This window comes from Ahaetulla prasina, chromosome 7 (assembly GCF_028640845.1).
Source record: "Ahaetulla prasina isolate Xishuangbanna chromosome 7, ASM2864084v1, whole genome shotgun sequence".
Lineage (NCBI taxonomy): Eukaryota > Metazoa > Chordata > Lepidosauria > Squamata > Colubridae > Ahaetulla > Ahaetulla prasina.
Genome location: NC_080545.1, coordinates 27,165,365 through 27,237,453, shown reverse-complemented (window position 1 = coordinate 27,237,453; position 72,089 = coordinate 27,165,365). Strand labels below are relative to the sequence as shown.

At 39.7% G+C, this 72,089-nt stretch overlaps 1 protein-coding gene and 1 long non-coding RNA gene across 2 annotated transcripts; both read right to left on the bottom strand.

The window, feature by feature from the left end:
• Nucleotides 1–37,510: 37,510 nt before the first annotated feature.
• On the bottom strand, nt 37,511–70,939 carry LOC131202398 (uncharacterized). The gene is made up of 4 exons (XR_009156141.1): nt 66,598–70,939; nt 38,649–38,824; nt 38,148–38,308; nt 37,511–37,575 (listed from the first exon to the last, which is right to left on the bottom strand). It is a non-coding gene; the product is annotated as an uncharacterized LOC131202398 (long non-coding RNA).
• On the bottom strand, nt 47,090–66,602 carry GPR37 (G protein-coupled receptor 37). Its single transcript, XM_058191341.1, has 2 exons — nt 65,500–66,602; nt 47,090–49,224 (listed from the first exon to the last, which is right to left on the bottom strand). The coding sequence occupies exons 1-2, from the start codon at nt 66,508–66,510 to the stop codon at nt 48,406–48,408; spliced, it is 1,830 nt and encodes a 609-aa protein (XP_058047324.1). The 5' UTR covers nt 66,511–66,602; the 3' UTR covers nt 47,090–48,405.
• Nucleotides 70,940–72,089: the final 1,150 nt, after the last annotated feature.

Sequence of the window (72,089 nt, the reverse complement as noted above, 5' to 3'; positions counted from 1 at the left end):
TCTATCTATCTATCTATCTATCTATCTATCTATCTATCTATCATTTATCTATCTATCTCAATCCACCTATCTCTTCAGTCTAGTGATTAAGGTGCCAGGTTAGAAACCAGGAGACTATAAATTCTGGTCCTGCCTTGGGCATGAAAGCTGGTTGAATGACTTGAGGCCAGTCACTCTCTTTCAGCCCATGACATCAAACTCAGGTGACAAGCTAGTTGGCCTATTCTCAACCAATGGATCAACACTTAGATGAGCTGGAAAAACAACAACCAGACCCTGCACTTGTGGAAAAATGCTAGGAAGAAGAGAGAGGGGAGGGAGGAAGGGAGGGAGAATGAGAGAGAGAGAAAAGAAGAGAGAGAGAAGATACAACTGACTGGAAAAGCAAATTTTCAAAACAACAGTGGAACAAAACACAACAAAACGGATAAAAGGATAAAAAAGGACTTTACTAACTTTATGCTGTGAATCCTGGGATTGGTAGATGCTTTAGAAATCATCACATTCAACTTCTTGCTGAATGTAGAATGTTCTCATGCCTGAGCAATGGACTTTTGAACTACAGATAGTCCTCAATTTACAACATTTCCTTTCCAAGTTACAACAACAATGGAAAAAGTGACTTATTTTTCACATTTACGACTGTTGCAGCATCCCCATGGCATTTGATCAAAAATCAGATGCTCGACAACAGGTTCATATTTATGACGGTTGCAGTATCCCAGGGTCATGTGGTCACTTTTTGCAACCTTCTGACAAGCAAAATCGATGGGGAAGCCTGATTCACTTAACAACTATGTTACTAACTTAACAACTACAGTGATTCACTTAACAACCGTGGAAAGACAGGTTGTAAAATGGGGCAAACCTCACTTGACAACTGTCTTGCTTAGCAACATAAATTTTGGGCTCAGTTGGGTCGTAAGTCTACCTGTGCTGTTTAAATATCTACAGAAAAGGAAAATGCCTTTGAAAACAATCTGCTTCATTGCTGAACAGCTCTTACTGTTAGGACATTTCTGCTTATCTTTGACTGAGATCAATTTCTTGCAAAGTTTACCTATTGTTCTAGTCCTGCTCCTTGGGATAGGACCAGCTCTGTAAACTCTCTGTTCCATCTACTAATTAAACTGGCAGCTTACATTGAATCTAGTAGCTAGAAAGGATCCACTAAGCTTGAGAGAAATGAAAGGAAGGATGATCAGAAGAAACACCTGAGGAGCTGCCATTCTTGCTTCCCAGTGCCTAAGACAGTTGCTTCACTTGGTTTAATGGTTCATGGTTCATATTACCTCTGCAGCAAGGAAGATAACCTTTCCAATATTCTCCAGGTAAAATGCAGCCTATTGTCTAAAACTTTTTTTCAGCCTAGTTTCTAGCCTGCTCATTATTAAGATTATTGTTTTCACCAGTCCTACCTAGCACAGCCAGTAATGAAACATGATGATAATAGTTCAACAGCCATTTTGCAGGAAGCCCATACTGGTTCCACCAGCAGAAATTTCTCAGTATGAAAATGTAGGACAGGCTTTCTTTCATTTATCTGGACCTAGTTCTATCACCATAGAGCTAAGTTAATTTATTTTGGAACGATATGGAAAATTTAGAGGACTGCTGCACCCATAAACATTTTTACAGAAATTGTCATGCAAATTTATTTACCACAGCAGAGGCATAATCTTAAATTCATTCTCAATATGATAAAAAAAAATTGTTCAGTCAAATGTCTGCTGGAAATCACCAGACATGATTTGACCATCACATTTCCATTTTTTTTGAAAACAGGTGAAGGGGAAAGATTTGAGATCAGAATATGTTATATAATTACAATGTACAGCATATCAGGAATAAACATTTTACTGCTTCTGCTATATAAAAACATTTCTGTTTTGCTTTCGATGCTTACATTCACTTCAATTCTTTCCTTTCTTTCAACGCTTTTCTGTTTTACTGTAAATGTTTCTTTCCCTCCCCCACCCCATTTCCATTAGCTTTAAACTTAACACAATTTAATTCCCGCACAACATAACTCCATAGTAATTGCATTAGGCTGCTACAGTAAAACACCAATTTTCATTAATGTCATCATATTAATGCTCATTTAAAAAAAATAATATTTTTCACTGCAGTGGGATTACTATGTTAAACATAGTTATAACACAGTTATAACATTTAGTTATAATGATGAAAGACATGAGGTAACAGTAACAGTAACAGAGTTGGAAGGTACCTTGGAGGTCATCTAGTCCAACCCCCTGCTCACACAGGACACCTGAACTAGGGATTCGAACCGCCGAACTGCCGACCTTTCTGATTGACAAGCTCAGGGTCAAGTTGGGGTGGAAGGGTGCATCCAGGAACTGATAGGTTCCCCAATTTTCTCTTCTATGGTCCTTCAAAGCAATCCTTGACAATGTTTGATGAAAATTGATGAGAAGTTTTCTCAATAATTTGAGGTAAAAATATGCAAAGCAGTTACATTGCAAAAGTTTAATGTGGTTTTATGAAAAAACATCAAAGAATCGCCATACCTTAACCTTCTACCCCAAAATACAATCTTGCCTCCATGTACATCTGCACCACTGTGGCCTTCAGCCTCCTAGAAACATTAAAAATGCCACTCTTCCCTCCACAACTATCAATAAATTACCCAAATCTGACCAGAGCTCAGTTGTTAACACTTGCTAGTGTTAGAATGTTTTATTTGTTTACAACAAGGTCCAAAGTGGTATAGGAACTGTAAGAGGCTAAAAGGTTGTAATGAGCAGCAGGGAGCCATTTTGTAAGGGAGGGCTAGCTTTATTGGGAGAAATGAATCCATCACAAAAGTTGTGTGAAAGGAAGATTAAAGACATAGGCATTGTTGCTTACTGCAGGCACAGTCTCTGTAGGATTATTTATTTACTTGTATCCTTTATTATTTTTTACAAATAACACACCTTCCTCCTCCTGTTTTCCCTATAACAACTCTATGAGGTGAGGTGAGGTGAGGTGAGAGAGAGTAAGTGGCCTAGTTTCACCCAGCTTGCTTTTGGGATTAAGGCAGTATTAGAACTCATGGTCATCCACTTTTTAGCCATTCTAGACAGTGGTGGGTTGCTCCCGGTTCTGTCTGGTTCTATAGAACCGGTAGTAAAACCATCAGGAGGCTCCGCCCACCTGCCCCGACATCATCAAGGGGCTTCTGCATATACACAGAAGCTTCTGCACATGCGCAGAAGCACACACACTCACGAGTGAAGTGAGCACGACCGTGCACTCCCGTTGCGAACCAGTAGTAAAAGTAAATAAAACTCACCCCTGATTCTATAGTTCCAGCACTAAAAAGAGGATGAGTGGTTGAATGGATCAAGAGCATGGAGAATTCAGGGTTTTTTTCTTTTTCTTTTCTTATTTTATTCTATTTTGTACAACTGGATACTCTCAGTTTTTCTCAGGAGACCTCTTTATATTTAATGAAATTTGGTTTTATGAAAGTGAGCAGTGAATATTAATTAAATATTAATTCAATAGCCTTGGGGGGAACTCCAAAAGAATTTTCTGAGAAACATGACATTTTGCCAGTTCAGTAAAACTTCCATGTAACAACGGCTACAAAATGTCCCTTTTTCATATAGCAAGTTTTTTTTTTTTAATGAAAATATACAGATACATTACCACTGAGTGGAGAAAACAAAATGACCCATGTTGATGTTGTAGAGGCTTGAAAGCATGCATGATATGGGTAGTGAATGAACACTGAATTACACTATTCGGCTGCTTAGATGGAATTGCTTTATGCTTTTGTCTTTGCTTCCGTGCCATAGGCAATTGCAGGAAGAACGCTGTGTACCACATCTAGTTCATGGAGAAAAATACAAATTTGATTTGTTACCAAGGGTTGTTTTCTGGAGTTGCATTTTAATATGGGGTCAGTTTATAGCCATTGAAGAAAATTCAGCTATGAAGCATCTTTCAGATTATCTGGCCTAAATTTGCTGCTGGAATATTGCATAATTGAACATCTGAAGCCTTGAAGGCTGTGCTCTTCCATTCATGTTGTGTTGTTGTTGCTGTTCTGCCAATCAAGTGCTGTAGTGAGCAATAGTAAGAAACTCACAGGAGGAGCAGAAGCAGGAATTCAAAACCTTGTTAAAATTTGCTTTAGGACAGGTTTTAATTGATTTGCTCCATGAAAATCAGCTGGAAATGACTCTCACTTTGGTTCATTTGCTTCTTTGCTGTCAAATTTCACTGATACTATCTAGGAAAGCTCCAGAAGCAGTAGAAAATGAGCTGAGGTAGGTGTTGGAAGAAATGTCCATCTGGGTTCAGTTCCAAGTGGGGAGAAAGACACTGGAAGGCTGCTTGGAAGGATGGTTTAATGGTGAACAGGACCACATGGGTTTGAAGTTCTGGGTAGCTGAACACACGGAAAGTGGGTGTTATTTATGAATGGTAACACCCACATGGAAAGTGGGTGTTATTTATACCCTCTCTTGAGCTTTGAATTTGAGCTTCCTGTTCCTATGGCAAGGGCATATATCCTATTGGTTGAAGATTCTCATGTGGAGTCATGCTTGTTTGGTTGAACCTTGCTGGGTGATGTAATGAAGAGGCTTGGTTATGCCATGTGATGAGCTAGATAATCCTAGTATGTCCTGGAGGGTCATGTCTTAATTCCATCACCCAGGAGCTGAGGTCTTTTGTTTTGTAGGTAGGCTGGCCCAGTCTTAATGTGCACCAAATATCTGATGGGGGCAGGAAGCTGCTCTTTGTCTTTAAAAACCTGTTTCTCCTTTTCTCATCCAGGGAAATACAATATTCTGCTTTCTTAACATTTCCCAAAATATTTCCTTCTGCCAGGAGGGGTGGGTGCTAACTTTCTTCATAGGGATGCAAATAGTCCATAGATCATGGCTAGCCTCTTCCTGCTTTACATAAAAGATTGCCTTTGTGTATAGAAGCCATGCTATCTAGAAAGTTAGGATGGAAATTGTGCCACTTCAAAACAACTCTCAGTCTTTGCATTTAGCATCCAGCCTGGAAGATAATATTTATTGAGGGAGTGCACAGAGAATCCATAATAAAATGGGGGGGGGATAACAAAGCCAACCATCTTCACACTTTATAGCCTACTACCTTGTCAGCAGTAGGAATGGAATTAGGTATCTAGTGGTAGTCCATTTGCTAAGGAAAGCCCAATACAAAACACAACACAGATTGCCCAGCAATTCTCATTTCCCCCAAACAAGGAAGAAAGCAATGTGAGTGATCTCCATCAGTTCTTACGTTTGAGTGTGGTAATGCAAAATTGCTTCAATCTTCTGCCTGACCCAACTGAATCAACAACTGAGATTTAGCAACATTACTTTGGTGCTTAATATCCCTGTGCAAAGCTTTGAAGCAACAAATATTTCCAACAAATATTTGAGTGATTCATCTTTAGTTGCTATACAAAGCAATGCCCCCCTCAAAATGTTCAAATATCTGAGTCTCCCATCCTGCAGTTCTTATAGCTGAGAGAAGCTTGGATATCCAAGCTAAGTACCTGCAGAAACCTGTTTCCAAGTCTTTGAATCAGCTACTGGAAAAAACTGGAACTGCAGGTTGGGGCTTTCAAGATTTGTGCACCACCAGCTGAGATGAGAGAAATCATGTCATTTCTGTGATGTGAATACCACATGCCCCTCTTTGCTTTTTCTTCCTTATTGCCATGCCTTTCTTTCCTTGTTCTTGGCTGAGAGCAGCAGGTTGCTTTATTCTCTAGACATATAGAAGTATATATTCTAAAACCATTGAATTTTAACAAACCAATCACTGGAACGGAGACTCTCAAAGCCCTCAAAGCAATGAAAAGGGCTTAATTTTCTTTTCAGATTGGAACAAAAACCAGTGGGTTTCATTTCGAGGTTAGACACAACTCGGTTTTCAAGTTTGAAATTCTCAGAATGAAGTCTTGAGCTTGGAATATTAGAGTTGGAATGTTTTGCATAATGCATTTAGTCTATTCTCTTCTGCAAAATGTCATGGTGATCATCAGAGCACCACTGAATTCCACAATCACTGGGGGAACATGTGTTGTTTTATTAGCTGCTCGTTCATTTTTCATTTTTGATGATTGGCAAGCCTGTATTAAAAAGATGATAAAAGCAGTCTTGAGTTATGGCCATAACGGAGCCTGCATATCATGATCCTTGATCCATTGAGATGATTTTACATGCATTCTAGTATATATATTTCTTTTATACCTCACACGAAAATATGAAAACCTTGTTTGGAATAGGTGAGAATTACTCTATGCTTTAAGGGCCCAAAACTGTATTAAATTATTATGTTGTAACAAGTATTTTTTAAACAAACAACTCTTAGCAATAAGATATGAAGAAGCAGAGGAAGAGTGCACTCCAGCTACGTCACTTGATTCTTCATATTCTAAAGCAGAGGTATCAAACTCAAGGCCTGGGTGAAAGACCTGCCCACGACGCTTCTGCCAGTGAAAATGGGCTCCTGAGCTCCATTTTCAGCTGTGACAGCCTCCTGCAACCCTCTGCCAGTGAAAACAAAGCTAGGGAGGGCCGTGTGCACGCTCCATTTTTACTGGCAGAGGGCCATGACAGCCGAAAATGGAGCTCGGGAGACTGTTTTTATTGGCAGAGCACCCAAGTCACCACAGGTGCTCCTAACAGGAGTGTCATCAACATGGCCACGCCCACCCTGGCTATGCCTCCCAGCCCCCTTGAGGTCAAACACAACCCTGATGTGGCCCTCAGTAAAATTGAGTTTGACACGCCTGTTCTAAAGCTTTTGCCAGAAGTGGCACAGCTAGAGCTACCCTGGGAAAACTAAAAACAGCTATGAAATGTATGATAGTGTGCCTGTGTAATGCTGACCCTTTCTCTATCCAACTCATTGAGGGGAGCAGCTTCAATCAAACAATAGCATTTTGGATATTAAAAATGCTGTGATGTACAGCAGCATAACATTTTAGTGTTTTATGAACCAAAATTATTTCTTGTTGCTTCTTATCAACTTAAAAATTAAAGAATAGATAAAGAGACTATTAAGAAAAATCCTATACATTTTAGTCAAAGAAATACTTCGGAAGTCCTGCTGAAGTCAGTGAAACCGCCAAGTGCCTACCCTTTAGAAATGTAATTCTACCATTGAAAATAAATGTGTATATTGGAAGGAATGCAGTTACTTGTATCTTTCATAAATATATATTAAAAGCTTAAATTCCATTTTTCTGCCTTTGTTAGATTTTGAAAGTGTCCTAAAGCTGGATCCTGGAAATAAGCAAGTAATGAATGAAATAACAAAGCTTAACATGTATATGTATTTATCCTTATGTATTTTAATTCCATCTCGAAACTACAGTTGATGGTTATAACATAGGTGGGTTATGTGACCAATCTTTTTTGTGGTGGTTGTTAAGTGACTCACCATGGTCATTAAGTGAATCTGCAGTCAATTGAATGCCACTGTCATTTTTGCCAAAAACCAGAAACTTTATCAAAACTTCAGTTCTGGGTTATAAGTTGTCCCTCCCAGGTAGGTCTGTCAGAACTTCGAACAGTTCCTAACAACCAGTTATAAGTGAAGAACTCCCTGTACAGTATTAAATATTTCTTGGACTAATCAGGTTTTTCTTACATTCTTTCAATTTATACACCTAGTTCAGGGGTGAAATGCTCCCAGATCAGACCGGATCACGTGATCCAGTAGCAATCGTGGCCGGTAGTTCGGCAATCTGGTAGCGATGGCAGAGCAAAGATCTGCCCACCCGCCCAGGTGTCATTACTTCTTGGTTTTAACCAGGAAGTAATGTGTTTTGTGCAGAAGGCACGTGCACTTCCGAACCGGTAAGAAAGGTAAGTAGATTTCACCCCTGACCTAGTTTCAGGTAAACAGGAGAAGGAAAAAGCTTTACAATTGCATTCTTGTGAATGAATGAATGAATGAATGAATGAATGAGTAAACTAATCCTAAAGCAGGACTGAGAAGAACTGTCAGTTATTGATGTATACATTGTTCCAATTTTGTTATTTTTTTTCATGTGCTGTTCATCCCGGCTTTTTAATCATCTGCAAATATCTGCTATCCTACAGTTTTGTTTAAAAATTCTGAAAACAATCTAAAAATCTCCCGACATTCTCATGCAGAGTTCAGGGCATCATAGTTTTTCTTCCCTCTCTGTTCACTCATTCTTTGTTATTGGACTGAACGCATCCTGTGCTTTTGCCAAGAAAGCTTTTCAATTTATGCCACCTCATATGCAGGCAATAGGAGCTTTGAAAACAAGGGAAGCAATAGAATAACAAGACAAAAGGCTGTGTTCATAGAAAAAGGAGGAATAGGAGAGAGTGGTGTGGAGTTGATGGTAGTGTTGCCAAGGTAATAGAACGGCTTTCATTCAGATCTCCCAGCCTTCCCTCCCTCTCTCCTCCTTTCCCTCTTGCTAGTACAAAGGCATTTTCTAGTACCTGTGGAATGTATGGGTGTGTATACAGTTGGTAACAGCTAAATAGTAGAAAGGTGAAATAAATAAAAATAGGACAAAGAATTAAAACTGTCTTTGCTGATTCTTGATTGTATAGAGATGGCAATTAGCAGATCTGAGCGGCAAAACTTCAGATCACCACTAGATGTCAAGAAGGCTTTCTAGATGTCTTTGGTGCCATTTAGTGATGATCTAGACTTTTGCAATTCAGATCACCATCACCAGAAGAAATATTTTGGTATCTGAGGTGAAATATTAAGTGTTGTCCCGCCCAAATTTGCAAAGCTAGGCAGTCTTCAACCCTAAATCTGCCTGCAGCATTTCATCTAATTTCTGCAGGCAAGCATTTGAATATTCAGGCAATAGCAATTCATTCTTTCCTTGGCATCATTTTTCATAGGGAGGAAGTGACATAGTTGTGAAAGAATATCACAGAAATAAAGCAGGATGTCAAATGTTGTGACAATGGAAGTGACCACTCATTTTTTGATCTGATCTTGTATCTCCCACTGACTTGTCTCATCCATACACTGGTTTGTGGTCTCTATCAGATTCATTCCAATAACTTGATCCATGAGAACTCAAGGGAAGTCAACTCATTTGGCACTGAAGGCAGAATATCTCCAAAGTTGATCAGTATCATTGATTGGCTCTATATCATGATTAGTGTTAATACAATTATATGTCAATAATTCAGTTTGTTATATTTATTACACAAAATCAGCTTCCTGTGACAGCCATCTTACTCTTCTTAAGGATAAAATTAGCCCTGAGCATTGGGTAAAAGCACTTGCATTTTTCTTACAACTTTTGTATGAATATTTATTCTGTAATTTTGATGTCTTATACATATAGTTGAGTTCAATGGTTATATAAACACATGATTGTATTTGAGAATTTCCTAATCTCCTTTTTAAATCTAGAAACTTGCCAAATAATTCAATTTTCTCAAAAGGAATTTGGTAAGGTCAATTTAAGAACAAGTTTTCCTTAAATTATGTAGTTACTCCATCATATATGGTTTTAAAATGTGCCATCAAATTTATGCCAGATCTTAGCAACCATATAGATACTGTGTTTTCCCAAAAATAAGACCCTGTCTTATATTTTTTTGAACCCTGAAATAAGCACTTGGCCCTATTGCCATGCGCTCAAAAAGCCCGATTGGGCTTATTATCAGGGAATGTCTTATTTTGGGGTAACTGGGTAGATTGTGTCCAAAATAATCTGTCCCCAATCTGTTTTAGATCTTCCAGGATAATCTGGCCCCAATGTGGTTCTTCAGATCTTCCAGCAGTGACTCAGTCTACTGAGTCCAACCACTTTGCTGCTGGTCATTCTCTTCTCTTTCCTCCTACTTTTGTTAGCTCTATAAAGAAGTAGATCTTTGTATAATATGTCCAAAATATGATAATTGAATTGTGTGTATACACACACATACCAAAAAACCCCCTAATCTTTAGTATATTCACAGACCAAAGTTTAACTGATTGTTGACTCTTTGGCAAACACATACCACTCAGTAATTGATATCTCAGTATCCCTTCAGATGTACAAGAAGATTATTGAATTCTGTATCAATCTTCCTTCTTCAGGATATCTTTTCTAATGTTAGACAGACAGAACCCTGGGCACAAAATATTCTATTAGGAAAAAAAGAAAACAAGCAAATACTGTATTCTTTGGGGCAAATCTAGATTTAACCTTCAGAATTCCAAATGGAAAGGATGGGAGATATGTATCCTGAGGTATGTAGCTATTTTTGCTCGAAGTTCTGAAACAATAGGTCAAATAAATAAGTATTAACTCTAACAATTAAATGTAAAAAATCCCATAAACAATAGTAATTTCTTTAAAATGTATTGAAGAGCTTCATGCCTGCTTTGATAAGGATATTTCAGACAATCCAGCTGCAGAAACCACTAGTTTTATTCAACTTATAAATTTATAACAAGCTCTCTGGGGAAAACACGAATGTATCAAATACACATACAGTAGCTTTATTATTAATCCTGTGTGCTTACCTTCTGGAAAACATTATTAAAGATGCAGAAACAGTTTTTTTAAAATTCTCAGCACCTTAGTAAAGGATGTTTTAAAGTGTTACACCAATTAGATAACATGGCACCATTGATCAAGAAGTTTTTTTGGGAACTGTTGAATACAAGGTCACAGTGAAGTTCTGTGTGCTATAACCAGGAGCTTTTATGCTGATCTCAGGGAGGCATCTGACAATAATGCTTTCTTTATCCAGTAGGGAGAGAGAAGAATCTACCCTTTTGTTCTCTACATTGTAATTCTGTTCAATATTGTTCTTTCTTTCCAAGGACGAAAAAGATTGCTGAAGTTGTTTAATGAAACACGGAGACTATATTTACTTTCTTTTGCAATAAAGTGAAGTATCTGCATTATTAAAGCGTATACACTTTTATTGTTTGTTCTTATTCTCTTTTCCTTATCTTCATACATTTAAAAAAAAAATCATACTAGACTTGTGGATCATTCTCAGTGTGAAATTATAGCTTCGGGCTATGGCTAAACTGACAGACTATTTTAATTAGCTCGTGAAAATGGGCTGACTTTGTAATTTATTAACTTTACACACACACGCACACACACACACACACACACACACACACACGTTCCTGGGTGGTGAAGTTACAGGCAAATTTGTCAGAATATGTTCACCACTTTCTGTATGATTTTACCTTGCAGAGCCTTTACTATATAGGTACCAAACTCCCATTTCGTTTGCTTTAATTGGGAAAAATAACTAGCAAAAAAAAAAAGAGCCTAATTTTTACAAGATGCTTTACCCTGGGATGGCAACAGAAATTGCCTTGTTGAGACTTCCGGTTGGCTCCGCTTCATTGATGGCGGTCTTTTTTTAGACCACTAACCCCGTGAGTCCGTAGAGCCGCCAGGACAGTGCAAATCAGCTGTCCGGAGGCTTGAAAATCTCTCCCTCGGGCCAAGAGGGAGAGATGAGCTTTCGGGCTGAAGTTGAGCCCCCCACAGAAGCCCCAGAAAAATTTCTGGAGGCTTGAGGGGAGTGCTCCTTCTAAAGCCTGAAAGATGCTCCGGACCCGGTGGACATCTGGCTTTTGGCAGAAAAAATCGTAGCATCCAATCTCCGTGGCAGAAATGGATTTGTGATGGATTGCAACATGGATAGAGCAGAAACTGGAGTTCTAGCATTTGTTTGCAAGAAGATTGTAAGCCCCTAATAGAGGATACATTTGTTGCGAAGATAGGAGAGAAGAAAGCAAATGGCGTTTTGTGGAATGCAAGCAAATGGCGATTTGTGTATTGGAAACGAAAGTTAAGGAAATGCTTATTAACAGCCAGCGTGGAACCAGGAGGTATACAAGAAGATACTGATTAAATGGAAGAATTGAGAATGTTATGATTTATATTTTTTCTTCTTCTTTTTTTTTGGAATTATAGTGATTTAGAAGAAAAGCCTTTTGAATCTTCCCTTTTTAACTCTTTTCTTTCTTTCTTTCTTTCTTTTTTTTCTTTTTTGCTACTGGGTAGGTTATATATTTTAAAAATGGCTTTCAAGCAAATAATACCAAAAGCTACTAAAAACTTTGAAATTTCTTCAGTTCAGTTACGAAAACTAAAAGAAGATATTAAAGAGGAATTAAGGAATTTTTTACAGGAGTTTCTGGAAGCTCATCTTTTAGAAATAGATCAAAAATTTGATGAAATAGAGAAAGAGATGTTGGACTTTAAGGAAGTGGTGGAAGAGCAGAAGAGGGAAATGAAAATGGTAAAGGATGCAATTTCGCAAATATTAAGGTCTTGTATTCAGATGGAGGATAGTCTGGAAGAACTTAATAAAGTTAATTTAGAGTTGCAAAGGAAAATAGAGGAAATTCAAAAGGATCAAAACAACTGGAATCTAGAAAATAAGATAGAAGATATACAGGTTAAGGTAGATAGAGCAGATGAAGAAAGAATAATATTACAATATAGATTAATGGAATATGCTATAAGGGTGAGGGGGTTGAAGGAAGATAGGAATGAAAATTTAAAAGTGATTTTTACGCAAGCTTTTGCTCAGATAAAGGATGTGGAACCAGAAGACTTTGAGATTAATATTGAAAGAATTTATCGTGTTAATTCTTGGTGGGCAAGTCAAAATAGATTACAAGGGATGTGGTTATTTATTTTACAACTAAAAAGGTTAGGTATGGTATTTTGCAAGCCTTTTACAAAAATAAATTTCAAATAATGGGACAAGATATAAAAATGATGAAGGAAATTCCTCCTAAAATGTTAAGAAAGAGAAGAGAATTTGCTTTTTTAGTGGATGAGTTTAAGAAACATCAAATATATTTTAGATGGAAACTTCCAATGGGTTTGTCAGTAAATTTTAAAGATAGAAAGTATTTTCTTAATACAGTTATGAAAGCAAGAAATTTTTACACTAATGTTTTAAAGAGTGGGAATTTTTTGTTGTTAGATGCTAAGTTAACTGGTCTAGAGATGATGGAAAATAGAATAGGGAGGAATGTTTAAGATGTGAATATGATGATTATGGTTAATTTTTAGAATTGATTTGTTTAGGATATAAATTATAGGATTTTTGTTATTTGTTATATGTAAAATATAAACCTATGGGAAGATATTATTTAATTTTGAAGGATGGAAATAAAAATTTAGGAATTTAGATAATGTTGTGGATGTAATGACATTATATTTTGATGTAATTTAAATGATTAGTTGTTTTAATTGATATGCCTTGGATATAAATCTATAGATGCAAAAGCTACGAAGTTAAGTTGGAAATATTGTATCTGAGAGACTTTATTTGTAATATTTGATTGATGGAGTAATATTTGAAGATTGGACAGTAAACGTTATGACAATTGAAGAAATATATAAGTGATGAATATTTGAGTTTGAGAAGATGGACTGTAATTTAAGAAATGGACTTATGAAATTTGAAGAAATATACAAGTGGAGAAAATTTGGATTTGAAAAGATGGACTAATTTTAAAAATGGACTGTAAGAAGAAGTAATCTATGAAGGGAAGATTGTATTTGTATTGTTCATTTTTTTTGTTATTCTTTCTTATCTTTTCACGTTAATTGTAAGGGGATTTAAAGTTTTAGAGAGGGGTGGGAGTTTATGTATATTTAGTATATTTTAGCTTGTGATTGTTGGTTATAATACCCGGTATTTGCTCTGGGAAGTCTGGCGGGTGGGGGGAAGGGGGAAGGAGGGGGGAGGGAGGGGGAGAGGGCTGGAAATGATACATGGAATGGTTATCAATGTACAGTAATGATTGAACATATGAAATTAAAATTTGAAATGAGATTGGGGCTGCTCGACTGCCATTTTAGAAGGGGGAGAGAGGGGTAGAAGAGGGAAGAAAGTAGGTAGGAAAGAGGTGAGAAGGAGGTGGGGAATAAGAAGGTTAGAAAGGGTGGAAGAAGGGAGGAGTGGAGAAGGAGGAGAGGAAGTAGTAAAGTGAAGGAGATGAAGGAAGGGAAAAGTAGTAGAAGGTAGAGGGAGGTTGTGAAGAAAGTAAGTGGCAAGTCGGGCAGGCCCGGCTTAGTAATAAATAAAAATTAATAATCAAAGATGGATAACAGATTGTACATTAATATGATGTTGGAAAATGGAAATAAAAAATTAAAAAAGAAAGAAAGAAATTGCCTTGTTGAGACTAGGATATAATTAGATAAATCAGAGAGTGAATGATGGGCTCCTTCACAGCCTTCTTTTGCTTCCTTCTCTAGTCATTGCAAAGAGTCTTTGAACTTGTTAATTACTTATTTTCAATTAGAAATTGAAATCTCATTTTCATGCATATCAATAAATAGACCCATGCCAATTTTGGCAAATTTGGGTGATACATTTCTTTCCCTTGCTTTATACAATGGATTATCCATAATAGGGATATGTTACAGGAATCAGCTCTCGGTTCAACATGGGAGAGTGACTAGATAATTTATTTACTGTATTTATTGGATTTTTAAAAATTCCAGATTTATAATTTTTGTAAATAGCGCAAGGCAGTGACTACACCTAATATTCCTTCCTCCTTCTATTTTTCCCACAACAACAACAATCCTGTGAGGTGAGTTGGGCTAAGAGGGTGTGACTGGCTTCAAATCACTAAGCCAATTTTCACACCTTAGGCAGGACTAGAACTCACAGCTCCTGGTTCCCAGCCTGGTGCCTTAACCATGAAATCAAACTGGCTAACAGTGTATAACAATATATACAAACAGTATATAACTTATGCATTATACACTATTAGGGAATGACTTAAATTAATGACATAGACATAGACACAAGTGCAAACAGTATATATACCTTTGCCTTCTGTCCCACTACCTTGGGAATTTCTCATAACACCTCTTATTTCAATGGGACAACCAGTAATAATTTAAGGTATGCTACATGAACAAAATGACATAAGAGCAACCAGATTTAGTGTCACTCTTCCTTCAATACAAATAGTCCTCGACTTATGACCACAACTGACCCCAAAACTTCTGTTGCTAGGTGAGACATTTGTTAAGTGAGTTTTGCCCCCTTTTACAACCTTCTTTGTTACAGTTGTTAAGTGAATCACTGCACTTCTAAATTAGTAGCATGATTGTTAAGTGAATTTGGCTTCCCCATTGACTTTGGCTTCCCCATTGACTTTGTGAAAAGATCACCAAAGGTGATCATATGACCCAGGACATTGCAACCATCATAAATACGTGTCCACTGTCAAGAGTCTGAATTTTCATCACATGGGCATGCTGCAATAGTCATAAGTATGTAAATGGTCATAAGTCACTTTTTTCAGTGCTGTTGTAACCTTGAATGGGCACTAAATGAACTGTTGTAAGTCAAGGACTACCTGTACTGTGAATAAAACAGTTTTGTATTAGGTTTTGTGATTTAAGATCTGAAGTAAGAGATGTGTTACTCTGTTAACTGCTGAGTAGCCGCTTTTTTTCTGGTCACTGCTGCTCCTACCTGTCACATCCACTGAGAGATTTACTTTGAAAGTGTACATAACAACATTTGAGAAATGGCACCTCCTTTCCTTTTGTACATTTATAGACAATTTAAATTACAGAGTTTCCACGTTGCAAGGACAGGCAGTAGCATCGCTGAGTCTCATGGAAGGCAATTCCATAAGAAGTTGTATGGCTGTTAAAAGTATTGATGGAAACCCTGTGTACACCTAGTTGGAACCAAGAAAGATGATTGTTCAGTGCTCCTCCCAGCCCTACTATCTCTTCCCTGGGACATGATTTCTTCTTCTCTTGTACAATTTCAGTAGATAATTTTCCAAGCTATAATCTTTAGATCTGGCCATTTTAGGATGTTACTGTTTCCAGATAAACCTGTGCAGACTTAGGGACTATCAATGGCCATTTCCCAAAACCCTTCCTTTTTTAAAATTAAGAGAGGATTTAAAAAGTTGGATATTTCAGGGTTCTACTTATTGTGTGAGATGCACCCGCATTGAGAAAATGTTCCCTAGTGAAAAAACAACAAAAACATACAACTGTCTCAGTATTGTTGCCTGAGGCAAAGAAAAATTGCCACAAATGCTATTCCATGCAGAAAAAGATGATTTGACTTCTAGGTGAATCTTACTTTAATAGCAGGAAGACACAGTGTACTTCAGTGGACTGAAAGCAATAGGCTTTAAGCAACATGGCGCACAGTTGTCTCTTCTAAAAATTAGTTACGGTAGTTCAGCATAGTGTGATTGCCTGCATATGCCAAATGATAGGACCAGCTGTAAAGAAATAAAATATCTTTTTGGTGCTCCTGACAATTTCTCTTTGCCCAGGCTTATCAGCAATTTGTTCCAGCCAGCTTTAATTCTTGGTTTTGCATTTGATTCCATTCAAGTTCCACTGAATTCCTTGCTGTTTCATTGCAGTTAGATATTTTTTAATTATTTTATGAAATTATTTTTTTAAAAAATCAAAGGGCAGCATAGAAAGGTTTTAAGTTGTTTTAATAAACAAATAGAGATAAGGCCAACTTAGACAGGCATAAGCTCATTAAAATCAGTGGCTTTAGATACCTTTAATGATATCAATTTGGACCTAGCCAAGCACAAAAGCAGTTAGTAATTAGTAAATCTTTTGAGCTTACAAGACTTGTTTTTGTCTTTTCCTCTTGGTGTGAAGTATGTTCTTTCTTGTTTTTCTACTCCCTTAGCATCTTTCAGATGATGAAGTCAAATGAACTCAGCTAAGTACTATAAATAATATTTCCTGTCCAAAGTCTGCAAGAAAAGAGAAATGATAGAGAAATGACAGAGGTCTAACTATATATCAAGAAAAACTGATTCACATTCCCAGGAATCCTAAATTAGTGTGAATTTGGCAAGTAAGCCAGTTCAGGTGTTTTCATTATATCTATTTCCTACCCTTACGAAACTTTCCAGCACTTCAAAAAATAATAATAATGGGACTGAATTTTGGGATGCAATGTTTTTAACAGATTAAACTTTTTAACCTTTAGGCATATCTGTTGTCTTCAGGTTTTCATTTTCATATCAACTGAAGTTCCTTTGTCTACATGAAAATTCACACGGCTGTTTATTATTATTATTTATTTATTATTTATTTATTTACATTTATATCCCGCCCTTCTCCGAAGACTCAGGGCGGCTTACATTGTGTAAGGCAATAGTCTCATTCTATTTGTATATTTATATACAAAGTCAACTTATTGCCCCCTCAACAATCTGGGTCTTCATTTTACCTACCTTATAAAGGATGGAAGGCTGAGTCAACCTTGGGCCTGTTGGGACTTGAACCTGCAGTAATTGCAGGCAGCTGTGTTTATAACAGGCTTCTTACAGCCTGAGCCACACCGTGGCCCTATTAAAAGATGTCAGGGTGGCATTTCCTTAGGTTTATCCTTGGTTTGCAACTTATATTTGTGACTTTTAATATTAATCAAATTATCTTGCAACATATTATGTTATAATACCTGGGTGCACTTGCATGGCATATCGATCCATAACATTACATTCAGGGGTAGGTTTTACTTACCTTTACTACCGGTTCATAACAGGAGCACGCATGTATGCTTGCTTCGCTCGTGCATGGGTGCTTCTGCATGTACACAGAAGCTTCTGCGCATGTGCAGATCACCAAACATAACATCAAGGCGGGTGGGCGGAGCCTCCTGCCACTTTTACTACTGGTTCGCAAGAACTGGAGAGAACTGGGAGCAACCCACCACTGATTACATTTCAGCATGTTTTATTCAGCAGTTTATCTAATACTAGTAAGTAAGATGATACTTCATCATTAGTTAAAAATAAGAGAGTGAGCAAAATCCAGAAGATTCACATTACTGCAAACAACATTACCTGCAGGCAAAATGTAACCAAGATATAACTTTCTAAATCTGTGTGAAACTATGAATAAAATTTGATTTACCTTAAATGAGGAATGCCTTTTAAATTGATTTCTTCATAATCCCTGGCCAAATTCTCGGATATAACGCCAACTGTCCGTGAATATTTAAGCCCAATAAGTTGCCTGCTTCAGAAATTAAAATTCAAGCTCAGCACTTTCCACTGCATGTAAAATAAAGAAATAATATGAAGAACACCATAACCAATAGAAGTATTTATTTTTAAACATCATATAATGTTTTAGCTAGTATTCCTTTATATGAAATGAATTATCCACAAAAATAATCTATGTGACCCCCCCCCCCCGCCATCTGCTGTTTATTAAATTTATCAGAGGAAGTTTTCCTACAATTTTAAAGCTTATTTTATAACCATGAAAGCCAGCTGGGTGACTTGGTGCCTATCACTCTCTCTCAGCTCAACCCACCTCACAGGGTTGTTGTAGGGGAAAAGAAGGCAGTTGGTATGTTGATATGTTCATTACTTTGAGATATTTGTAAAAATAATAAAGCTAGGATAAAACTAAGAAAATAAACGAACTAAGGAACAAGCCTTTTTTATACCTGTCTTACACCTTGGAAATTCATTCAAAACTAAACTGAGGAAACTTGTCTCTTTGTCACTTTTTTGGAATATATTTCACAAACCACACAGAGCCTCTGTTTTTTCAGCACTACTATAAATAAACCTGAAACATTTATGTACCTAGGAAAATAATAAATGGTTATGAAATAAATACACTTCATTTCTTCTTAGCTCTATTCAAAGTAAGCATTGCCCCAACATTCAAGACTACTACTAAATTCTATTACTGAATCATCCATAGTTGGGCAAACATTTCATTATGAGAATTCTACCAGGAAAATGATGAGTGGAACAATTGAATGTATGGATGCTACAAACAGCCTCTTCATTCATTCATCCATTTTAATTCATTTCAAGGCAACCCTGTCTAGCGTCTGTCTGTTATCTATTTAGCTGTCCAACTGTGTCATCTATCTTAACCCCAAAGAGCTACTGTATATCGCTTTTGAGGATTTTTATATCTATTTTTTAAATACCTGTTTCTATATATATCTTATGGATTTAAGCTTTAATGACAAAATATAGCCATATAATTTTGAAGTTATTATTCTTATTTATTATCATTTTGTATGTATATGATGATTTACAATGTAAATAATATAAATTTTAGTAAAACCCAAATTGACGTTTGTCCTCTTTTTCTTCTTTCCTTCTAAGTCTCTGAGGTCTTCATTTGTTGTAATTCAATATAAGATTGTAATTTTGATTACTTAAGAAATACATACTTTAAAAAAACATTCCAAAAATCACTGATTCACAGGCACGACACTTTTTCAATTGCAGTACTGTATATTTAACTATGACAAATATATACATACTAAATAGACATTGTTTTTTAATTGCATTTATAAATTTCAAAGATAGCTTGAAAAGAAAGGTTTGAATCTCTTGTTTGGAAGAGATGTTAAATAATAATAATTACAGCAAGCAAACTCAAGTCTGTGTAACAAGATTAGCAGTTTCTTCTGAGGATGGTATTCAAGACTGTAATCTTCTTAGATTCTAAATTAGCATGGTTCTTCTGGGAGAAATAAAACTGAACGATCAGAAGTTTAAAAAGACTGGAAAATATTTACAGTGACTGATTTTATCTTTCTCATTAGGAACATTGAGTCTTTTTTTTCTCTGATAAATGTTAATGTAACATTAATTATTTTGAGCAAGTCCATTGAAATAGATAGCCTAGTCATGAAAGATTTGTACCAGTGATTGTTATGGATTTATTTTAATTATTATTAAATTTAGGAAAAATACATTAAAAGCTTACATTCCATCAAATAGTGTTGACTTATAACTCATAGCAGCCTGGTTAGCATGACCAGTGATGAGGCCTTATGGGAATTATAGTTTAAAAACATTTGCAAGTCCAAAGGCATCCTATATCTTATGTAATTAATTCCCAGGCAGTTATGTAAAAGCTACGTTCAGTAAACTCTCTGTAGTTTTTACAAATCTGTATATTTTACATAATTTGCTTATGTGATCTTAAGTAACCTGGCTTCCCTCCTTCCCAAGAAATGAGTAACAAAGGCCATGGAGGTTGTTGTCCTGACAATCCTAGAATAAAGTTTTTTTAAAAAATTATTTTAGGATACATACTACGGCTTATAACACACATCTGTCTTACTCATGTAAGAGACAAGATAAACAAAAAACATTATAAGGTCACAAAAACGGAAATGTTGCTGGAGCACTTATCTGCATGGTTAGATGCATGAGGGGATCCACCCGAAGTGTCCTTAATATCACTTTAAAGTTTGAAATATTCCTTACAACCTATTTCTATAAGTTGGATAAAATGAAAAAGTGTTTCTATACAGCTTTCATTCCAGGTCATGTTTAGGGGATACTGCTTTATATTCACTGACTGCAATCCAACATTCTTTTGTAGGAGTGGAAACCTGCACAATTCTTAATGAAGCCATTTCCCCGTTAGAATAGAATAGAATAGAATTTTTTATTGGCCAAGTGTGATTGGACACACAAGGAATTTGTCTTGGTGCATATGCTCTCAGTGTACATAAAATGTTACATAGGTGTTAGATGTTACATAGATGTCAGTGTTACATAGATTGTGCCTACACCGCAATTTCTGTTATCCCAGAAAAACATTAAAAGTATTTTCTCAGGAGGCAGGACCCTCTGTGGCTCAGACTGCTAAGACAGTCTGTTATTAACACAGCTGCTTGCAATTACTGCAGGTTCTAGTCCCACCAGGCCCAAGGTTGACTCAGCCTTCCATCCTTTATAAGGTAGGTAAAATGAGGACCCAGACTGTTGGGGGGCAATAAGTTGACTTTGTATATAAATATACAAATAGGATGAAGACTATTGCTAACATAATTTAAGCCACCCTGAGTCTTAGGAGAAGGGCAGGATATAAATGCAAAAAAAAAAAAGAGTGATCTGGCCTGAGAAATACAAATGAACCTAGGCTACTCCACAGGTTCCATGCTTATTTTAACAACTTAAAAAGTTCATTGCACAAATCCATTGATTGGATTAAGAAAAGCAATATAAAAAAAAATCAATCCATTCATTTCTTAGGCTGGTAAACTGCACAATAAAACTTCAATCTGCACTTAATAGCATCAGGGTGTGTGGGGTGTTGAAGCAGGAACAACAAATGTTATGCTCCTGTACTTTTCTGCTGGCTTAATGATGTGTGGGCAGCTTGGTGTTAAGAAAAGACCCATTGTCACTGAGAAATCAGAACAGTGAACATTTTTATTTGGAATAATATAGTTTAAAAATGTTTTCAAAACACAGTCAAGGAAAAGGATATATTAAGAAATGTTGGGAGGATTGAAACCTAAGAGGTAAAAATGTAATATTTTTAAAGGGGTAGATGTAGGACATTGATTCATATTCAGCTCCTCATTGAATTTTCAATACTTCATCTCTTTATTACAGTTAAAGTATAAAAAAACTCAGAATTTTCTGTTGAAGAAAAAGGAAATCAAAGGCTATGAGAAGAAGTTAAAAAAAAAGGTGATGCAGCAATACTTTCAAGATTATCCATTGGCCTTAAATGAGCAGTGTTAGGTTCTGGAAGTAACGAGGCTGGAGACCAGGGTAGTGACAACAGCTCTTTAATATATGGTGAACCCAGCAACAGGCTGGGGGAAAACCTCTCCTTTTATACAGTTCTACTGGCGGCTTCGTCCAATCAGCAACGTGCTGATTTCCCGCCCAAATATTTAAAGGTACATACAAGAATACATAACACTCCTCCCCTCCCAGAAAACACTTTGCCTCTATTTACATTTTATTTACATGTTATTTTTCGACGTAGTCACGCAAATAACCTGGGCGTCTCCTAGTTCTTTCAGACCTGCGCGGTTCAGTCCTGGGTGGTGTTTTGAGCTGTTCGGAGGGTCTGTTTTCTCCTCCCAGCTCTTTCTCTAGGCCATCGGGCCCTGGATTATTTGCAGACTCTTTTTCTTGGCCATCCGGCCCTGGATTACTTTTGTAATTTTCCCTGTCGTTTCCCTCGGGAACCTGATGGCGTCGCTGGACCTCCGGGACCTCAGCTAAGTCTTGCGCCTCCCCCGGGTCATGGTCAGCTGTGGGTTCAAATAAGGAGGGGTCATAATTTGTTTCCTGTGGCTTAGTTTGTTCAGTTATTCGTCTCCTTATCTGATCTATGTGGCGCCTCCATACTCGGTTGTCTTGTAATTCGACCAAGTATGACTTTGGGCCGGTTGCTTTTATTATTTGCCCTGCGAGCCAACTTGGGCCGTCTCCGTAGTTGCGGGCCCACACTCGGTCGCCTATGCTTATTTCCCTTGTTTTGTCTATTTCCCCCTTGTAACCCTCTGGTGTGTAATGGGGACTCAAACGGTCAAGTGGGCACCGGAGTTTCCGTCCCATCAATAATTCGGCTGGGCTTCTGCCTGTAGCAGTGCTTGGGGTTCTGTGCTGAACGGCCAGAAAGAAGTCTATCTTTGTTTGCCAGTCACCTGGCTTGAGCCTGGACAATGCCTCCTTAGCGCTCCGGACGGAACGCTCTGCAAGGCCATTCGACGCAGGGTGGAAAGGCGCAGAGAGGGCATGTCGGATGCCCTCCTCTGCCAAGTATTCTTCGAACTGGGCTGCCGTGAATTGCGGCCCGTTGTCGGACACCAGAGTGTCAGGCAACCCGTGGGTTGCGAATAGGTGGCGCAGGGCTGCGATTACTGCCTCGGCCGTAGTGGATTTCATGAGTATGATCTCCAACCATTTAGAGAATGCGTCGACAACCACTAGGAAAGTTTGGCCATGGAAAGGGCCAGCAAAATCAATGTGGATTCTTGACCAGGGCCCTTGGGGTTTTCCCATTCCTGACTGGGTGCGTTGGGGGTAGGGGTCTGGACTCTTGGCAAGCCTGGCATTTCCCCACCCTCTCAGCAATCTCTGAGTCCATGAGTGGCCACCACACATAGCTTCTCGCTAGCCCCTTCATCCTGACGATCCCTGGGTGGCCCTCGTGGAGGAGGTCCAGTACCTTTCCCCTTAATTTATCGGGAATTACCACACGATCACCCCATAACAGGCACCCCCCTTGAGCCGAGAGCTCATCCCGGTTTTTAACAAATTCCTTAAAGCGTTCGCCCGGCGCAGCGGCCACCCTCTTGTACCCAACCGAGTACAGTCCTTAACATAATGTCCGGTATGATGCCCGAGCCACTTCCTTAGATGTGACTGGGCCAGAGTCCAAAGAGTCAATAAGCAGGATGGGCGTCCCCGGCGTAGGGTCTTCGATGGCCCCTGGTAGTGGGCATCTGCTTAACGCGTCTGCATGCCCCACTTCTTTTCCTGGTCGATGCTGCAGCTTGTACGAATAAGCGGCTAAGAAAATAGTCCATCGGGTCAAGCGTGGCGAAAGTGCCACAGGCGTTGGGCAGTCGCCAGCCAGTATCCCTAGTAGCGGTCTGTGGTCAGTCACAATTTCAAAATCCCGCCCAAAAACATATTCGTGGAATTTTTTCACCCCTGACACAATGGCTAGTGCTTCTTTATCTAATTGGCTGTAGTTCCTCTCTGGGGAGGACATCGTTCTAGAGTAAAAAGCTATAGGGGCTTCTGTGCCATTTGGAAGTCTATGGCTGAGTACAGCCCCCACCCCGTAAGGGGAGGCATCGCAAACCAGCACTAGGGGCAAAGTGTTATGATATTGGATGAGCAGGCTGTCACTCGAGAGCAGGTTTTTTACTGCTTCGAAAGCCCTATTTTCCGACTTTCCCCAAGACCAAACAGTATTTTTTCCTAAAAGCCTATGCAGCGGTTCAGCAACGGTCGCTTTGTTTTTTAAAAAGACCGCGTAAAAATTCACTAGCCCCAGGAATGCCTGTAGCTCTGCTTTGTTTTTGGGCGCTGGAGCCTTTCTAATTGCCTTGACCTTGCTCTCAGTGGGGTGAATTCCTTTCTTGTCTATCCGGTAGCCCAAGAATTCGACGGATTCGACCCCTATCTGGCATTTGTTTACCTTGACTTTTAATCCGGCTGTCCGGAAAATGCCCAGAACCTTTCTCAAACGCTCCCCCAATTCCTCTACGTTTTCCCCTGAAATCAAGACATCATCGAAGTAGGGAACTACCCCTGGGAGCCCTTGCAGAAGTCGTTCCATTAGGTTTTGGAACAGCCCTGGTGCCACACTCACCCCAAATTGCAATCGGGTACACTTGAAGGCCCCCCTGTGCGTTACAATCGTTTGGGCTTCGGCTGTGCGGGCGTCTACGGGCAGTTGTTGGTAGGCTTGAGCCAAGTCTAACTTTGCAAAGACTTGCCCTCGCCCCAAAGAGTGCAGCAAGTGTTGCACCACGGGAACCGGGTAAGCGCTTTTCTGTAAGGCTTTGTTAAGCGTCGCCTTGTAGTCAGCGCAAATTCTAATTGACCCGTCTGGTTTTATTGGGGTGACGATTGGCGTCTCCCACTTTGCGTGATCGACTGGCACCAAAATCCCCTGATTTATGAGCTTATCTAGCTCCTTGTCAATTTTTGGTTTTAGGGCAAAAGGGACTCTCCTCGCCTTAAGCCTAATGGGAGCTACCTGGGGGTCTAAGTTGAAGGAAATAGGGGTCCCCTTGTACTTGCCCAGGCAGTCCTTGAAGACATCTTGACCTCGTTAAAGAGAATGTCTTTCAGGTTACAGTCACTTCTGTAGATGCCAGTCACTCCCATGCCCAGGGCACGAAACCAGTCTAGTCCCAACAGACTGGGCAGGGTCCCTTCGACGATCGTGATGGGCAGGGTCTTCTTGTGTGGTCCGTACTCGACTCGGACGGAGGTGGTCCCTCGAACAGGGATGCGATTCCCTTGGTAGTCGTGGACTCGTAGCCGTTGTGCTTGCAGGTGGCGCTTCGCGACTGACGGCAGTGACTTCGCCAAAGTGTCCCAGGACATGATGGTGATCGCTGATCCCGTGTCTACTTCGAGCCGGCACCGTACTCCCTCTATTTTTGGTTTGGTGAAGATCTTCTTCTCCACTCGGGTCGAGGCGCGGCCTATGACCACAGTCGTTTGGTTTGAATCCGCGCCTTTTTTGTTTGAGCCAATCGCGGGTCGCCTTGCCGATTCCGCGCTCTGATTGGCCGATTTGAATTTTCGGCGGGAAGGTTGGGCCGCTCGACAAACTTGAGCTAGGTGCCCTTTCTTCCCGCACCGCCGACATGTCGCGTCCTTAAACTTGCAGCGTTGGCGCTGGTGTTGACCACCGCAGCTTCCGCATTCGTCTCGGTCCCCTTTGTCGCGTTTCTCGGTTCGGCAGACCCCTTCCTCATCTTCACCGTCGGATTCGGTCTGAACCTCCTCCTGGTGCACTGGAGTTGGCTTCGCGCTCGCCTTTGGTGGGAGAGGCTTTTGCAGTGTCTCCGCCGCTTGGGTGGACATTTCATGTGCTCTGGCTTCGTCCAGAGCGTTGGCCAGCGTTAGGTTGCTCTTTGCTAGCAGCCGTCGCCGCAAACGGATGTCTCTGACCCCTCGGATGAGTTGCTCGAGGAGCACCTCGTCTAGGTCGCGGTATCCGCAGTCCTTGGACGCTTTCCTTAGGGCGGCCATGTAGTCACCGATGGATTCGCCCTCCATCTGCCTTCGCTCTCCGAATTCAAACCGCCGCACGTATTTGGACGGCGTTGGCGCGAAGTGGTTTTTTAGTAAGGTCTGTAGAGTTGGCCACGACACCGATTGTAACGGCGTTGGCTCTGCCAGGGCTTCCGCGATATCAATGACCTCCGGACCACAGTGGCTTAAGAAATAAGCCCTTTTGCGGTTATCTGGAACTCCTTGCAGTTCGTTGGCTTCTAGAAAGCTTTCGAAACGGGTCATATACGTTCCCCATTTCTCTTTAGCCGGGTCAAACGGTGCGGGCGGAGTGTAGCTGGCCATCTCCGCTTTTCTGCCCTGTGTTTGCTGGGTTCGGGTCTATCGTGCTTCAGCTCGGTTCTGGTTCTCCTTAGCCTCGAGATCCCACCTTCGTCGCCAGTGTTAAGTTCTGGAAGTAACGAGGCTGGAGACCAGGGTAGTGACAACAGCTCTTTAATATATGGTGAACCCAGCAACAGGCTGGGGGAAAACCTCTCCTTTTATACAGTTCTACTGGCGGCTTCGTCCAATCAGCAACGTGCTGATTTCCCGCCCAAATATTTAAAGGTACATACAAGAATACATAACAAGCAGCAAGTACTAATACAGTATTGCAAAGATCATCTAAAACTTAATTATCAGAACAATAAAATAATAGTCTTTGCCAAAGGCCCATGAAGCACTTCTGGAGCATAAGGTAAAGGTAAAGGTTCCCCTCGCACATACGTGCTAGTCGTTGCTGACTCTAGGAGGCGGTGCTCATCTCCGTTTCAAAGCCGAAGAGCCAGCGCTGTCCGAAGATGTCTCCGTGGTCATATGGCCAGCTATTACCTTCCCACCAAAGGTGATCCCTATTTTTCCTACTTGCATTTTTACGTGCTTTCGAAACTGCTAGGTTGGCAGAAGCTGGGACAAGTAACGGGAGCTCACCCCATTACACGGCAGCACTAGGGATTCGAACCACCAAGCTGCTGGTCTTTTGATCGACAAGCTCAACGTCTTAGCCCCTGAGCCACTGCGTCCCCTATCTGGAGCATAGGTGGCCCCAAGATTGAGCAGCTCTCCTCTTTAAATACTTCAGAGTAATCCTTCATCCTGCCAATAGTGGGAAACCCTATGGGGACTACATTGGTGAAAATGCTCTTTGACATCTTTACATTCTCAAGACAAGAGGTGTCCACTATATATATGCAGGACTCAAATTGAAGACAACTCAATAGGGAAACTTTTTTATGGCACCCAGCTGGGCATCTTCACCAATTATGTACCACTAAAACTTGTTCAACCCAAATTTCTAAGAAGGGCCCTCCACTTCCCAAATGCCACCCTGAGACCTCATGAAAGTGGAGATTAGAATATGAATAAGCATACTCAATTATTGGCTCATATTATGTGGGACCTTGGCTTATTTATCTTTCATAGCATGATTTTCAGTCTATGTGAGAAAAGGCAGTGATAATTTCATCCTTGGGCTTCTCTCCAGGTCTTCTACTCAGTATGGATATAATCAGCCCAAAGCACTCATTAAACAGCATATAGCAATCACAGAGTGCTAATTGAATCTAGCCAGGTAGTCAACTTTTATTGTCAGTGAATCCAACAAGTACTATGCCTCCCTTATGACAAACTTAACTAAACTTTGAAGTACTTAAGCACTGGAGGGTCTTATTCTCGGCATGTCATGTCCTTGCCTCAAGCTGTTCTAGAAGGCTGATACAGGAAGATTCCCTAACTGCAGAGACAATGTCCCTGTAACTCTGTACAGGGAGAAACACAGAACACCATTCTTCATTTGGAGACATTCATATTAGTCTTATCTCACCATTATTGCATAAATGCCCAGGACAATTCTACACCTTCCAGCTGCTGATGCTTTAGGGTGCTGAATCTTGTATTCTTGGACTGCGACCATCATTCATCCACAAACTCAAGGTAATAAATTCGAAAAGTCCTCAGCACAGAAAGCTGAATTAAAGAATACTTGAGCAGCTCTCCTCTTTAAATACTTCAGAGTAATCCTTCATCCTGCCAATAGTGGGAAACCCTATGGGACTACATTGGTGAAAATGCTCTTTGACATCTTTACATTCTCAAGACAAGAGGTGTCCACTATATATATATATATATATATATATATATATATATATATATATATATATATATATATATATATATATATATATATATATATATATATATATATATATATATATATATATATATATATATATATATATATATATATATATATATATATATATATATATATATATATATATATATATATATATATATATATATATATATATATATATATATATATATATATATATATATATATATATATATATATATATATATATATATATATATATATATATATATATATATATATATATATATATATATATATATATATATATATATATATATATATATATATATATATATATATATATATATATATATATATATATATATATATATATATATATATATATATATATATATATATATATATATATATATATATATATATATATATATATATATATATATATATATATATATATATATATATATATATATATATATATATATATATATATATATATATATATATATATATATATATATATATATATATATATATATATATATATATATATATATATATATATATATATATATATATATATATATATATATATATATATATATATATATATATATATATATATATATATATATATATATATATATATATATATATATATATATATATATATATATATATATATATATATATATATATATATATATATATATATATATATATATATATATATATATATATATATATATATATATATATATATATATATATATATATATATATATATATATATATATATATATATATATATATATATATATATATATATATATATATATATATATATATATATATATATATATATATATATATATATATATATATATATATATATATATATATATATATATATATATATATATATATATATATATATATATATATATATATATATATATATATATATATATATATATATATATATATATATATATATATATATATATATATATATATATATATATATATATATATATATATATATATATATATATATATATATATATATATATATATATATATATATATATATATATATATATATATATATATATATATATATATATATATATATATATATATATATATATATATATATATATATATATATATATATATATATATATATATATATATATATATATATATATATATATATATATATATATATATATATATATATATATATATATATATATATATATATATATATATATATATATATATATATATATATATATATATATATATATATATATATATATATATATATATATATATATATATATATATATATATATATATATATATATATATATATATATATATATATATATATATATATATATATATATATATATATATATATATATATATATATATACATATACATACTTACTTGAAACTAAATAGCCCTAACTCACGGGTGTCAAACTCAAGGTCCATGGGCCAGATCCAACTGGATTCGGAAAGCCCTGGAAAGAGCGAAGGACCGCCAGCTCCATTTTTGCTGGCAGAGAGCTGAAGAGCCATCCCGGCTGAAAAGGGAGCCCAGGTGGGCTGCATGCACCCCTCTGAGCTCTGTTTTTGCTGTTTTCACATTTCACAATCGTTTTTCACATTTAGGAGCCATTGCAGTAGCATCCCCATCAGTGGTGGGTTTCAAATTTTTTTACTACCAGTTCTGTAGGTGTGGCTTGGTGGGCGTGGCTTGGTGGGCGTGGCAGGGGAAGGATGCTGTAAAATTTCCATTCCCTCCCGAATCCAGGGGAAGATTACTGCAAAATCCCCATTCCCTCCCAATCAGCTGGGAATTGGGAAACAGAGAATAGATAGGGGTGGGGCCAGTCAGAATTTTTACTACCGGTTCTCCGAACTACTCAAAATTTCCGCTACCGGTTCTTCAGAACTGATCAGAACCTGCTGAACCTCTTAGCCCATAGCAGATGCCAATACTTAAGAGCTTATTGAAAAGAGAACCCAACTATTTAGCTGCCTCTATTCATAAGCAAAGCAAATACTGCAGGCATAAATCCATTTGATACAGGATATTTCAAAACTGCTTGCAGCAAAGTTTGACAGCTAACAAAGGCAGAGTGATAGGATTAGAAGCAGGCCCTCACCCAAGATCCAACACAGGACAAAAGTCATTAGGCACAATAGGAATTGCCCAACACCCTTTCAGAAGACAAGCCCCTTCATTGCACCATCTCAGGGCAGTCCAAACTTCACCTAAGAGCTCAATAAACAATAAGCCAGAGGTTGACCAGATTAGCTCAGACAAGCACCTAGGACAGCATTGGCGAATCTATGACACGTGTGCCGGAAGCGGCACATGAAACCATCTTCAGACAAATGCGCGCCCTCGCGGCTCCTCATCGCGTTCCTGTGGTCAAATAAGCACCGGTCAGCTGGCTGTCACGCATGCATGGTGCCGGCGGACTGCGCATGTGTGAGGTGGCACATGTGCCGGAGGTTTGCCATCATGCATGTGCGAGGCGGCACACGTGCCGGTGGTTCGAAAACACTCATGTGTGAGGCGGCACGTGTGCCAGAGGTTCACCAACATGCATGCATGATGGACCGCTGCACTTCTGGGGTCTCCAGCACCGCGTGTGCGCCGGCCAGCTGGCTGGCACGTGTTTTACCACAGGAATGCGATGGGAGCTGGTGAGGCCGCACATTTGTCTCAGGACGGTTTTGCGTGCCACTTCTGGCATGCGGGCGGCACACGGGCGGCATGCGAGAATGCAAAAGGTTCGCCAACACTGACCCAAGATTTGCATTTCCTCTTTTGCCTATAGAGCCAGCTCTGACCCTACATAACCCCTACATGACCCCATAGGAATCTGACAATAGCCAATAGAAAATTAAAGGACATGTTCTCGCACAGGAACAAGAAGCTCAAATACAAAGCCCAAAGAAGGTATAAAACCCCACCCACTCTCAACTCCATTTTGTCAGCTGCCCAGAATCACATGTGGTTCTGCTTCATCAATAAACCATCTTTCCAATCAGCCTCCATGTTCCCAGTGTCTTTCTCCCAGCTTAGAACTGAATCAGTTGGAAATTTCTTCCAACAAGTTGTTTAGCAGAGTGATGGCATGTGGGAATGGGGAAATGTCCTTGTGTCTAATTTCTCTGGTATGGGTAGAAGTTGAAACAATTTATGCCCAGGATTTGAGGAGTCTATAGATATTTTCACAGTCCTCTTTTTGACTTGTGTAGTATACAGGTCCTCAATGGCAGGCAGGTTTGTAGCAATTGTTTTTTCTGCAGTTCTATTTATCCGCTGAAGTCTGTGTCTGTCTTGTTTGGTTGCAGAGTCAAACCAGACAGTTTCTAGAGGTACAGCTGACAGACTCAATACTTCCTCTCTAGAACTGGATCAGCAGCTCCTTGGGCAGTTTGAGCTTTCTGAATTGTTGCAGAAAGAACATTCTTTGTGCTTTTTTGATTACATTTTTTTATCTTAGGTGTCCATTTTAAATCTTGAGATATGATAGAACCTAGAAATTTGAAGGTCTCCATGCTGGTACTGTGTTGTCTAGTATTGTGAGAAGTGGTAGTATAGGAGGGTTAATAATAAACCTAAAGCATTCTTTAGTATCATTTATCAAGGAAGTATCATTTATCAAGGAATCCATGGGCTTATCTTTCCTGACTGTTTAAAACTTCACTTCAGTTATACTAAAAGTTTTGATGAACAAAAGGTTCCCAAATGGATGCAATAAATAATTTTCTACAAACGACAGACTTATATCATATTTTTATTTATATTTGGAAATCAAATATAACAAATACAGATTTTAAAAAATAATGAAATAAAGGAGCACAGATTCATTAAGAAAACAAGTGAAGGAAAAATATTCAAAGTATACTTATTTATTTAACCAATTTGTAGAGGGGCCCATATCAAACAAAAGACAATGGGTCGTAAACAACCATAAAATCAATTATACAATTAAAAACAGAATACAACAAGCAAATAAATACATAAACATATAAATACATGAACATAAACATACATTCTTTCTATGGGATATTTATATGCCACCTATTTAAGGAAACATAAGAGATGGTGCTATTTCTTTTGGAGAACAATTTCCCATCCATGCAACACTAGAAAGGAAATCCCAGAAATGTTGGTTAAAGTGGTACCTCAGAAACATCATCTTCTGTGTCCAGGGTTGCTGTCCAATAAAAAGTGGAAATGTCGATCAGCATGGATTCGATCGGCTCATCCATTTCCGGTGTTACCTTGCTGTGGGATTAAAAGAAGGAAGAGACATTAGTGCCCATATTAATGAGCAAGCCTCACTTTCATTTTTCCCACAAGACTAGGATAAGCTGGCTCAACTGAATGTCCTTCCCCTTCTTAATGACTGAGTACTCCAAACAGACTTTTCTCACCCACTATAAAAGAAACAAAAGACTGACCTGAGATCGTACATTTCCAGCATAGCAGCTAATCCGGTCACAAAGGTGTGTTCCTGCAACAGAGCCTGCCATGAAACAAAAGACTGACCTGAGATCGTACATTTCCAGCATAGCAGCTAATCCGGTCACAAAGGTGTGTTCCTGCAACAGAGCCTGCCATGAAACAAAAGACTGACCTGAGATCGTACATTTCCAGCATAGCAGCTAATCCGGTCACAAAGGTGTGTTCCTGCAACAGAGCCTGCCATGAAACAAAAGACTGACCTGAGATCGTACATTTCCAGCATAGCAGCTAATCCGGTCACAAAGGTGTGTTCCTGCAACAGAGCCTGCCATGAAACAAAAGACTGACCTGAGATCGTACATTTCCAGCATAGCAGCTAATCCGGTCACAAAGGTGTGTTCCTGCAACAGAGCCTGCCATGAAACAAAAGACTGACCTGAGATCGTACATTTCCAGCATAGCAGCTAATCCGGTCACAAAGGTGTGTTCCTGCAACAGAGCCTGCCATGAAACAAAAGACTGACCTGAGATCGTACATTTCCAGCATAGCAGCTAATCCGGTCACAAAGGTGTGTTCCTGCAACAGAGCCTGCCATGAAACAAAAGACTGACCTGAGATCGTACATTTCCAGCATAGCAGCTAATCCGGTCACAAAGGTGTGTTCCTGCAACAGAGCCTGCCATGAAACAAAAGACTGACCTGAGATCGTACATTTCCAGCATAGCAGCTAATCCGGTCACAAAGGTGTGTTCCTGCAACAGAGCCTGCCATGAAACAAAAGACTGACCTGAGATCGTACATTTCCAGCATAGCAGCTAATCCGGTCACAAAGGTGTGTTCCTGCAACAGAGCCTGCCATGAAACAAAAGACTGACCTGAGATCGTACATTTCCAGCATAGCAGCTAATCCGGTCACAAAGGTGTGTTCCTGCAACAGAGCCTGCCATGAAACAAAAGACTGACCTGAGATCGTACATTTCCAGCATAGCAGCTAATCCGGTCACAAAGGTGTGTTCCTGCAACAGAGCCTGCCATGAAACAAAAGACTGACCTGAGATCGTACATTTCCAGCATAGCAGCTAATCCGGTCACAAAGGTGTGTTCCTGCAACAGAGCCTGCCATGAAACAAAAGACTGACCTGAGATCGTACATTTCCAGCATAGCAGCTAATCCGGTCACAAAGGTGTGTTCCTGCAACAGAGCCTGCCATGAAACAAAAGACTGACCTGAGATCGTACATTTCCAGCATAGCAGCTAATCCGGTCACAAAGGTGTGTTCCTGCAACAGAGCCTGCCATGAAACAAAAGACTGACCTGAGATCGTACATTTCCAGCATAGCAGCTAATCCGGTCACAAAGGTGTGTTCCTGCAACAGAGCCTGCCATGAAACAAAAGACTGACCTGAGATCGTACATTTCCAGCATAGCAGCTAATCCGGTCACAAAGGTGTGTTCCTGCAACAGAGCCTGCCATGAAACAAAAGACTGACCTGAGATCGTACATTTCCAGCATAGCAGCTAATCCGGTCACAAAGGTGTGTTCCTGCAACAGAGCCTGCCATGAAACAAAAGACTGACCTGAGATCGTACATTTCCAGCATAGCAGCTAATCCGGTCACAAAGGTGTGTTCCTGCAACAGAGCCTGCCATGAAACAAAAGACTGACCTGAGATCGTACATTTCCAGCATAGCAGCTAATCCGGTCACAAAGGTGTGTTCCTGCAACAGAGCCTGCCATGAAACAAAAGACTGACCTGAGATCGTACATTTCCAGCATAGCAGCTAATCCGGTCACAAAGGTGTGTTCCTGCAACAGAGCCTGCCATGAAACAAAAGACTGACCTGAGATCGTACATTTCCAGCATAGCAGCTAATCCGGTCACAAAGGTGTGTTCCTGCAACAGAGCCTGCCATGAAACAAAAGACTGACCTGAGATCGTACATTTCCAGCATAGCAGCTAATCCGGTCACAAAGGTGTGTTCCTGCAACAGAGCCTGCCATGAAACAAAAGACTGACCTGAGATCGTACATTTCCAGCATCCTTCCCTCAGAGACCCAATTCAAAGGCTTTTGTGACTGTGTCTATTTTAGGGAAAGACAAATTGCATTCTCTACATCCCCTCCCAGTTCCCAGTATATAGATAGGTTCCACTGTCTAAGTGCAGCCTAGAATATAGGAAGAGGCAGAATTGGCTTCTCTAGATGCCTATATAGAGGACTCCACTCCTAAAGGAGCTCCTTCCCTTCTTAATGACTGAGTACTCCAAACAGACTTTTCTCACCCACTATAAAAGAAACAAAAGAGGAGAGAATCAGAAAATTCAAGCTCAACCAAGTCGCTCCAGAACGTCTTCTTTGTCCCAAAACCTGCTATGTTGTTGCAACAACTTGTCTTTCAGTCCAAAGGAAAATTGCCCCCATGTTAAGGATCCTTTTGAGCCTTGAGAAGGTAAACCTTCTGCGAATTCGTAGTAGCTTTCCTTCTCTCCCTTTCCCTCTGAAATCTCCCCATCCTCCTTGACTGCCACCCATTAACTCTCCCCCCTTCCCATCATATTTTTATATCTGAGTGCTGCGGCCCTCATTTGTGCACTTTTCTTAAGGTGAAATAGTGCAGTGATTGCACTGAGGACCTGGATTAGGTGATGCTCCTGTGCAATTGAAGAGTCCAGCTGTCAGTCAGAGCTGCTGACTCTCCCAGAGTCCCCAGTGCTCTTACAAGGAAAGCTTGAAATCCTCCTGAGACTCTGTCCACCCTAAGGAATCTTTTGCCCCACACTGAGATTGGGCAAAAAAGGCTGGGATTGAAACCTGGAGGCAAAGCCCAGCGAAAGAAACCTCTACTTTCAAGGGGTACCTGCGGTGTTTCTCTCCTTTCCTCTGAAATCTCCCCATCCTCCTTGACTGCCACCCATTAACTCTCCCCCCTTCCCATCATATTTTTATATCTGAGTGCTGCGGCCCTCATTTGTGCACTTTTCTTAAGGTGAAATAGTGCAGTGATTGCACTGAGGACCTGGATTAGGTGATGCTCCTGTGCAATTGAAGAGTCCAGCTGTCAGTCAGAGCTGCTGACTCTCCCAGAGTCCCCAGTGCTCTTCCTTTTACAAGGAAAGCTTGAAACCCTCCTGAGACTCTGTCCACCCTAAGGAATCTTTTGCCCCACACTGAGATTGGGCAAAAAAGGCTGGGATTGAAACCTAGAGGCAAAGCCCAGCGAAAGAAACCTCTACTTTCAAGGGGTACCTGTGGTGTTTCTCTCCTTTCCTCTGAAATCTCCCCATCCTCCTTGACTGCCACCCATTAACTCCCCCCCCCTTCCCATCATATTTTTATATCTGGGTGCTGCGGCCCTCATTTGTGCACTTTTCTTAAGGTGAAACAGTGCAGTGATTGCACTGAGAACCTGGATTAAGTGGTGCTCCTGTGCAATTGAAGAGTCCGGCTGTCAGTCAGAGCTGCTGACTCTCCCAGAGTCCCCAGTGCTCTTACAAGGAAAGCTTGAAATCCTCCTGAGACTCTGTCCACCCTAAGGAATCTTTTGCCCCACACTGAGATTGGGCAGAAAAGGCTGGGACTGAAACCTGGAGGCAAAGCCCAGCGAAAGAAACCTCTACTTTCAAGGGGTACCTGCGGTGTTTCTCTCCTTTCCTCTGAAATCTCCCCATCCTCCTTGACTGCCACCCATTAACTCCCCCCCCCTTCCCATCATATTTTTATATCTGGGTGCTGCGGCCCTCATTTGTGCACTTTTCTTAAGGTGAAACAGTGCAGTGATTGCACTGAGAACCTGGATTAAGTGATGCTCCTGTGCAATTGAAGAGTCCGGCTGTCAGTCAGAGCTGCTGACTCTCCCAGAGTCCCCAGTGCTCTTACAAGGAAAGCTTGAAATCCTCCTGAGACTCTGTCCACCCTAAGGAATCTTTTGCCCCACACTGAGATTGGGCAAAAAGGCTGGGACTGAAACCTGGAGGCAAAGCCCAGCGAAAGAAACCTCTACTTTCAAGGGGTACCTGCGGTGTTTCTCTCCTTTCCTCTGAAATCTCCCCATCCTCCTTGACTGCCACCCATTAACTCCCCCTTCCCATCATATTTTTATATCTGGGTGCTGCGGCCCTCATTTGTGCACTTTTCTTAAGGTGAAACAGTGCAGTGATTGCACTGAGGACCTGGATTAGGTGATGCTCCTGTGCAATTGAAGAGTCCAGCTGTCAGTCAGAGCTGCTGACTCTCCCAGAGTCCCCAGTGCTCTTACAAGGAAAGCTTGAAATCCTCCTGAGACTCTGTCCACCCTAAGGAATCTTTTGCCCCACACTGAGATTGGGCAAAAAGGCTGGGACTGAAACCTGGAGGCAAAGCCCAGCGAAAGAAACCTCTACTTTCAAGGGGTACCTGCGGTGTTTCTCTCCTTTCCTCTGAAATCTCCCCATCCTCCTTGACTGCCACCCATTAACTCCCCCTTCCCATCATATTTTTATATCTGGGTGCTGCGGCCCTCATTTGTGCACTTTTCTTAAGGTGAAACAGTGCAGTGATTGCACTGAGGACCTGGATTAGGTGATGCTCCTGTGCAATTGAAGAGTCCAGCTGTCAGTCAGAGCTGCTGACTCTCCCAGAGTCCCCAGTGCTCTTACAAGGAAAGCTTGCTCAACTGAATGTCCTTCCCCTTCTTAATGACTGAGTACTCCAAACAGACTTTTCTCACCCACTATAAAAGAAACAAAAGACTGACCTGAGATCGTACATTTCCAGCATAGCAGCTAATCCGGTCACAAAGGTGTGTTCCTGCAACAGAGCCTGCCATGAAACAAAAGACTGACCTGAGATCGTACATTTCCAGCATAGCAGCTAATCCGGTCACAAAGGTGTGTTCCTGCAACAGAGCCTGCCATGAAACAAAAGACTGACCTGAGATCGTACATTTCCAGCATAGCAGCTAATCCGGTCACAAAGGTGTGTTCCTGCAACAGAGCCTGCCATGAAACAAAAGACTGACCTGAGATCGTACATTTCCAGCATAGCAGCTAATCCGGTCACAAAGGTGTGTTCCTGCAACAGAGCCTGCCATGAAACAAAAGACTGACCTGAGATCGTACATTTCCAGCATAGCAGCTAATCCGGTCACAAAGGTGTGTTCCTGCAACAGAGCCTGCCATGAAACAAAAGACTGACCTGAGATCGTACATTTCCAGCATAGCAGCTAATCCGGTCACAAAGGTGTGTTCCTGCAACAGAGCCTGCCATGAAACAAAAGACTGACCTGAGATCGTACATTTCCAGCATAGCAGCTAATCCGGTCACAAAGGTGTGTTCCTGCAACAGAGCCTGCCATGAAACAAAAGACTGACCTGAGATCGTACATTTCCAGCATAGCAGCTAATCCGGTCACAAAGGTGTGTTCCTGCAACAGAGCCTGCCATGAAACAAAAGAGGAGAGAATCAGACAATTCAAGCTCAACCAAGTTGCTCCAGAACGTCTTCTTTGTCCCAAAACTTGCTATGTTGTTGCAACAACTTGTCTTTCAGTCCAAAGGAAAATTGCCCCCATGTTAAGGATCCTTTTGAGCCTTGCGAAGGTAAACCTTCTGCGAATTCGTAGTAGCTTTCCTTCTCTCCCTTTCCCTCTGAAATCTCCCCATCCTCCTTGACTGCCACCCATTAACTCCCCCCCCCTTCCCATCATATTTTTATATCTGGGTGCTGCGGCCCTCATTTGTGCACTTTTCTTAAGGTGAAACAGTGCAGTGATTGCACTGAGAACCTGGATTAAGTGATGCTCCTGTGCAATTGAAGAGTCCGGCTGTCAGTCAGAGCTGCTGACTCTCCCAGAGTCCCCAGTGCTCTTACAAGGAAAGCTTGAAATCCTCCTGAGACTCTGTCCACCCTAAGGAATCTTTTGCCCCACACTGAGATTGGGCAGAAAAGGCTGGGACTGAAACCTGGAGGCAAAGCCCAGCGAAAGAAACCTCTACTTTCAAGGGGTACCTGCGGTGTTTCTCTCCTTCGCTCAGAGACCACTTGCCGGAGATATTGTCTTATCTCTTGGTCTCTTCTTATGCAGGCCGGCTCTGACTGCGCTGCTTGGGGGAGGTCCTGTCTCTCGAAGAGAACCTTCTCTTTCCCTCCGTTGTCCTTTGTAGGGAAATCTGGGAAAGGAGACACAGAGGGAGGAAGCATAGCAAAGTTTTAGATCTCCTCCAGATGAAGAAAAGACACTAAAATCAGCCCTTTGCAGCATCCTTCCCTCAGAGACCCAATTCAAAGGCTTTTGTGACTGTGTCTATTTTAGGGGAAAGACAAATTGCATTCTCTACATCCCCCCTCCCCAGTTCCTAGTATATAGATAAGTTCCACTCTCTAAGTGCAGCCTAGAATATAGGAAGAGGCAGAATTGGCTTCTCTAGATGCCTATATAGAGGACTCCACTCCTAAAGGAGCTCCTTCCCTTTCCCCCTCCATCCCCTTCAACCCAAAGTGTCTACTCACCATGCTGCTCCACTTTGTGGAGCTCAATTTCAATGATGACTTTTGTCTTTCTTTCGTGAGAAAGTCTTGTTTCCTCCAGCGTGGAGGTTGAAGGAGTTGCAGGGCTGCCATTTCTTCTCTTTCTCCTCCAGCAGCATTGGGAGATTTCCCTGCATCGTTCCAGTAATCTCAGGAACCTAAGAAAAGGAAGGGAATGGAGTGAAAGCCCTTTTCCAGACTCCACCTGCTTTACCTGCTCTGTGTCTGGGGCAGAGAGAGAAGCTCCTTCTGGGTCAACCTCTCCGAAGGAGCCCAGTCCTGAGGGCCTCCCTTCCCCACCTTCCCCCTCTCCGTTTCCCCATCCCAGGGCAAAGGCTCCTAGACAGACCTTCCACCTCCCAAGCAAGGAAAGACACGAAGGAGAAGCTCTTTAGAGCAGCCCTTCTGAAGACCTACTTACGTCTTCCTAAACATCTTGGCTCTGCTCAGTGACATCTGGCAGTTGGTGACCTTTGACCCTGGATGGATGACGTCATAGAGCCAATAGAATTCCCAGAGAATTCCCTTTGGGATCTACCACAGGTGATCTGCTCCACCTTTTCTGCATACACTGTTGGCAGCCAAAGATCTCTAGGAACCTACTAACAAATCTCTCAAGCTGCCTCTTTCTCACCTTTTGGTACAGAAGCCAAAGCTCTTTGTATGTAACCTGCCTTTCTCTAGAGCAGCTCCATTAAGCTCTCTGACTAAGCAAGGCTCACCAATGCAGCTTCTGGTCAACTTCCAGTCAAAACCAGTTGTGTTGCAAGCTCTCTGTATGTGAGTGTGTGTTTGTGTGTGTGTATCAACTCTGCTGGGTCTAGAGTCAGCTCCTCTGTTCTGTCTGCTTAGGTACAGATACCCTTTTCTGCATACACTGTTGGCAGCCAAAGATCTCTAGGAACCTACTAACAAATCTCTCAAGCTGCCTCTTTCTCACCTTTTGGTACAGAAGCCAAAGCTCTTTGTATGTAACCTGCCTTTCTCTAGAGCAGCTCCATTAAGCTCTCTGACTAAGCAAGGCTCACCAATGCAGCTTCTGGTCAACTTCCAGTCAAAACCAGTTGTGTTGCAAGCTCTCTGTATGTGAGTGTGTGTTTGTGTGTGTGTATCAACTCTGCTGGGTCTAGAGTCAGCTCCTCTGTTCTGTCTGCTTAGGTACAGATACCCTTTTCTGCATACACTGTTGGCAGCCAAAGATCTCTAGGAACCTACTAACAAATCTCTCAAGCTGCCTCTTTCTCACCTTTTGGTACAGAAGCCAAAGCTCTTTGTATGTAACCTGCCTTTCTCTAGAGCAGCTCCATTAAGCTCTCTGACTAAGCAAGGCTCACCAATGCAGCTTCTGGTCAACTTCCAGTCAAAACCAGTTGTGTTGCAAGCTCTCTGTATGTGAGTGTGTGTTTGTGTGTGTGTATCAACTCTGCTGGGTCTAGAGTCAGCTCCTCTGTTCTGTCTGCTTAGGTACAGATACCCTTTTCTGCATACACTGTTGGTAGCCAAAGATCTCTAGGAACCTACTAACAAATCTCTCAAGCTGCCTCTTTCTCACCTTTTGGTACAGAAGCCAAAGCTCTTTGTATGTAACCTGCCTTTCTCTAGAGCAGCTCCATTAAGCTCTCTGACTAAGCAAGGCTCACCAATGCAGCTTCTGCTCAACTTCCAGTCAAAACCAGTTGTGTTGCAAGCTCTCTGTATGTGAGTGTGTGTTTGTGTGTGTGTGTATCAACTCTGCTGGGTCTAGAGTCAGCTCCTCTGTTCTGTCTGCTTAGGTACAGATACCCTTTTCTGCATACACTGTTGGCAGCCAAAGATCTCTAGGAACCTACTAACAAATCTCTCAAGCTGCCTCTTTCTCACCTTTTGGTACAGAAGCCAAAGCTCTTTGTATGTAACCTGCCTTTCTCTAGAGCAGCTCCATTAAGCTCTCTGACTAAGCAAGGCTCACCAATGCAGCTTCTGGTCAACTTCCAGTCAAAACCAGTTGTGTTGCAAGCTCTCTGTATGTGAGTGTGTGTTTGTGTGTGTTTGTGTGTGTGTGTGTTTGTGTGTGTGTGTGTTTGTGTATCAACTCTGCTGGGTCTAGAGTCAGCTCCCTCTGTTCTGTCTGCTTAGGTACAGATACCCTTTTCTGCAACCGTTCTTCATATGTTTTAGCCTCCAGTCCCCTAACCATCTTTGTTGCCCTTCTCTGCATTTTCTTAATTAGTTTTTCATCAGAATTCAAAAATATCTGATCGAAGGCTGTCTGTCCTTTATAAAAGACGTAAATGTTCATGTCTTTATCATATCTAGATTGTATTTGCAATTGAGGCCAACATGATAATTTACTTCAAGTTCTTGCTTACATTTTAATTTCCCTTCAGTGTCAAAAATGTCTTTGTCACAATTTTTTCAAACTTCACCAGATTTGGATATGTAAATACTTCCATTTTGCCCCATTTTACAACTTTTTCTCCCCCACCCCATACTGGGAATCGCACAGAATCATAGTTGCTAATTCTAATCTAGGCATTTGGTAATATTATTACATCTACCACATTGAAAAAGAAGTTATCTGTCTTAAAATTTTTGTTTTTACCTTTCCTACAAAATCAAGTTACCAACATCGAAACACCAACTATCTTATTCTGTGTATTCTTTTTTGGCTCTTATTCAGGGGTGGGTTCCAAATTTTTTTTACTACAGTTCTGTGGGTGTGGCTTATTTGGTGGGCGTGACTTGGTCATGTGACTGAGTGGGCGTGGCCAACTTGAAGTCACTCAGGGCAAGGTGGGGCGGCACCTTGCTTTGAATGACATCACATGAGTCCTTTGGGAGAAGGGCGGTATAAAAATCAAATAAATAAATTGGCCATGCCCACTCATTCACATGACCAATGCTGCAGAGACAGGGTGATTTCTCCCGGGGGACAGCAGAGCTTCGCTGCCTCCTCTTTTCCTCAGAGGAGCTGCCTCCTCTTTTCCTCAGAGGAGCTGCCTCCTCTTTTCCTCAGAGGAGCTGCCTCCTCTTTTCCTCAGAGGAGCTGCCTCCTCTTTTCCTCAGAGGAGCTGCCTCCTCTTTTCCTCAGAGGAGCTGCCTCCTCTTTTCCTCAGAGGAGCTGCCTCCTCTTTTCCTCAGAGGAGCTGCCTCCTCTTTTCCTCAGAGGAGCTGCCTCCTCTTTTCCTCAGAGGAGCTGCCTCCTCTTTTCCTCAGAGGAGCTGCCTCCTCTTTTCCTCAGAGGAGCTGCCTCCTCTTTTCCTCAGAGGAGCTGCCTCCTCTTTTCCTCAGAGGAGCTGCCTCCTCTTTTCCTCAGAGGAGCTGCCTCCTCTTTTCCTCAGAGGAGCTGCCTCCTCTTTTCCTCAGAGGAGCTGCCTCCTCTTTTCCTCAGAGGAGCTGCCTCCTCTTTTCCTCAGAGGAGCTGCCTCCTCTTTTCCTCAGAGGAGCTGCCTCCTCTTTTCCTCAGAGGAGCTGCCTCCTCTTTTCCTCAGAGGAGCTGCCTCCTCTTTTCCTCAGAGGAGCTGCCTCCTCTTTTCCTCAGAGGAGCTGCCTCCTCTTTTCCTCAGAGGAGCTGCCTCCTCTTTTCCTCAGAGGAGCTGCCTCCTCTTTTCCTCAGAGGAGCTGCCTCCTCTTTTCCTCAGAGGAGCTGCCTCCTCTTTTCCTCAGAGGAGCTGCCTCCTCTTTTCCTCAGAGGAGCTGCCTCCTCTTTTCCTCAGAGGAGCTGCCTCCTCTTTTCCTCAGAGGAGCTGCCTCCTCTTTTCCTCAGAGGAGCTGCCTCCTCTTTTCCTCAGAGGAGCTGCCTCCTCTTTTCCTCAGAGGAGCTGCCTCCTCTTTTCCTCAGAGGAGCTGCCTCCTCTTTTCCTCAGAGGAGCTGCCTCCTCTTTTCCTCAGAGGAGCTGCCTCCTCTTTTCCTCAGAGGAGCTGCCTCCTCTTTTCCTCAGAGGAGCTGCCTCCTCTTTTCCTCAGAGGAGCTGCCTCCTCTTTTCCTCAGAGGAGCTGCCTCCTCTTTTCCTCAGAGGAGCTGCCTCCTCTTTTCCTCAGAGGAGCTGCCTCCTCTTTTCCTCAGAGGAGCTGCCTCCTCTTTTCCTCAGAGGAGCTGCCTCCTCTTTTCCTCAGAGGAGCTGCCTCCTCTTTTCCTCAGAGGAGCTGCCTCCTCTTTTCCTCAGAGGAGCTGCCTCCTCTTTTCCTCAGAGGAGCTGCCTCCTCTTTTCCTCAGAGGAGCTGCCTCCTCTTTTCCTCAGAGGAGCTGCCTCCTCTTTTCCTCAGAGGAGCTGCCTCCTCTTTTCCTCAGAGGAGCTGCCTCCTCTTTTCCTCAGAGGAGCTGCCTCCTCTTTTCCTCAGAGGAGCTGCCTCCTCTTTTCCTCAGAGGAGCTGCCTCCTCTTTTCCTCAGAGGAGCTGCCTCCTCTTTTCCTCAGAGGAGCTGCCTCCTCTTTTCCTCAGAGGAGCTGCCTCCTCTTTTCCTCAGAGGAGCTGCCTCCTCTTTTCCTCAGAGGAGCTGCCTCCTCTTTTCCTCAGAGGAGCTGCCTCCTCTTTTCCTCAGAGGAGCTGCCTCCTCTTTTCCTCAGAGGAGCTGCCTCCTCTTTTCCTCAGAGGAGCTGCCTCCTCTTTTCCTCAGAGGAGCTGCCTCCTCTTTTCCTCAGAGGAGCTGCCTCCTCTTTTCCTCAGAGGAGCTGCCTCCTCTTTTCCTCAGAGGAGCTGCCTCCTCTTTTCCTCAGAGGAGCTGCCTCCTCTTTTCCTCAGAGGAGCTGCCTCCTCTTTTCCTCAGAGGAGCTGCCTCCTCTTTTCCTCAGAGGAGCTGCCTCCTCTTTTCCTCAGAGGAGCTGCCTCCTCTTTTCCTCAGAGGAGCTGCCTCCTCTTTTCCTCAGAGGAGCTGCCTCCTCTTTTCCTCAGAGGAGCTGCCTCCTCTTTTCCTCAGAGGAGCTGCCTCCTCTTTTCCTCAGAGGAGCTGCCTCCTCTTTTCCTCAGAGGAGCTGCCTCCTCTTTTCCTCAGAGGAGCTGCCTCCTCTTTTCCTCAGAGGAGCTGCCTCCTCTTTTCCTCAGAGGAGCTGCCTCTCGCAAGTCCTTGCGAAGGGACACACACACACACACACACACACACACACACATACACAAAACACAACACAACACAACACGACTCACACACAATGTAAAAGCAGCTGCACTTCCCCCAAAATGGCCCTGCAACAAGCAGAAACTTCACACAGCCACAAAAAGCTCAAAAACCAACTTTCACACTTTACACACACACAACACAACACAACAGACTTACACACAATGTAAAAGCAGCTGCATTTCACCCAAAATGGCCCCTGCAACAAGCAGGAACCTCAAACAGCCACAAAAAGCTCAAAAACCAGCTTTCACACTTTACACACATACAATACAATACAACACAACTGACTCACACACACACACACACACACACAAAATGCCACATACAGCTTTGTGAGATTTTGTGTGTTTGTGTAGTTAGAGTGAAACATTACAGAAACACACCAAATTTCAAAAAGCTGCACAAATATTTTATTATTTTATTTTATTTATATTTTTTAGATCAGGGGTCTCCAACCTTAGTAACTTTAAGGTTTGTGGACCTCCCAGAGTTCCTCAGAGTTCCTTAGCCAACAAAGACACTGAGGAGATGGATTGCAGGCAGGCAGGCAGATTCAGTTGCTAGCTGATGCAACTGATTGCAGAAGCCGAAGGAAAGCGAGCCCAAAAGGAGCAGTAATTATGTAAGTGGGGAGGGGGGATTGCGTGGGCCAGAGGAAAAAAAGATTTTAAAAGGCTCCTCTGACGATCCCAGCTGAAGTTGCCTAATAGCAGCCCAGAAGCTCTTAACTCAGCTGGGATCGCCAGAGGAGCCTTTTAAAACCATTTGTTTTAAAACCATTTGTTTTAAACAACTTTTAAAGGGTTCTGATGATCCCTGCTGAACTGTGTGATCATCAGAGGGTTTTTCTTTTACTTTTAAAAGCCTTTTTTTGGCTGAAAAAAAGATGCTTTTAAAAGTAAAAAAAATCAAACCTCTGATGATTGGGAAACCAGTTCGGGGGCGTGGCCAGCCAGCCATTACTACCAGTTCTCCGAACGCCAGCAGATTTTTACTACCGCCTCTCTAGAACCGGAGCGAACTGGGAGCAACCCACCACTGATCCCCATAGTCAAAATTCAGGCACTTTGCAACTGGCATGTACTTATGACAGTTGCACTATCCCAGCATCATGTGATCACCATTTGTAACATTCCCAGCTGACTTTTGACAAGCAAAGTTAATGGCAAAGCCAGATTCGCTTAACATCTGCATGATTCACTTAACAACTAAAGTGATTTGCTTAACAACTGTGGCAAAAAAGGTCATAAAATGGGGCAAAATTCACTTAACAACTGCATTGCTTAGCAACAGAAATTTTGGGCTCAACTGATGGGTGGAAACTGATCAAGGAAAGAAGCAACTTAGAACTAAGGAGAAATTTCCTGACAGTTAGAACAATTAATAAGTGGAACGACTTGCCTGCAGAAGTTGTGAATGCTCCAACACTGGAAATTTTTAAGAAAATGTTGGATAACCATCTGACTGAGATGGTGTAGGGTTTCCTGCCTGGGCAGGGGGTTGGACTAGAAGGCCTCCAAGGTCCCTTCCAACTCTGTTATTATCTTATCTTATCTTATCTTATCTTATCTTATCTTATCCTATATTATATTATATTATATTATATTATATTATATTATATTATATTATATTATATTATTATATTATATTATATTATATTATATTATATTATATTATATTATATTATATTATATTATATTATATTATATTATATTATATTATATTATATTAAATGTGGTTGTAAATCAAGGACTATCTGTAATTCCTAGCCATTAACTATAGTTCTCTAGTATCTTTGTTGTTGTTAGTTGCAAAGTCGTGTCTGACCGATCGCAACCCTGTAGACAAAGTTCCTCCAGGCCTTCCAGTACCATCCTACAGAGTCCATTTAAGCTCATGCCTACTGCTTCAGTGACTCCATCCAGCCACCTTATTCTCTGTCTTCCTCTTCTTCTTTTGCCCTCAATCTTTCCCAGCATTAGGATCTTCTCCAGTGAGTCCTTCCTTCTCATTAGGTAGCCAAAATATTTGAGTTTCATCTTCAGGATCCAGGCTTCTAAAGAGCAGTCAGGGTTGATCTCCTCTAGGACTGACCGGTTTGATCGCTTTGAAGTCCAAGCAACTCACAGGAGTCTTCTCCAGCACCATAGTTCAAAGGCCTCAATTCTTTGGCGTTCAGCCTTTCTTATGGTCCAACTTTCACAGCCATACATTGCAACTGGGAAACCATAGCCTTGACTATATGTATTTTTGTTGGCAGGGTGATGTCTTTGCTTTTTAGTATGCTGCCTAGATTTGCCATAGCTTTCCTCCACAGGAGCAAGCATCTTTTAATTTCTTGACTGCAGTCCCCATCTACGGTGATCTTGGAGCCCAGGAAAATAAAATCTGTCACTACCTCCATTTCTTTCCCATCTATTTGCCAGGAATTGAGGGGGCTGGATGCCATGATCTTAGTTTTCTTAATGTTGAGTTTCAAACCAACTTTTGCACTCTCCTCCTTCACTCACATAAAGAGGGTCTTTAATTCCTTTTCGTCTTCTGCCATTAGAGTGGTATCATTTGCATATCTGTTAATATTATCCCGGCAATCTTTATTCCAACTTTTGATTCATCTAGCCCTGCTTTTCTCATGATGTGCTCTGCATATAAGTTAAATAGGCAGAGTGACAGTATACAGCCTTGCCAGACTCCTTGCTCCTTTTGAACCAATCAGTGGTTCCATGTCCAGTTCTGACTATTGCTTCTTGACCCCGATATAGGTTTCTCAAGAGACAAATAAGATGGTCTGGTACTCCCATCTCTTTAAGAACTTGCCACAATTTTGCAAAAATAAAAAATGTAAATTCTGAACTTTCTAGCCACTACATTATGATGCAGTGTGACTATGGTATCTGGTTATCATGCCCTCTTTTTTATCTTGTATCAAGAACAGGTGGAAGACCAAAGCTGTGAATAAATACAGTTATGTATGCAATATTAGGGTTAGGAATTAGGCTAGTATTAGGCAGTAGGAAGAAAAATATTGTATAAAATCTGCTTGAATTTCTACTTAAAACCGCCGAGAATACTTACTTTGTTCCCACTGTTTTCACAGATGTTGTTTCAATCAAGTTTGACAAACATTTTTTTTTGTTTGTTTTGAATCAACATTTTTTTTAAAACAAAACCTTCTTCTTCTACCTCTCATTACAGAAGATGTAAACAGTCTTCATATAGCAACATAAATATACCATTGATTCTGAAATGTGATTTCAATTCTATGTTTATGCATTTCTAAGAAACAACATCAGGAAATAAAATATGCACCACACATTGTAAGCCTTCCAAATTTATTGTCACTAATTCTGTGGCAATTCTCTACTTCCTACAAATGGCATTTTCACTTACAGCAAGTGTTATATACACAGACTGAAGACATACCTTTATTGTAGAAAATACTGTAAAAAGAAACTAATAGAATCACAAGTCATACACCCAATATGAGTGGGAATCCCCATTGGGACAGACAAAATACATGCCTTTGCATACAACAATGGATTAAAAAGAAACAATCTTCAGCCTGTATATTGTGAACTGCAGAATTAAGGGATTTGTTACGATTTTTTGAAAGGTGTACAATATTGGGAACGTGTTGTGCGGATATGTTCTAACTTCCAATTCAATGGGGTAACATACAATTGGAGCTCATACTTAGAAGCCACCCATACAATTATATATCCTACTCTACTCCATAAATAGTTATTGTCGGTCATACTGGCAGAAGGAAGAGGCTTTACACCTGTATGCATATACATGCATAGGATGTATGCTTTTGACTGGAATAGCATCTTAGTTATTTTATTACAAGTCAACATAAAAATGATTGCTTTCCCCTATGGAAATTTTCTTATATTACTTGGTAAAATTGTTTAATTGCTGGTTAACAGTACAGGGAATACAATAAAAATATTATTGTTTCTGTGTCAAACAATCTCATAATTATTTACATCAAACAAATTTAAAACTATTCTCAAACACTCTAAATCACATAGTTTTGTCAAAACATTTTGGGGAGGGAGGGGTAAGGATACAGTGATCTTGGTTAAGCAGTTTAAAACCTCATTAGTAAAATATATAGGCACATACTTCACATGCCTCAAAATAAATGGACTTACTAATATTTGTTTCCATATTTTAAAAAGTTCATAGACAAACAGTGGAATCCTTTGCATATTTATGCAGAAGTCTAAATTTAAGAAGATTTACTATCGAGTATCCTTATTTAGGATTGCAACTTTAGAAATGCTTGTTATAAACATTATGAATGAAATTCATACCAAAATCTGTATTAGTTTAAATCTGTATTAGTTTAAATAATAGAAGAGAGTGGCTAAAACTACTTCAACCTTCCCTTAATAAAGAAATGCTAGCACCATCAAGATAATGATTCTAAAGATCCCTGGTAAGTCGTTCTTTTTAGTAACTAAAGTTATTTCTCAAAGAAAAGTTGTTATATACAAACCGGCATACTTTAAATTTTACACAATTTATTTTTTCTTTTGCAACTTAGGGAGAAAAAAAAACCCAGGATCCAACTGAAATTACACCTAAAACTCAAACCAATTTTATTGTAAGTTGGAAAAGAATTCTGGTCAAAGGGAAAATCAACAGTGAGTTCCCACAGAGGCAAATGTGGACATTTCACGACGTATCGTACTAAAAGGGGAAAGTTCAAGCTCTGTGGTATATTCATTGTCATTATCGTCACTTGTTACTGTAGAAGACTTCTGAATGCACTCATCGCAACAGCAACAGCAGCACTCCAAAACAGCTCGGCTGAACGGTTTACAAAGACAAAAGAGGAGTACTGGAGTCACGCAAGATTTAAAGAACAAGAGAAACTGACTAATCAGATGGAGAAGGTCCATCGTCTGCTGAGATACCCCTGTGGACATGTAGGCAGTGACAATATTGCAAATGTTTTCTGGAATGGTGCAAAAACCGTATAAAATGGTCAACGCTACCACTGTGCAGTTCATTTGGCTCTCCAGCTGAATCTGCCGCTTGTTCCCACGGGTGCAAGCTTTTTCCACCTTTCGGATTTTCCTGGCAGTCACCAATGAGCAAGTGATGGTAAAAAGTGTTGGTAAGCAAAAGTAACAGCCGAAGTACCACCAGAGCCTTGCACCATCATATGTAAGCGCTAACACATATATTGTGTCAGGTAAGTGAGGAGAAACCTTGACCACACATCGTTCCACAGGCGGGTTGCCACTGATTTCAGAGTTTTCTTTAGTCAATTGGCGCAGAACCACTTCAGGAAGAGCCAGCAGTAAAGCTCCAATCCATATCACAGCCAGTTTGGCTGTTGTAGATGTGCAGTTTTCAATCATTTCATAATACATCTGCACGTTGGTGGCAGCACGGAATCGGTCTATACAGAGAGCACATAATGTGAAGGTTGTTATTCCAAGAGATGCTACCTGGATAAGGAGGAAAAATAAATAAATCAGAATTTAGATATGAGGATCGTGGGATATACACAATCTGATACCGAACACAAAATATCTTGACTTCCAGAAAACTACCAGCCTAACCTATAAACTTGTTATAGGATAATGTCTCTTTATTTGTGGAGCACTTCCTTTAAAATTTTATTTTTATTAAATTTTTTCTTAATATAAAATACGAATGAAAATAAAGGCAATTGGGAAAATAAGTAAAGGGAAAGAGGAAAAGTCTGGGGGAGAAGGAAGAGGAAAAACCAGTGACTTCCAACTTCTCCTGGTGCATTAAATTACATTAAGGTGCTTTTTCAAAAGTCAACTGGATTTTCTTTATTTTGTTTGAAGACGTTTCACTTCTCATCTTCAGAAGCGTCTTCCGTTCTGACTGAATGGTGGATGAGAAGTGAAAAGTCTTCAAGCAAAATAAAGAAAGTCCAGTTACCTTTTGACAAAAAACGTTTGGGACAATCATATCCCAAATGACTGAGAATCTCCATAGACGGTTACATAGTAAATTCATAAACTCAATTTTTCACTTCCATATAATGCTATTAGCCATTTCTAGAACAACCTATTTTAATCATCACAACCCAAAATTAGAGGTTTTGTTTTTTCTCTTTTGAGCAGAAAGTCCAGAAGCGGTTTCTGAGTGGAAAGAAAGCATGATACATTCTTTTCCTTAATCAACACAGTTAACTTTCCCATCACTGCCAGTTCCAGCACTTTTTCAATCCATGGAGCACTTCCTTTAAATAACATTCATATTAACCAAAATAATTAAAATACAAATGGTAATAGCTTCAATATATTAGGAATTAAACAGAGGTGTGAAAAAAATTCAGGCAGACTAAAAGCTTAATAGTATTCTACGTAGTATTCTATTAAGATGGACCATAAGAAAGGCTGAGTGTCAAAGATTTGAGGCCTCTGAACTATGGTGCTGGAGACGACTCCTGCGAGTCCCTTGGACTGCAAAGGTGATCAAACCGGTCAGTCCCAGAGAAGATCAACCCTGACTGCTCTTTAGAAGGCCAGATCCTGAAGATGAAACTCAAATACTTTGGCCACCTAATGAGAAGGAAGGACTCACTGAAGAGCCTAATGCTGGGAATGATTGAGGACAAAAGAAGAAGGGGATGACAGAGGATGAGGTGGCTGGATGCAGTCACTGAAGCAGTAGGTGGACTCCAGAGGATGGTAGAGGACAGAAAAGCCTGAGGAAAGTTGTCCATGGAGTTGTGATGGGTCGGACATGACTTTGCAACTAACAACAACATTCTATTATTTGTTTTAAATCTGACACCATGATCATTGGGGCATATAACTAAATAAATAACACTGAATAGGGAGCCAGCCACTTGTCACAGTTTGTACAGGATGCATCTTGGTCCAATAAAAAGGTATTACCTGAATTGAAATTAAAGCTGATTCTATTCTGCCAGCAGCAGAAAATCAGTGTAATTGCATTTTTTTTTTCAGTTCATGCTCTGCTGCTCTGCTCCTTTGGCATATTATCCTGTCTGTGTTAAAAAATGACCTAAAACAAGCATCTACCATCAGATGAAAGCAAATTCCAACCAAGAGCTATTTAAAGAACACAGTGCTACCTTTTCCCCAGTTAGATCATTAGTCCATTCCATGGAATGTCATCTGTTCCCAAAATGGACCACCTTTTGCCATGCAGGGTCTGAACATAACAAGGGCAGGGGGAAGAATCGAGGATTGCAAGATGAGTAGAATCAAATCACATACGCAGGTAAGGATGGGCTTGGGGAAAAAGGGGGTTTGTGCATGTGTGTGTTTGCTGTTATGTTATCCATCTCTTTCCCACCAAGAACGCCGGGCAATTGGTGTCAGCTTCATGGTCAGAGGGTTGTAAAGGATGCAAAATGAGACTGTGGGGACTCAGGTGCCCACTATGAGCCGGCAGTAATTAGCAGATCTCCTGTAGTTATTTGAGAGAGGTGGCTCTCCAGATAGTCTGGCCCTTAACTGCTTAGGTCTTGAAAGGTCAACCACAGCTCATTAAATTATTCCCAGGGGGCAACTTGCATTTAGAGCGGTTATTTCATTTCCTCTGTTTGCAGTATTCCTTGGGCCAGTCAGCAGCCTAGACGGTTGCACAGGCAATCCCTGATAAAGCACCTTGCATTTATCATAATAGGTTGAAATTCAAGCATGGCTAACAGCCTGAATGGTTCAAGAATTACCGTAGCTGGCATATTATCTGTAGCTGTATGAATATATTCTTTGCTACAGCCATTCGAAGCCCAACTCTCAAAGGGAACAAAATAACTGGATTTTACCAGCTTGATAATTGCACTTAACTTGAAAAGTTCAGAATTAGGATAAGAATTAGAATAATAGAGTTGGGACACTTCTAGTCTTCTAGTCCAATCCCCAGTTCAAGCAGGAGATGTTGTACCTTTTCAGACAAATGGTTACCCAATCTTTTTTTAAAAACCTCCAGTGTTAGAGCACCCACAACTTCTGGAGGCAAGCAGTTCCATTGATTAATTATGCTCACTTTCAGGAAATTTCTCTTTATTTCTAGGTTTTAGGTTTGCTCTCTCTTTCATAAATTTCCATCCATTGCTTCCTGTCCTGCCTTCAGGTGCTTTGTAGAATAAGTTGACTCCCTCTTTTTGGTGGCAGCCTGATGGATTTTGGAAGACTGCTATCGTGTCACCCCTAGTAAGATTATTCCCACCAATTTCATTAAAATGTGAAACAATGTAGGCCACATAAATAATCTCATAGGTCATTGACATAGGTCTCAAACAGTAGTTTGGTAGCACCACCTTCTAGGTACATCCAGACAGGAAGGAAGCTGAAACACGTCTCTACCATGGCCCAGAGGAATACTATGGCTAATGCTACTGAAGATTGATAATAGAACTAGCAGTGTCATATTCCTTGAATCTAGATTCTTGCGTAGTTATTCATCAAAGTGAACAAAGTATTCTCAGTATCATATCCTAGATGGCACTCCACTTGAAGTAGGTGGGATGTTTTATCCAGATATATCTTGCACTTTAAGAGTATTACCTTCACTAAGAATGAAAGATTGGAAGACTGGCTTATAATTATAAAGATGTTCCAGGATTAGGGATAGTGTTTTCAGTAAATGCAATATGACTGCCTTCTTTAAATACATCCCTCACTCAAGGAAATAAGAACTCTCTCATGTAATTATAGATACAGCCTCATTCTAGCCAAAATTAACCAGCAAGAAAAGATTAGAACAGATGTCATCTCTCATCTCTAAACATACCTTCCTATGTCTCGCTGAAATATAGCACCCAGACACCAGGAGTGAACTAAATTTTAGACTGAGAATTATGTTGGGATATGAATTTCATATGCACCTATGGACCCGCAAAACTGTTTCAAATGGGCTGTTATTACTCTCTGAATTGTAAGTTATTGAAATACAGGAGTCTTTTTCAATTTGGAACTCTCCATATTTTCCAACTATCAAAGACGTTTGGTGGCACCTTTTCAGACGTACAAATTTAATTAAAAGGCATCACTTTTGTGAAATACAACTACAGTTAATTAATGTTTATAGCTTTCAATTAAATTTGAAAAGGTACTACCAGACACCTTCTGATTTTTGGCTGCCACAGACTAACACATCTCTTCTCCTCCATTCCATACTTTCTAAGAATTTGAAAACTTATAATTGGAAGACATGGAGAGAATCAGACTGGGGATAAATCAAAGTTGTCAGTACTGTTGCCTTTTCATACTTAACAATAATGTCTGACATCATTTATTGTATAAACTTAGAAAGGAGTTTAATTCCAAGGAAGAACATCTAGAACTAATGTCTATAGCAGCAAGTTAACAAATGTAGCTTTTGTTGCCCTCAAAAGACTGCTGAGTTCTGTTTTCTTCTGTCAAAGACAATTCCTTTCTGTTTTGAAATTACACGTATGTTGGGCAAATACAAATGTTTGTGAACCATTTTAGCCAATGCCAATTTTACTTCTTTTCACTTGCATGTATAAATGATCCCAAAACATTTCTAATACCAGGGTGAACAGAAAAACAAGGCTGATCATTTGGTCAAAATCTCGTTGGCAGGCGAGATTTGTAGGCTTGTTGAGAAGCATACATGGATCCTGAATCTTTTATAGAGAAAAAAAGAGGGATTTAAAATGATCTAGTTTTATTGGTAGGAAAATTGTCAGTTATAATTTCATGTCTCACTGAATGTGCACTGGAAGTTCAACCTATTCAGGTTCACTTTGACATTTCTAAGAAATGCTCACATATTTTGTAGGTTTATTCCACTAGTCAAGAAACTTCTTTTCATTACTGTGAGAAAAGATGAATATAACGAAGAAATTTCACTGCTTAAATTTGTACGTGGTTTTTTCCACAGCACTTACATATTGCCCAAATCATCAGCTTTGGGCAGCTCAGAATAACATATGCAAGAACAATCATGTCTCACTTAATTTTTTATTACTAAAATGTCCATGTTCATAATGGATGAAATCCAAATGTGTTAAAGAAAGGACATTCTCTGAAAAATGTTGATTGGGTCACTCAGGGCTTCAAAACCTTGCTGAGCACAAGTTGGCAGCAAAGAGACACAGAAAACTCTACCTCTTTGTTGCCAGTGTCTGGTCAATCAGACCTTTGCAGTTCAGATAGGGTAACCTTTGGCCATCTAAAATTTCTTTCTCTAGACCAGGGGTCTGCAAACTTGGCTCTTTTAAGACTTGTGGACTTCAACTCTCAGCGTTCCTCACCCAGCAAAGCTGATTAAGGAACTCTGGGAGTTGAAGTCCACAAGTCTTAAAAGAGCCAAGTTTGCAGACCCCTGCTCTAGACCAATGTCTTGGGGGGGGGGGACTTCTAGGAATTGAAGTTCACATATTTTAAAAGTTGCTAAGGCTGAAAAATATTGCCTCCATTTAGGTCTAGCTGATTGACATTGTAGTCTGTATGGATGTGGGGAGTATAAAGAAGCATCACTACCACATTGCTGTTTAACACTGCTTAGCTAATAGCGTAATCTACACCAGGTGTATCAAATTCAAGACCCAGAGGATGGATCGGGCCCATGGGGTGCTTAGATCTGGCCTATGGGGCCGGCCTGGAAGCAATAAAGGACCGGCCCACGTGCTCTGCCAATAAAAACTGAGCTCTGGGGGAGGCGTGCATGGTCCCTCCGAGCTCCATTTTTGCTGGCGGAGGGCTGCAGGAGCTATCACAGCTGAAAATGGGGCACGCCCCCCCCCGGGCCTCATTTTCGCTGGCATAGGCCTATCAAAACAAAATAAAAACAAAACAAAAGGAGAAACAGAGAAATGTTTCCCTGTTTGCATTTGAGCATATAAGAAGGGATAGGAAAGGGAAAGGGAAAGAGGAAAGAAAAAGAAAAAGAGGGGAAGAGGGGAAGGAAGAAGAAAGGAGAATGAAGACAGAAGGAAAAAGAAAAGGAAGGAAGGAAGGAAGGAAGGAAGGAAGGAAGGAAGGAAGGAAGGAAGGAAGGAAGGTTGGTTATAATGAGAGTGAGGGAGGGTCTCAGGGAAGTCCTGCCTTAGCATTTGGTACCACAGGTGCCCCCAACATGAGTCCCATGTCATGCCCACCATGGTCACGCACACCCCTGGCCACCCCCACCATGGCCTTGCGAGGTCAAACACAACCCTGATGTGGCCCTCAATGAAATCGATTTTGATGCCCCTGATGTACACTAATACACACAAGAAAAATATGGTTTAAAAAACATACAGGGAGCATTTTAAAAGTTATGCCACAAAGCACTTCATGAAGTTTTAACATTACTTATATTAAACCTCGTTACTGATCTGTCCCATGATTTACTTCAAATCAGTTGTAAAATTAGATGAAATGCAAATCACTGCCTTACGAATATTAACCAATGTTAAATTGGATTAGCGAAGTTCTGTGCTAAATGCATGTTTGTAGTGTAATAAGCTGATTAACCTGCACGCTCATAAATTGATCCTGATTATTAAGTGATAGATCGCTAAAATTACTGTACATTTATTGTCATTAATGTATCATATACCTTAGATGTGAGCCAATAACTGAATTAGCATGTCATTAAATAAGTTGTCACTTTAACACTACTGCTAATTTAACACACATGCTGCTGTATGGCAATGGCACCGGCTTTGTAAGAACTAAGCCGTCACATCATAATTTTTTTTAAAAAAAGGTTTTAAAAAACAAAACAAAACACATAAACATAAAAACATTTTCAATCCAATTACTGTGTGTCGGTGGGGTGATTACATATCTCTTGTGCACATTCAACACAGAAATACCCTTAATTCATCTGATGTTACATTACCTCCGTCTAATATCTGATCTTTTAATTAACCAGTGGCTATAACCTTTCATTCTCTCATTCCATATACATGTCCACAAATATATATTTTATCTGATAACATCATTCATTCCATCATTCTAAAACCTTTCATTTTAATATTTCAGTTAATAATAGTCTTTCTCTAATCTTTACTAACATAAATTTCGTTCTAGCCATTGATAAAATAAATCCCATATCTTATAATATTACTTTTCTTCCTGCTCTCTAATTTCAAATGTCAATTTACTCATTTCTGCACATTCCATTATTTTCCTAATAATTTCATTTTGCAAAGGTATTTTCTCATTTTTCCAATTTTTAGCAAACACAATCCTAGCTGCTGTTATAATATTTACCATCAGGTATCTCAATTATCTACTATATATTTCTGCTGTCACATCATTACTGTAACTTCAGCTTTCCATCCTTCCAAGATCGGTAATATGAGGACTCAGTTTGTTGGGGCAATATGCTGACTCTGTAAATTGCTTAGAGAGTGCTAAAGTGGTATATAAGTCTAAGAGCTATTGCAATTGTGATGTCGTCACATTATTTGTTTGAAGTTGTAATCCATGATGTATATATATATACTGTGGGTTAATTCTAGAAAAAGCATGGAGTAAAGCACTTGGGTCTTAACTTGGGCCTCTGGTGGCTCAACAGACTAATGCAGTCTGTTATTAACAGCAGCTGCTTGCAATTACTGCAGGTTCAAGTCCCACCAGGCCCACGGTTGACTCAGCCTCCCATCCTTTATAAGGTAGGTAAAATGAGGACCCAGATTGTTGGGGGCAATAAGTTGACTTTGTATATAATATACAAATGGATGAAGACTATTGCTTGACATAGTGTAAGCCGCCCTGAGTCTTCGGAGAAGGGCGGGATATAAATGCAAAAAAAAAAAAAACCTATTCTAAACATTGCTTGTATTTAAGCATCAATTCATGGGAGCAGTTTCTTTAAAAACAAGAACACTAATAGAAAGAAAACATATTTTAGAATAAATGAAGCAAGAAAATACAAGTTTTTCTAACTTCTTACTAATTTATAATAAGTGCTTTCTGAATTACTACAAATATAAGCAATCTTTCAATTAGAATAGACTTTATAAAATATGGCTTTAAATTATTGATTAAAAACCAGTTCAAAAAAACAGTATAAAAAAGAGGTTCCAAATTAAAAATAAAGATGCAGCAAATGAATATAATTGTTCTAACAGCAAATTAAAATTCCACAATGCATCTGGAAATTAAATTGCTGTTACATAATTCTTTCATGTTTTATAATAGCCACATGAAAATTAACAGAAAATTGGGTTTTAAGTCTTTAAAGAGATTCAACAAAATGTTTTCCATCTTCAGTAGAAAAAACTTAACAAATGTTAATTAACCAAGATCAAAAGATGCATGCTGACCATAAACCACGAATCAAGTGCCTTAATATATATTTATAAATTCATGTATGCAATTAAGATGAAATCCACATTTTCCTTTTTATAGTTCTTTGTTTAGATTTATAAGAACATGGTTTCAACATCAGCTGCAATGTTACTTCAGTTTCTTCCTCGTGTGTTAAGATCTGGTTCAGTAGATTTATACACTTGATTTACAATTTCATTGAGCAATCTCCTGAGCATAAGATACAGTACTAAATTAGTGGTGGAGAGATCTACATTTTTGAAAGTTCATTAGATTAGTCTCTCTCTTAGTGAAACCTACCTCACACAGATGCTGGTGAGGGTAATAAAATGAAAGGAGATTCCCTGGTAAGCTACTTTCACCTCATGGAAGAATGACAGTGTGAAAACTGAACTAAAACAAAACAGGAAACATATAATTGATGCATGAATGCTATGATCAAGTAGACAAGAAAACTTGAGAACTTTCTATATTGCATTTTTCTTGCTTAAAGACCACTGATGGTGCTCATGGAAAGCATTCATTTTATAATCCTATCCACCTGTTTAAAAACACCCATATATCACTGTGAGTGTGAAAAATGACCTGAAGGGAGGTAATATTTCTACTAAGCCCCTAATACCAGGATCAAACCATAGTTGCTGTCATCTAAGAAGTTACATATGTTTTGCAAAACTGCAGTGGCATTATGTTCAATTACATTATTTTTGACTACCCTACCTATTTCAAAATTCCCTTTAAATTAAAAGTTTGTCACAAAAGAATATAATAAACACAAACAAGAAAGCAAACCTTTGAAGTTTTCATTGTTATCTCTAGAAAATAATTGGAATACACTAAATTAGATATTTATTTGGTAATATTTCTAGCCCAATCCCTTTATTTGGGAGGAATACAACAGTCTTACATATTGTAATAATGTTGTATATATAAGATTGTAATAATATAATAATATATAATTATTATATATTATATATTATATATTATAATAATATATATTATAATATATATTATAATTATAATTATAATTATAATATTATAATAATATTATATATTATATATTATATATATTATATTATATATATATAATATTATATTATATTATAATTATATATTATAATAATTATAATATAATATAATATATATTATTATAATAATATAATAATAATATATAATATTGTAATAATATTATATATATATAATATTATATATATATATATTATATTATAATAATTATAATATTATATATTATAATATAATAATATATAATATTATAATATATATTTATAAATTCATGTATGCAATTAAGATGAAATCCACATTTTCCTTTTTATAGTTCTTTGTTTAGATTTATAAGAACATGGTTTCAACATCAGCTGCAATGTTACTTCAGTTTCTTCCTCGTGTGTTAAGATCTGGTTCAGTAGATTTATACACTTGATTTACAATTTCATTGAGCAATCTCCTGAGCATAAGATACAGTACTAAATTAGTGGTGGAGGGATCTACATTTTTGAAAGTTCATTAGATTAGTCTCTCTCTCAGTGAAACCTACCTCACACAGATGCTGGTGAGGGTAATAAAATGAAAGGAGATTCCCTGGTAAGCTACTTTCACCTCATGGAAGAATGACAGTGTGAAAACTGAACTAAAACAAAACAGGAAACATATAATTGATGCATGAATGCTATGATCAAGTAGACAAGAAAACTTGAGAACTTTCTATATTGCATTTTTCTTGCTTAAAGACCACTGATGGTGCTCATGGAAAGCATTCATTTTATAATCCTATCCACCTGTTTAAAAACACCCATATATCACTGTGAGTGTGAAAAATGACCTAAAGGGAGGTAATATTTCTACTAAGCCGCTAATACCAGGATCAAACCATAGTTGCTGTCATCTAAGAAGTTACATATGTTTTGCAAAACTGCAGTGGCATTATGTTCAATTACATTATTTTTGACCACCCTACCTATTTCAAAATTCCCTTTAAATTAAAAGTTTGTCACAAAAGAATATAATAAACACAAACAAGAAAGCAAACCTTTGAAGTTTTCATTGTTATCTCTAGAAAATAATTGGAATACACTAAATTAGATATTTATTTGGTAATATTTCTACTAAGCCCCTAATACCAGGATCAAACCATAGTTGCTGTCATCTAAGAAGTTACATATGTTTTGCAAAACTGCAGTGGCATTATGTTCAATTACATTATTTTTGACTACCCTACCTATTTCAAAATTCCCTTTAAATTAAAAGTTTGTCACAAAAGAATATAATAAACACAAACAAGAAAGCAAACCTTTGAAGTTTTCATTGTTATCTCTAGAAAATAATTGGAATACACTAAATTAGATATTTATTTGGTAATATTTCTAGCCCAATCCCTTTATTTGGGAGGAATACAACAGTCTTACATATTGTAATAATGTTGTATATATAAGATTGTAATAATATAATAATATATAATTATTATATATTATATTATAATATAATAATATATATTATAATATATATAATATTATTATAATTATAATTATAATATTATAATAATATTATATATTATGTTATATTATATATATTATATTATATATATATATAATATTATATTATATTATAATTATATATTATAATAATTATAATATAATATAATATATATTATTATAATAATATAATAATAATATATAATATTGTAATAATATTATATATAATATATAATATTATATATAATACATTATATATAATAATGCTCAGTATTACATATTGGAAAAAAGAACCTAAACACTAAGTACATGCTTGATGGACATTACCTTACAGATGACCCCCACCCAGTCAAAGACCTTGGAGTTTTCATATCAAATGACCTAAGTGCCAAAGCCCACTGCAACTACATAGCAAAAATGGCTCTAAGAGTTGTTAACCTAATCTTGCGTAGCTTCTTTTCCAAAAACACTACACTACTCACCAGAGCATATAAAACATTTGCTAGACCAATTCTAGAATACAGCTCGCCTGTTTGGAATCCTCACCACATCTCTGACATCAATACAATTGAACGAGTCCAGAAATATTTTACAAGAAGAGTTCTCCGCTCCTCTGAAAACAACAAAATACCTTATACCACCAGACTTGAAATCCTAGGCTTAGAAAACTTGGAACTCCGTCGCCTTCGACAAGACCTAAGTTTAACTCATAGAATCATCTATTGTAATGTCCTTCCTGTTAAAGACTACTTCAACTTCAATTGCAATAATACAAGAGCAACCAATAGATTCAAACTTAATGTTAACCGCTTTAATCTAGATTGCAGAAAATATGACTTCTGTAACAGAGTTACCAGTGCTTGGAACACATTACCTGACTCTGTGGTCTCTTCCCATAATCCCAAAAGCTTTAACCAAAAACTTTCTACTATTAACCTCATCCCATTCCTAAAATGACTATAAGGGGCGTGCATAAGAGCATAAATGTGCCTACCGTTCCTGTCCTATTGTATGTTTGTTTTTTTCTTCTTATATACATATGCCCATACTTCCTTATATTACCTCATATATATGTCTATATACTATATAATCTTTTTGTGTGATGCTTATATATATTGTTGTGACAAAATAAATAAAATAAAAAATAAAATAAAGGTATTTCAAAAAGCCAATCATTCAATATTAAATTATTATTAAAAAGTTATCCTTTAGCATCCATAAAACAAAACAAACTGAATGAGATTCTGAAATAAAATTGCTTAGTTTGTTTATAAAATGCCATCAGTACTTGCAGGCCCATCAATCTCATGAGGAAGAAGAACAATCACAGGTTTTCTCTTGACGATTGGACCATATAGACCAAAGGTCTCCAATCTTGGCAACTTTCAGCCTGGCGGACTTCAACTCCCAGAATCCTCCAGTCAGCAAAGCTGGCTGGGGAATTCTGGGAGTTGAGGTCCGCCAGGGTGAAAGCTGCCAAGGTTGGAGACCTCTGACATAGACAGATTTGGTTCACCAAAGGGACATGCAAGTGCTATCAAAGCCATGTTCCTCAGCTCATTAATGTTTTTATGAAATTGCCCTAGAAAAAAAAAACCTACTTCTTCCTTTTCAGTTTTGTCACATAGACCTAACCCTTGTTCTGCACAATAGTCAGTTAAGATGAATTAGAAATACTTTAATTTATTCGTAAGATGACTAAGGAAATAGTAACCATATGGAGCAAAAGAAGAAATGGATTTTGTGTTTATAAGTACTTCCTGTGGCATGGAGTGCATTGATCAGCCAAGATGCACTTTACATACTGGGCATCATGCCTTTGGTAACCTAAATAAATCTGCCACATATTGAAAACAAACTTATGTTTATTTCATACTGCATCCAGTTTGGGTTTTCTCAGTTGAGGACTATACTAATAGATATCTTTATGATCTTTAAATTCACCATGTTTCTTAGCTTACAGACAATTACAGTATTTTGTTATTTCAGTCTATAACTCGCAATTTGAACTCTATATAACAATAATTATTAATAACTGCATAGCTTGATTTTAATACAGTCTTATTTAATATTGCCTTAAAATATTTAATTAACATAAATTATTCCAAAGTACCAATTTAGATAAATGTCATTTTGAAATATTAGGTAATTTCATTATGCTTGTACATCTTATATCTACTTTTTGTTATTTTTCTGTTTCTCTCACTTTTATTCTGAATTTAAATACGATAATAGAAACAAAACAAGCCACGTCTACAAGAAAATTGTATTATTGAAGAAAGCTGTATTATCCTACTCTATAAATTATTGAAGTCAGACTTCAATGTTATACCTGGAAATAAAATCTAAAGTATCCCATTGTGCTTACTTCTAAGTTGATTATAAACTTCTTGGAGCAAAGTGCATATTAAAAAATTACACATATACTACTAGCATTAAGGCAAGGGAATGATTATTTGATGAGATGGCTTCATTGTTTGTAGCATCTAATATTATCTCCTTGCCCCTGAATCATAATACTAATGCTTTTAATTGTAGAATTTTTGTTTATATTGCTATTTTATAGTTTTTATTGTATACTTTCCAAGTTAAATTGTGTGAGATGGGTGGCCATATAAATATGAAAAATAAATAAAATAAATAGATCACTTTAATGATGCCTTTTGTTAGACTTGCCATCAGCCTTTTGTATGACAATGCTTACTTAATAAGCATTTTTTTAAAAAGATCTTACATTTAGGTTACAAGGTGATTCTTTAAGTTAATTGCTCTGCAATATCAAATTTCACAGATTTGTCTGTATCGTAAGAACATAGCAGGTAATACCTGAAAATGGCAAAAATTGCATATTTTCCCTCCACTTTGAAAAAAAAAATCACTTCCTAGTTTGGAAGATTAACAGCATTACCATATTCACTCTCAGTTTCAAGTAACCCAAAAGTTTCAAGTAACCTGAAAACTGAAGCAATCAATGGCAAATCATTCTGAACTCCACTAACACTGTTCATAAACTTACTAGGAGAGGGGTGTCAAACTCAAGGCCCACGGGGTGCTTAGATCTGGCCCGTGGGACCGCCCCTGGAAACAGCAAAGGACTGGCCCACGGTGCCTCTGCCAGTGAAACACAATGCTGATGCGGCCCTTAATGAAATCAAGTTTGACACCCCTGTACTAGGTCTTAAACTGAGGAATACTTTTTTTCTTAGAAACTATGAGGCCCTCCAGAGATTATTGAGGTACAAATTCATTATTTGCTTTCATTATTGCTGATGCAAATTAAGGCCTCTACAGTAATGCTACAGTAAAGTTCATCAATCTCTAGAAGAGCATTATTATCCTGCTTTACAAGGGATTAGATGAATATATGAGAGATACATCAACTAAGGCTTATTTACCTTCAAATGTTCAGAGATAACATGCCTCTAAGCGGCAGATGTTTGGGATTAAAAAAATAGGGGAGCATCTTTTTCACGTGGTGTTCTAGGACTCTACGAACTATGATGAAATGTTCTGAGCTCAAAATGGCCATTGTCAGTGTTCTGAATATGAAACACAACATACGTTATGAAAGATTTGTTCCAAGTGTGAAACAAAACATGGTTGTTTTGAGAGGCACAAGTTCAGCATGAACAACAAATATTTTTTTCTTTGAATTGTTCCAACTACAAAATAATTGCCTGGAATTTTCCAAGTTTGGAACAAAACACATCTTCTATAGGATGCATAGAATATCTCTACTCCCATTTTTTTCATTTCTTACTAAAGCTATTTGTTATACACTATTGAACATGATGCCATGTGAACAGCATGATTCAGCAATACTTGTTTTAATATATTTTCAATATACACCTGTACTTTAAAATATCCTTGACCCAACATAAAATAATTCTTAAGTTTACATATTAATTTAAGCTAACACACCAAGTTCAGTGGTGAGGAATTCTGGGAGTTGTAGTTCTGTGAAAATGAGACGTTCCTCATCTCTGTTTTATCCCCATTATTGCTGTCAAGGTAGAAACCCTCCAATATAAAGTGACAGATGGCTACACTGACATCTTAAATATATTAAATGGCTCTAGGTCTGTCATGGAAAAGGTCATGTTTATTCCATGCTTCTGTGTTTTATGGGAAGTTCTACAGTTAGGGGTCATATCTTACAGGCAAGCTTTTAAAGTTACAAATCAAAGTGATTTATTTGGGCAATGTATTTTCAAAGCATTGCACTTTCCGCTATAAGAGGACCAAAAGGGAAAAAAATACACACCTTATTTTCCATTCCTTGGCATGAATGCAATTTAAATATAATTCAGGAAATATTTTTTTTTTTTGCCTGACTAATGGGCTTCTAGAAATGGACTTTCTAAGGGACTACGAGCATCCTATTTCCCTTCATTTACCCATCTGCTGCTAATTAAATGAATGATATCAAGCATACTGTCACATGCATAGAATCATTTCACACTATCAACCAGATTTAATGGTTTCTTTTTTTCAGGAAATAAATAAACAGACAACCAAGCAGTGGAAAGGATTCTGTCCAAGCTGGATAGCAAAATATCCCTTGCCAAAAGCCAAGGATTTAATCAGAACCTGGGATATTTAAAAAAAGTAAAACAAATTTAAAAAAAAAGCAAGGGACCCAAAATTAAGTTAATATTTTAATACTTTTAGTTTACTTGAATTCTTGTAATTTTAATCCATTTTATGACTGTTATTATATGTTGATGTAAGCTGCTCAGAGTTGTTTGAACTGTGAGATGGGTGACAAAGGAATTTAATAAATAAAAATAAATATAAATTAATATTGTGAATATTGCAACAATCATGTTTGTGTCTTTCATGCTATAAGACCGTCTCTTTTACTCTATCAACTTCCACTTGTAGAAATAAATGAGGTAATTTCTTCTGTAGTAAATCTAAATCTGATAAGACATGTAACAAGGATTAATATTTTCTTGGTCCTTTTTTGTGATATTTACATCATACAAAACTAAGAACTCTATATTATATTTATGCATATAAGTTTGGATGTAAATACTTGGATTGGATCCAACAAAGATTTGTTTAACTCCATCTATTGGCCTATAATACGTGGATGTAAGCCTACACCCTAGTAAATTGAAAGTTGGAAGCAAATGTTAGTTTTTAATGCAACTTGTTTCATAAAATAAAGACAAAAGTCTTATATTATTTATGCCTAATCATTTCTCATTTGTAAATCAAAAGACAGTGGGAAATTTTTTAACTTTAAATGCATCTCTTCAGTCCCTATTGAAGGTTGCACAACCGTTTTGATTGAATACATAAAAATTAAGCAATCTAGTACCTTCCAGATGTTTGAGATTCCAGCCACAATCAGCTGCAACCAGCATAGCCAAAGGCAAGGGAGAGTAATAGATTGCATGCCCTTGGAATAAATTACTGGAGTTTGTAGAACAAGAATAGACAATGCCTATACCTGAGATCTTTGAAACAGAGCTGAATATCTAAACATAAATCTGGCATCATTTAACTTATGTATGCAATGCTTTCTTCAAGCAGAACTATTTAGCAGATTGAGAAAGAACCATACATATTCTTAACTCAATAATACAACAATAATATAAATAGTTCATCTTGAATTTAATACAATGATTTCCATTATGAAGGACAAAATTCAAAAAATGAAAACACACCCACCAGATGTAAGGAAGCAGTGCATCCCCAATTTTGAAGGGTCTGGTAGAGCAGGGCTGTCAAACTTGTGTGACATTTTATGACTTTTTCCCCTTTGCTAAACTGGGGTGGGCGTGGCCAGCCCGTGACGCATCCGGCCCGCGGGCCGTGAATTTGAAACCCCTGAGGTAGAATCAATAGTAAATATCTGTAAATATGAAAGACCAAAGCAATGGGATTCTGATTCCAATTCATTAAGAAAGCATTGGGCCCATGATCCCAATCTCGTGAGCCTCTACGAAACTGCAGGTAGGTGACATTTATTGTTACTTACCTCAATGTAAGGTACAATTTTGCAGGAGAAATCCTCCAACAGCCACTTTTTGGTGAGTTCTTGGAAGATCACCAGAGGCAGGCAGAAAAAAATTATAAGGAAATCCCAAAAGGCTAAGTTGGCCAGCAAAGAGTTGGAGATACTCCTCATATAGTAGTTATGGCAGACAATGCACATCACTGCCATGTTCCCCATTATCCCAATGCCAAAGATTATTATTGACAAACACATGACTGCATAGGCACCATAGGACTCCTGAGTCAGGGGGTAAAAAGGGTTCTTTACATGAGGTGGTTGGAAGGTCCCATTTCTGAGGGCAGCAGGTTCCCTTCCTGCCATATGACTGGCTGAGCCATTCAAGGGTAATGCCTGAGGCACAACATTCCCCACAACTCCACGAAAGGGAGTTGTCTGACTATCCACTGAGATATTGAAGACACTGAAGTGGTGCCTGTTCTTGAAAGTTTTACTTTTTCTTGCTTCTCTTGTATCTTGGGTCTCACCAGTCCCCCGCTTGCTTCTTGGATATTTCCTGCGCCCAATTCTTGCTGAGCTCTTCTCCCACTCTTCAGCCTTCAGAGCACTTCTGGTCCTCAAGGCTACAGAAGAATCTCGCCTCAAATGACTTTCGTCTTTTTTTTCCAAGTGACCCCCAGCCTGATGCACACCTTCTCCATGCTTGACAGTCTGAGTGACCCTCCAGTCTTTGCTGGCATCACTATAATCCTTCAATGGAGCCCAGCCCTCCTGATCTCCAGCCTTAGACTGGAGTCTGACTGGATGCTCTTTGGGTAAGGAAATCTCAGGAATGCCACCTAAGTGCCCCACAACCCAAGCTGCTCCTTGTTTGTGGGCCATTTGTTGAAGTACCGGAGGAGCTGTCTGGCACCACAATTCACAATTCTCCCGACCTTTCCTGACAACGCTATCTCTGTTTAATGTTGCTTGGGCAGAGATGCACAGCATGCCCATATGCCAAAGCCAGCCAAATGTTGCTTTTAGAAGATGCATGGTCAGCGAAGGACCTGGTACCCTCCAACCACACCCTTAGTTTTTGCCCGAGCTGGAAGAGCTGCCACTTAAACGCATTTCACCAACCTATTCCCAAGCAGAAGAAAGGCGAGGAGTCTCTTTTGTCGAGAAATAAACCCTGACGATTTCCTCGAAGAGGTATCAAGTTCGAGTCATGCCCTCAGCACATGGTCCCGCCGTTTCAAGAAGGCGCAATTAAAAGATGGAACTAACCTCCTCCTCCTCCGAAGAAGAAAATAATAAAACCGCGAAATAAGAAATCCCCTTTCCGGGCGGGAGAGTTTCCTTCTGTCCCCCAGTTAACCTGCGGGGGAGAAATCAAGGAAAGTTGCATCAATCGCGGCTTCGGGATCGCGAAGAAAGATCCCCGCTGGAGAGACACTCCCAGCCTCGCTCAGCGAGCGCTCCGCCTTTTCCCAGCGACCGTCGCCTTGGGCTGCCCCGCTTCGCCGTCCTCCCCTAGCCGCTCGCCCGCGGGCGAGGTAGGATCCTGGGGGCTAGGGCGGACGATCACCCCCTCGCCCTCGCCCTCGCCCAGCCGGTCCGGAAGCGCAACGGAGCTCTCTTAGGCACTTTCCCCGGAGGCAGGTGAAGCCCGCGGAAGGGCTGGTCCTAGTGCAGAACCGAACAAGAGCTGGAGTGAGGTTGGTCCTTAGCGGCTGGGGCGGAGTGGATCGCCAGCAAGCGCCCGAGAGGGGAAAGAAGAGGCGACTCGTCGCTCTGGAGGGAGCGCTTCGTTCGTCCCCCGCCAAAAGGGGAGCCCGCAAAGTTGCTTCCAGGGCCACCTGCGAGCAGGTTGGGAGCAGCGCCGCTCGAGAGCCGACAACGTGTTGCTCCTCCCGCCCTACCTGCGCCTGCCAGCCGGGCACGAAAAGGGGGCAGCTTCTGAATCTGCGGACGGGAGACAGCTTCGCGCGGGGGTGGGGGGTGGGGGCGAGGACACGGGGCGGCGACTGTTGTTCTGCCGCGGCCGGTGGAAAACCCGCTCGACTCCCTTTCCTTTCCTCTCGCTTGCTTGCTTGCTTGCTTGCTTTGCCTCGGGCTCCAGAGGCGGGCAAACGGCTTCCCCCGGCGGCTGCCGCTCCACCACTGGCGCTTGGCAGCGGCTTGGGAGTAGAAGTGGAGAAGGGAGGGAGCGGGAGAAGAGGCTGGAGGTCTCCGAGTGCGCACGCGCTGCGCTTCCCTGGCTTCGGGCAGTCCAGCGCTTCTTTCTCCGGAATGGAAGCCGGTGTGTGTATGGGTGGAGGGGGGATCTGCTGGAATACCTCGTTGCTTCTTGCCTCTCTTGGTTTCTAAGACAAAAGCAGGACCTTCCTCCTTTTTGTTGATATTTTGCAGAGGCGTCCTACCCCCCCACCCCCACCCACCCCGGGTAATAGAAGAAGAGCCAAGCTCATGTAAATTCGAGCCCGCCCTGGGAACGTAATTGCTCGATCCGAAACGCAGCGAGGCGAAATCCCTGGGAACCTGATGCGCGCGCGCTCGGTCGCTCGCAGCCTGGAGGGTGAGAAGCTTTTAGGTTAATTAAGGCAAGGCTCGAGGGTGGTGCAGGAGAGTCGCCTCGACGTAGAGGGAATTCCCGGTCCTTATGTACACCGCCCGCACCTGTCGTTACTCTCGGTTTGACGTTACTGGCTAGAATGAGTTCATGGAGCGGGTGTGAGAGAGAAGCACATCGTAAGGACAGCTGAGTTGACGCAAGCGAACATTTGCAAGTCTCGCTGCTACACGCTAACCTCGGTTAGTGTTAATTTCGGCTAGGTTGAGAGGCTGCACCCGCTCCTGACCGAAATCACCATATCTATAGTAATACCAACCAAGAATAGTAATACCAACCAAGAAATCTCAACAACCTCAGATATGCAGATGATACCACTCTAATGGAACTAAAGAGCCTCTTGATGCCGGTGAAGGAGGAGAGTGCGAAAGTTGGCTTGAAACTCAGCATTAAGAAAACAAAGATCATGGCATCCGGCCCTCTCAATTGCTGGAAGATAGATGGGGAAGAAATGGAGGTAGTAACAGATTTTATTTTCCTGGGCTACAAGATCACCCCAGATGGGGACTGCAGCCAAGAAATTAAAAGATGTTTGCTCCTGGGGAAGAAAGCTATGGCAATCTAGACAGCATACTAAAAAGCAGAGATATCACCCTGCCAACAAAAGTGTGTATAGTCAAGGCTATAATTTTCCCAGTTGTAATGTATGGCTGTGAAGGTTGGACCATAAGGAAGGCTGAGAGCCAAAGAACTGAGGCCTTTGAACTATAGTGCTGGAGAAGACTCCTGTGAGTCCTTTGGACTGCAAGGCAATCAAACCGGTCAGTCCCAGAGGAGATCAACCCTGAGTGCTCTTTAGAAGGCCAGATCCTGAAGATGACACTCAAATATTTTGGCCACCTAATGAGAAGGAAGGGCTCACTGGAGGAGAGCCTAATGCTGGGAAAGATTGAGGGCAAAAGAAGATGACAGAGAACGAGGTGACTGGATGGAGTCACTGAAGGAGTAGGCGTGAGCTTAAGTGGACTCCAGAGGATGGTAGAGGACAGGAAAGCCTGGAGGAATGTTGTCCATGGGGTCTCGACAACTAACAACAACAACAATAGTAATACAATGCACTTACAGAAAAAACTTAGCTGTGTTTGGTCAATGAATATGCTAAACTTGGTCTTTGTTTCTTCATGGAATGGATGAGTCCAACCTCTTGTCTGGTGCATTCAGTCCCACCCCCATTTGAAAATTTCGAAGGTGGAAAACTATTACTGATAAGAGGGGAGCCTGCTTCATTGCTCCCAATCAGTCTTCTAATAATTAGATCCTGGTCTGCTCTTATTTTCAACTTAGAACAAGTTCAGTCAGCAGTTCCCACAGGCAGGACTGGTGGGAGATTTTAAAATAGGCAAGAAGGTAGTTCTCACTACCCTTTTTGGCTCTTTCATATAACAAGCTTCTAAATTTTTGCAGTTTGTTCATACTTTTTTTTTTTTGTAACCTAAAGGAAGCCAGCTCCTTTTATGTTCTTTAAACTTACAGTGTTTAGTATAAGCCTAGTAGATGTCCTCTGAACCCTGTCATATCCTTATCCGGCCTAGAACTGGACATAGTATAATCTACCTACTGGGATATTTAATGGAATCACAGTGGAATAATAACCTTCTGTGATTTGATTAGTATTTTTGTTAGTGCAACCCAATATTGCATTGGCCTTTTGAGTTGCTGCATCAGTTTTCTCTTAGTCTAGTGGTTCATTAGTACTCCTAAATCTTCTTATAAGCCCTGCCACCTGACATACTGTAACTTCCCAATCCTCTACTTGCACATCTGACTTCTCCTACCCAAAAGCAGGATATTCCATTGGACATGAGCAAACATTGGCCTATTAATCGTGTGTTCAGGCACGATTTTGAAATGGGATTGTGTCCTGCAAAGAATTAGCCAATTTGGTATTACCCACAAGTTTGGGGGGGGAAAGACGGTTCCATTCAATCCTGGAAGTTATTTATAAAGAGGTTGAATAATCCTGGGCCCACCTCACCTGATGCTTCCTCGCAGGGAAGTGATGAACCATTTATGAATATAGGAATCCCCTGTAACCAACTGTAAGGGGTCAGTGCTCATCTCTGTTTCAAGACCATTGAGCTAGCACTGTCCAAAGACATTTCCATTGTCAATGGCCAGTATGACATCCTGGAGTGCTCTTACTCTTACCACTGCAGTGGTATCTATTTATCTATTTGTATTTGTATGCTTTTGAACTGCTAGGTGGGCACAAGCTCACCCCGTCCCATAGTGCTCAGGTCTCAAATCTGGGCTGCCAGCTTTCCAGTTAGCAAGCCCAGTACATTAACTGCTGAGCCACCATGATGCCCTATTTATGAGTATACAGTATACAGGATGAATTTGTTCAAGTTGCAAATCCAACATTGATTTTTCTGGATCACAATATTATGAGAGCTCTTGAGTCATAAAGGTGCACTAAGTCCCTTGTCCACCAAAGCAGTCTCTCTGCCATAGCTGGCTCTAGGAAACTTACATTTATTTTTTTCATAAATTCCTTTAAGATTGCAAGTGGCTCCTTTACTATACCTATATCAGTTCTAAACTGTCTTTCTGACATGGCATGGCAGGTTTTGCTTTTGAGTTTAGCATATTGTGCAAACCCTAGCCTGTTTGGTTAGTTTATGATTCAGTGTAGTGTGGGAATCGTAACTTTCTCATCTCTTTTCTTCCAGTTTCATTCTTAAGTGGCTCTTGGGTGTTTCCTGTCGTTCTTTTAATATAACAAACAAAGAATATCTTATAAAGGATGAAGCCAATAAAGGAGTAATAACTTTTGGAAATATTATTTTACCTATTGTTTTTCTTCTTTGCAGCATCATTTCTTTTTTTTAGTGTGAGTAAGGGAAGACCTTTATACAACGTTCCATCAGTTCTTTATAATCTTTTTTCTTATATTTATTCTACTGCTTTCCAGTTATACAAAGAAACCTGTACTTATCCATTTTTATTTCAAAATAAATTCAATTGAGTTAAACAGACTTGTTTCTAAATAGGTGTAAAAGTGTTTCAGAACTGAACATTGCTTCTTAGGGAAGCCACAGAGGGTTTATTAAATATATTGAAATTCCCATCTCAAGAGCTTTCAATACCCTCTTTCTCCAATTTGAAAATGCAACTCAGTAATTTAAATATGAATGTGCTTAAATACAATCACAATTTTGCTTTTCTTTTGCCAACAAGATATTGGGGGCAGCTCTTCCCAATCTCTATAGGAGTGTTCCAGATGTTGAGCCTCCCTAAAACTACAGTTCACAGCTACTGTCAGATGATCCAGAAGCACCATTTCCATTTCCTCCCATCAGGACAGCAAATTCATGACTTGCCTACAGCAGAGTCCCTGAACTGCTGTTGGGAGGAAAGGATCAGTGATGAAAACTGATTGCATTCTGCCATCATATTACATTGTAATATGTAGTCCTTGGTTACCTCTTGCAAATAGTGGTTTGAATCTACTGTGGTGGAGCTGATGAAATAGGTATCATTCAGCATGTCAGGGGTTTTTTTCTTCTTCTCTGAGTAGCTCACACTTCCTTAGCACAAACAAACGGTGTTTGCATAAGAAAGGCCAGCGAGGGAAACCGGGAGACAGAAACACATCCAATGTAGCCTCTGCTCAGCTGCTGTGAAAAGAGGTAATGAGGATAATGAGCTTCCCCTTGTGAGAATACTCTTCCTTCAACCTCCCAGAGGGGTTCACAAGTAGACGTATGTCTTCCAGTCCAGCATCTAACAAGCTTTATATTGTCAACTTGCCGATACAACTCCACCTCCAGTGTGATGTTCAACCTATTGGGCTAGGGCATATCTTTGGCAGTGAAAGGAAAGGTACCTCTGGGCCAACTGGTTGCTATGCATGGATGGTTTCTTGCTGCTATGACAGAATTGGAGCTACTGATCAGCAGTCAGGGATGATTCACAATTGCAGAGTACATCCAACAGAGAGATATACATCTACTTCCCGCTCAATTACATTTGTACTAGAGTTATAACCACAGCTTGT

Bases quoted from the DNA above. Each gene is read 5' to 3' on its own strand.
- GPR37 (XM_058191341.1), bottom strand. From the start codon at position 66,510: ATGCATCTTCTAAAAGCAACATTTGGCTGGCTTTGGCATATGGGCATG. The intron at 49,225-65,499 runs GTAAGTAACAAT...CTCCTTATCCAG, and splicing joins AAATTGTACCTTACATTGAG to GTAGCATCTCTTGGAATAAC.